The following is a 72,089-nucleotide window of genomic DNA, read 5'->3' as shown; positions in this document are numbered from 1 at the left end:
CCTATGGGATTAGGGAAGTTGCAATTTAAAGATAGGCAGCTGATTAGATACTATTTCAGGAAATGATTAATTAAGCAGCCAATCTCAATGTTAGGAAATGCAAGCCATTCATTGACTAAAGACTGAAAATGAAGGATCATTCCCAGTGAACAGAACAGGATTTTCTTGTGAATAAAGATGTCTGCTAGGTGATTACAGCCTACTAATTAATTCATTCCCTAGAATATATCACACTTATTCTACAGTAATTTATTTACCACACTTTGAATAGATCTATATTGAGAGATGCCTGTATAGCACAAAGACATTGTTGCAGTTGCATTTGGGGCTCTATTGTCAAAAATAATGCTAACAGCTCTACCCACATTTGTGTGCCACCCCAAGATCATACTCAGGCTCTCTGTCCCCCGAAAGTAGAATTATAGCCTTTAACTGCTGATTTCCAGAACTGCATAAACTTTTTCTGAGTAATATTCTATTAGCTTAACATTCCTTGGGAGATGTTTAAAACTGAGCTCTTATTTATTCTACTGAAGGATGTCAGCGCTGCACTTAAGAAAAATGTTAAATTGACATTAAGAAGAATAGGTGAAGTTATTTATAGTCTAAGCAGAGGAATATGTAGGGCTGTTTTAAAAAAAGCATCCACTTTTATATGCTGTAGCCTGTTTTACAGATGCCAGAATAAAGTTTATATTCATTCACTTTCTACAATACTCATAAAATGCCTAGCTATTACCAAAATTGTAAAGAATATTTGTAGTATGTTATATTAAATGAGCAAAATAATCATGTTAATAATTACTTGCATAAATTATTTATCTCACTGCTCCTATCTTCAAAAAAAGGAAAAAAATGGATCCAGGAAACTACAGACCTATCAGCCTGACCTCAATACTTGGGAAGATTCTGGAAAAGATAATCAAGCAACGAATGAATGAACACTTAGAGACAAACAAAGTCATAACCAAAAACCAACATGGTTTTATCAAAAACAGATGATGCCACACAAATCTTATTGCATTCTTTGACCAGGTGACAAAATTAGTGGACCAGAGGAATGCTATGGATATCATTTACTTGGACTTCAGTAAGGCATTTGATAAAGTAGACCACTACCAGTAGTAGATAAGATATAAAAATGTGGGTTAGACAACATCAGCCAAGATGGATTCGTAAGTGGCTGACAAACCACACTCATCATGTAGTCCTCAATGGAACTGCATCTACATAGAGAAGTATGCAGTGGGGTACCCCAAGGCTCTGTTTTAGGCCCAGTATTCTTCAACATCTTCATCAATGATTAGGATGGGGGGATAGATGGGGAACTCATCAAATTTGCAGATGACACCAACCTGACAGGAATAGCCAACACTCCAGAAGATAGATTAAATATACAGAAGGATCTTGACAGACTTGAACACTGGGTGCTATTTAACAAAATGAAATTCAATGGTGAAAAAAGTAAGATTCTACATTTAGGCAAGAAAAACCAAATGCACAGGTACAGTATAGGTGGTACCTCGCCCAATAGTAGTAACTGTGAGAGGAATCTTGGAGTCCTAGTGGACAATGGGCTAAATATGAGCCAGCAGTGTGCTGCAGCTGCCAAAAAAGCCAACCCAGTTTTAGACTGCATTAACACAGGAATAGAATCAAGATCACGTAAAGTGTTAATACCATTGTATAATGCCTTGATAAGGCCACATTTGGAATACTGCATCCAGTTTTGGTCACCACAATGTAAAAAAGATGTTGAGACTCTAGAAAGAGTATAGAGAAGAACAACAAAGATGATCGGGGGACTGGAGGCTAAACATATAAAGAACGGTTGCTGGAATTGGGTGTGTCTAGTTTAACGAAAAGGACTAGGGATGACATGATAGCAGTGTTCCAATATCTCAGGGGTTGCGACAAAGAAGGAGTCAAGCTATTTTCCAATGTGCCTGAGGGCAGGACAAGAAGCAATGGATGGAAACTAACCAAAGAGAGAAGCAACCTAGAGCTAAGGAGAATTTTCCTGACAGTTAGAACAATTAATCAGTGGAACAACTTGCCTCCAGAAGTTGTAAATGCTCCAACACTGGAAGTTTTTAAAAAGAGATTGGACAACCATTTGTCTGAAATGTATAGGGTTTCCTGCCTGAGCAGGAAGTTGGACTAGAAAATCTCCAAGGTCCCTTCCAACTCTGTTATTCTATTCTATTCTATTCTATTCTATTCTATTCTATTCTATTCTGTTCTGTTCTGTTCTGTTCTGCTCTGCTCTGCTCTGCTCTGCTCTGCTCTACTCTAAAACTACAGGATAAAGGGATAGGATGTCATGCAACTATAATAACCAATTCCAACCCCCCGCCCCAATCTAGCAATGTAAGATAATTTCTACAGGCAACTATAACATTCAAAACAAGGCTGAGAGGGTTAATGGAACATTAATATTCACTCCCTGTTTTTGGAACTTAGAAAGACTGAGAAAAAGATCCAGAAAACAGGAGTTTTCTAGTATTCCCCCCCCCTCTCTCTCTCTCTGCCTCCCTCCCTCTCCCCCTCAAATTATGTAGAAAATGGAGACTGAGCAAGAAAGAGAGGAGATGGAGGCTGGACAAGAAAGGAAGATGAAAAACCATGGTAGAAAAGTGGTAGAGTGCTTGTACCTTTAATTGTTGCACAAACGGTGTGGGGGGGGTGTCAGTATTCTTCTCCAATACCATTATAGAAGATGAAAAAGTTCTACATCTTTTGCAGGAAGTCATCTTAATTTGCATCACAGAACTATCATTTTCCATTCCACAGTTATCCTATCCCATTTCTGAATTCACCTTTGCATCTCTGTTTCTGACTCACTGATTGTTGAGGAATGTGACTAAACAGAAGAAATTTCATATAGGGTTTTGTTGCAGGATTTACCCTCCATCCTTAAACCTGCCTTCTTCCCAAACTTGAGGGGGTTTTTTATTTTCCATCTAAATTCTGACCTAAAAAATCTAATTCATGCCCATTATTCTTTGCACTGCACTAAATCACTCCCTTTATTGTTGCTTTCTAATAGATGATGGTGGTTCAAATGAACAGAAATTTTTTGTAGTTTTATATCATAACTAAGACAGGAAAAGGTGGGAGATCTGGAATATAAAAGGAAAGGATTTGTTACTGGGAAGTGATTGTGCATTAGGCAAGGATGCTGAGTGTGATTCTGATATTGTGTGGTCAAAAGTGAGAAGGACTAACCCAGTTTTAATATCTTCATTTTTTATTTCCTAAAAGATAAAGGCCATAAAAGATATTGTAACTGAGAATTCTCAAAGAACTGGTGGCATCCAGCTATCTTTGTCTGATTTGAAAGGTTAAAGAGGATCAATCCTGGTTAGCATTTGTATTCTAGACAAGCAAGAAATGCTAGAAGACAAACTGGGAAAGCATCCCAGAAGAAGCCAATAGCAAATTAATCTATATTATTTTCAAAGTCTAATGGTGCACTATTTCAGTTGGTAGTTGAGGATGAAACACTTTTACCACAGATGACTGGTAAAGGGTAAAACAGGACACCTTTGGACTCAGAAAAAAAGCACAGAAAAAAGTAGGATGCTCAGAGAAATAAAAATAGTAATATTTTTAAACCATATTTCAGACTAATAATTTTCTATTTGCAAGACAGGAATTATAACCATTGTGTTACAACAAGCAGTCATTATAAGGGGCATTTTCAAAAGGACTGACTCCATCAACGGGTGTTCCTCATTATGGAAATGAATTATTGGGGTTGGCTCACAACAACTTGAAGCATGCTATTCAAAGCAGACAGAAGCACTTGAGATGACATTACATGGAAAAATGTACATTGGAAGTGGAACATAAAAACACACACACTGAGGTCATTTGACAATGTGGCCAGAATTAATACAGAGTCACATTATTTTGGACAAGACCTCAATGAAAATCCATACTTAGCTATGGCAATTCATTGGGTGACTTTGGGACAGGATTATTGTTGCTGGGAGGGAAGACTGGAGGAAAAACAGGATATAGATCTAATGACTAAATCAATCAATAATGTTAAAATGTGTGAGCCTTTAGTTGCAAGATAGATTCAAAATTCTAATAAGTCAGTACAATAAGGTGATATACAAACAGACACTTCAAGTAGCTGAAGTACTTTATTCTTCATAATTTCATTGTAAAAATCTACCTTTCTTTCACCTCTTTATTTTCTTATATTAAATGAAATGCTTTATTTTTCCATACAACTCCATTGTATTCGCTCTATAATCTTTATCAAGATAAGACAGCCAAAATAAACATGTCCACATAATGGATTTCCAGCTGAATTCTAGAAATTGCTGAACTGGTTTCAAAGCCATTACATATTATTTGGCACCATGTGAATATCTATTTTATTTCTTTACAAGCAAGATTAAAACAATTTCACCACATTGGGGGAGGAGGTTTGGGAATGTGAGAAGCAGTCATGAGACTGTTGTGAAATTTTGTAACTGTGTAGGATCTGAGTGAGAAAGATAGCTCTGTTGCATAATTAAGTGTGCTGATGGACATATGTCTTAAACTATCATTTGTAAAGTAACACTTTGATCATTTTCTGGTGCACCCAGGCCTTGTGGTGTGTGTCAGCTGTCCGACTGCTCCTTTCATACTGTGAAAAAATCTATTGCTGAGTCTCTGCTTCCCAACACCTACATTTCTAGTAGACTTTCATCTCTGCCTGCCTCCCCTCTCGTCCTCTGTTGGCACAGAATTCCATACAGAGATCTATTCTAGATCTTATGATCTAGTGAGAGATCTCCAAAGTTGGTTCTTTGACACTTTAGGCAAATATTATCCAAAATGCAGAGAACAAAAATAGATTATATATAACATTTATATAAAGAAACCTACCCTTAGCCACAGAACTCACAAAGTGACTTTGGGTCTATTACTGTGTCTCAGCTCAACTTACTCTACAGGTGATCATTGTAAAGAAAAATTGTAGGAGAGAATGCCATGCATGTCACATTCAACTACAAGAACGTGAACTACAAGAAAAGAAAGATATAAATCTGACCAATTAATAAAATTAAGTAAATAAACCCAACTTCTCTAGATCCAAGAACGGGATATCATAAAAGTCAGGATTCTATGTGCCAGTTACAAGCAAATGGTTGATATAAATATGAAAATCCCAATTTGCAACTCGTATAATTGATTCATGGAGAATTAAATAGATTTCCTATCATTAAAGGCAATGTGTCAAACAGCAGAGGAACTTAGAGGATGTTCTGCTTGGTTAATTATTAATTACTTGATCAATGCTAGAGGTATCTTATCGTTGTTTAGGAACTGGAAGATCATGGATCTATAGGGATTTTTTGCCACCATATTCCAAATATGAATGAGTTCACCAACCATTACATATTTTGTTGGAGATTCAGTAGAATAGCATCTTTGTGCTTTCCCTCTTTGGTTTATCATCTTCAGAAATTCTTGGGTGGGATAGTCAGTGCCATCCTCAAGTAATAAGTTATCTTAGCTATGGTAAACAAATCAACCCTTAATATTGTGATAGAGAGACATACTTCTGAACAGCATTATAGAAATTTTGATTTAGTAACATTTTCCAAAAACAAAGTTTTGGAAATTTTATGTTGGAGTTTTCACTGATACATTTGTCTCTTGGGAGACACTGGACCGGTACTTAGAGGTAAACTTACATTGACTTAAAGATAAATCTAGAAGTTAACAATTGTGTGCATAAACCCTGAATTACAGTAGCTGAAGCATCAGATACCACTCAATTAGTAGTTTTGTAAAGGAGACATGACCATCCAAAAGTGTAAGAAAACACTCTTATGTTGTGACAGATCTCCTCTGAGATTCCAGTGTTATCCCACTGTAAGCATTACAGGAAATTTTAAGTAGCACTTTATTCTCCTTCCTTAAGAGACCTTAAGTAATTTAAACTAAGGTCATTTTGCAAGATCCAATCTGGGTCGGTCACCAGGACCAATGGTTTTATCTTCCAAGTTTTTGGACTTGTGCTGGAACCCACCTTCAGGGAACTTCTCTCTAGCAGAATGTGCACTGTTTTGTGTGTGGTATTTATAGTGTCTGTTGTAAGTGGCTTTTTAGGTGTTGATTGGGGTGTGTTGATGGCTGGCTTTTAAGATTAGCTGTCGCTTGTTCTGGTTCTGGTGACCAAACCAGATTGGATCCTGCAACATTACCCTCGGACACATATAATCGCCTTCATTCGTAAGGTCATTTTCTACTTATATATAGTATTACATCCCCATGAAATACCATTCAGTTTAAATCTAAACATTCTAACTAACTTGGTTTAGGGAGAATTCTTTTTTTCCTGCTGAGAATATTTAGAATGTTATCAAATATTTAATGCTTGCCAAACTGAGGTTGGCTTATTATCCAGATGTGGAATGAACTATTTTTAAGATAAGATAGGCCAGCCATGGATGCCTTCCTGATGTTTGGACTTCAACTCCAAGAATTCAGAGCAATGGCTGAGCAGACTGGGAATTCTGAGCATTGACATCCACACATTTGGAAAGATACAAGTTAGGAAGGCTGAGATAATTTGTACTTGCCCAGATAGTATTGATTTCAGAAATTCTCAAGCAAATGGATTATTAATTACATTTGTATCTAAGATGATTCATTTCCCCATTTTATGTTCATAACAATGGTATCCATTTAACTTTATGATTGAGTGTAAATTAGAACCTGTTTTTATGTTTTATATTTACTTCAATATTCAAATTGCTACATCAGGCTGGTTTGTTGAGTTCCATATAGACCATAATTTAATTCCATAGAAATTGTCTTGAGTTCCATACAGCAAAAATTTGGGATACCCATTAGAAAACTTGTGGGCGTGGCATTTGCCTGAATAGTATAAGGGAAAGTCTAAATATATACGTGCATGTTCTATCCACCAATGTATGCAGAATCATATTTTATTTCATTTCTAAATTTGATCAGGACTGCATATATGCAGAGTTTGCACTTGATATATTAACAATATGCATGCATTCTATGGTATTTCATTGCAACAGGAGTCCAAGCTACTGCAGAGAACAATTGTTCACAGCTTACTTGCGGTGACCAAGGGGTATCTGACACATTACTGTGGAAAATGTGGTGCACAGCTGTGACCCAAGAAGTCCATAATTGATTTAAATTAAATGGCTTAATACTTAACTCATGTCCACATTAAGCTAGAGGTTGGTAATTCCACATTTATGAAAAGCTGGAATTGTTTTTCAGACTTACATTCTAATTACTGGAAAGTAAATTCAACAAATTATTCCTTATCAACCAGTTTCATCATGTTCTGAAACCACAAAAATGAGAAGGATTAGCCAACATAGAAAAAGCATAAAAAAGATATCCAGAACCAAAACAATTTAATCTTTTGGTTATAAAATGTCATAAAACACTGGGGAGGGGACTTTCTCCCTTAATTGTTCTTCAGAATATTTGGAAGAAAGAATTGCAACAATATTTGATGCATTTCTTGTCACTATTGCCACATTCCACCTTGAGTACACTTTTCCATGACTAGAACTTTCTGCACATCTTTTAGTATCCATCATAGCTCTCAATAGCTAACATTTCCCTTTCACAAGGCATAGCAGAGATTATAATCTTTTTTAAGTATGGTAAAACTGAACTGCCTTATAGGCTGGCGTGCTGTAAAGGCAATTATATTGCAGAGTATGGTTTCATGCCCAATTTCATTTTGATTTTAACTGGTCAGAATAAGACAATCTGAATCGTCTTATATCAGGAAAACTTCATAGTTATCTATGAAATTGGAATATTTTATAATTCCTGAACTGCTCTTGCATTCTCGTGCAAAAAGGAATCTTCAGAAACGGAAGCAGAATGTGGTATACTTTACCTATTCTGGGAAAGAAAAAGGAGGTCATAGAATCCATGCCCAATAGATGTAACTACTCACAAAGCACATAAATAGATTTAGCTATGCATTAAAAAATGGAGTGCAGTTGTTTTCTGGTTCAAGGAATCATTCCACACGTAGAATTTACTTACCGCCCACAATATACTGATTTTTTAAAATAAACTCCCGTCTGATTCAACATTTCCTGCCCTGCTCCCTGTCTTGTAGCAGCAAATGTTATTCTGGTCCTCTGTTCATCAATAAAACTTTTATTTTCTAAGATTAAACCGGCCTTATGAGTACCTCTAAAGCAAACCTTATCTTCAGTGTCACTCTAAGTGGGATCTAATCTCTCCAGTAGGGGCAGTTACTGGTTACAGTTTGCAGATGTTCTGCTCCATTCTACACCACACGAGGCGAGCAGGAAAGCATACAGAGAGGAAGTTTTGAGCAGTGACACCTCTGTGATACAAGATCCTCTCCAGGGAACCTTCTTGGTGGGGTAATGCTTCAGGACAACTTAAGTTTCTTCTAATGCTGTCAGCCACTGATCTTTAATGCTTTTTTCAGTTTAATTGATTTTGCTGCTAATATTTAATTCCTACTGATTTATATTCTCATATATAGTGCTTTAGTAGTTCTCTTCCATTGTAACTGCTGCCCTTGTTGAGCTTTTAACCATGGGTGGCCACTGCTATAAGCAATCCAACCCTAACACCCCATTTATTGTCCCCAGCGCCTCCCCAGACTGTGTGGGGCCAAATATTTTGATACTTTTTTTTCCTGCGGCCAAGAAGGTTTAAAAGATTAAAAAGTGAAATAAGCATCTTAAGCCTTGCAGAGGCTTAAGGTATCCATACCAACTTTTTTAAAAAGTCCACATTGCTCTGATTCAAACTGATGTGGAGGGATGTGAGACTGCAAAGTTTAATGTACCATGTTTGCTTCCTGAATCTACTCCCCAAAATTCTAAAATAATAAAAGGATCCAAAATGTTCAATTTCATCCTGTAAAAATATAAAAACATAAAAATTTTAAATAATTCCTCCCAAAGATCCCAAACAGATAAAAAAGCCACTAAACTACAGACTAAAAAAATTGACAACCCTGTTATAAAAGAGCTGTATATATTTAAATAATTAGAGCTTACACATCTGATGTATGTATATATGTAGCAGAATTGCAAATATGTGAAGATTGTCGAATTTCTTTAAAATTCTCCATGTTCACCAAACTTGAAAAACATGTATTTACCAGAGGGCCTGAACTAAATTACAAACTTTCTACATATAAGATACTACTTATTATTATACTCATAATTATAAGTGTTGGGTTTGTTAGGATTGGTTTAAGAAACAAATGGTATAATCAATCTAAGCCAGGAGTCCCCATACCCCGGTCCACAGACTGGTACTGGTCCATGGCTCATTGAGAGCCAGTCCACGCAAGTAATGGGAGAGTGTGCAAAGCTTTATTTGCGCATGCGTGGGATTAGGTTGCACACATGCAACCATCCCTTCCACCCACCACCGCCACTGCCATCACTGCTGCTGGTCCACAGAGGTTGGGTACTGCTGATCTAAACAATGCTCAAAGCACACGTATAGTAGGATTGGGATAGCCATGCGTTACGTCAGTTGATTTCTCTATATTTGACTGTTGCCTACTTCAACTGCTGTAAGAACTGTTCTCAGTGGAAAAAGCGGGTCTACCACCCAAAATTTGATTTCTTCAATTATCTCCTCCTTCTTTTGCTTGAGCATTTCAAAAGTAAGGGAGGAAAGAAACCTTATTTGCTTATTTTTGTATCTAATCAAGATTCTGATGTACCAAGTTCAGCTCAGAAATATTTGAGCCTCAGTGTGTCCATTTTCTCTTAATCTTATAGTGTATAACTTCTAACTAATTGTGTGCACAATTTTAGTTGTCTGGATTTTTTTCATATGAACAACTTCAATTGATATTTCTCTTATCTTAAAGCTGCAAGAGACTCCTTACACAAGTTTATAGTATCAATCACTTGAGCAATAAATCATGGCTATGGAAACCAACCATGTAGGGATCCACCTGCACAAACAATGATCAGGAACATAAAACAAAAAAGACCATAAATCTCAGACCTGCTGATGAGTAATTTTTGAAATCAGTAAGAATGCATGTCTAAAACAACTGGCTACAATAATCAATTAAGCTGACAATGTGTTTAGTTAATAGTTCATTGAAAACAATACCAACCCAGTGTTAGTTTAACATGAAAGTAAGGGTTCTGAATTCCCAGATGAAGCAGAGTGTTAAACTGATATGCTATTATTACAATTCTCTTATTCTGCACCATGGGTGTAGCTATTAGTTTGCATATAAATAGCAATAGATAGTTCTATTTAATTCCTTGCATTTTCATGTTTGAGTAAATACATATATTTTAAGATTAAGATGGTATTTGTTTTTTATTAGTTATAGAGTAGGATCATCATGCAGTGATCCCTTTCCAGGATTAAATTAGGATTGAACCACTCTATTATAAGTTATGGAACTGAATTTTGATACCATCCAAACTCAGTTGCCACTGTATGGCTTTTTCCCCCAAGAGCAGATTACGAGGCTTCATTTTACACCCAAGTGAGCATGATAGGTTCATACAGCAAGCAACAACCTCATTCAGTGGCAGCCAAATACGACAATTCCAAATAGTAGTGTCAGCCCTTTTAATGAGGACTTTATTACCTGCCTTGGCGCAAAAGACAAATTTAAATCTATGTTTACATATAAACATATATAAGTTTAAACCCGGCAAGACCATTCCCATAAAAGGGTCATCTCCCTATTTGTCTGTTTGGAAATTAGTTGCTCTTGGTTTGGCTTATTCCAATTAATATCATTTGAAGAAATATCTCTGCGGTGGATTGGATCGTTTGGTCATTCGTAACGTGCTGTTGATTTAAGTTCTGCACAGTTTTAAGGTTCTTCATAGGACTTTCTGCAGGAATCACTCAGAGAATGTTCTCTTTCTTTTCTGAGACGTATTAAGAGGAATGTTGTAACACAATACAAGAAGCTTATCCAAGTATACCTTTGATTTGAAAAATGTGGAAACCTGCTGCCTTCCAGTTGCGGTGGAAATGTAGCTCTCATACTTCCCATTTATAACTTGGGGAAAGTTGTTCTAAATACCCTTAATAAAACGGAAAGCCATTTTGGAGTGTAGAAAGGCAAAGAGGCCATTCCAAGCTTCTTTGGAGCTGTTGAGGTAGAATTTACCTGCAGCCCTCCAAAGGCCACATCAGCTGTTCAGCATGGGATCTGAATTCAGCATATCTGATGGATATTGGATTGGGGAAACAGTCTGTAAAGTAGCCAACTCCAAGATAAATGAAAACAACGAGTCCATGTAAAGCGTAATGAAATGCTATATTGCCTACAAACATCTCAAAATTCACTCTCAATCAAGCTGGTGTAATTTTTTTTCTCGGGGTTCTCATAATTGACCTATTTAAATCAATAAAAGCTTATTTGATACAGGCTTTTTAATTAGACTATCTAGCCCTGCCTTGGGCATGAAAATCAGCTGGGTGACTTTGGGCCAGTCACTCGTTCTCTCTCAGCCCAACTCACCTCATAAGGTTATTGTTGTGGAGAAAATAGAAAGAGGAATGAGTATTAGGTTTGTTTTCTGCCTTGAGTTACTTATAAAAATAACTAAAAAAATAAAAAATGTAAAAACAAGAGTCCACTGAGCATAATGGACACCAACTGGTAGTTTACTGAGCCAGATTCAAGATGCTGGAGTTGCAGAACCTTGGAGAGCTCCAAACAGGCCATTGTCTCCAATGAAGTTTGGCTTTATCCTGGATCATTCCTTTGGAGTTAGTCCATTCTCTTCCTGAAAAACAAGAGCTTCTAGGATGGTCCAGAGTCTGGCACTGTGTCACTTCTTAGGCACCTCCCAACTTGTGCATTGCCTCCACTGAAAAGCAGGCAGAAGAAAAAGTGAAATTTATCTGGGACAGTCCAAATTCAGGTTGTCTGACTCAAGAGGAAATTGTTAGAATTCCAGCTCAGTGTTGGAATCCAAATCTATCATCCCTGCAAACAATCAGAAGTCAGGTCACCCAGCTGTAAGGAAAGAAGCCCAGTCAGTCCTTGTTCAGTTTCCTGACCTGCGCAGAAGACCACTGTGCTTCTGAAGATTGCTGGTGAAACATCAGGAAATCTGTTGTTTAGACCATGGTCACTAAACCCTGAAACTCAACACTGCCCAACAGACATGAGCTAACAAAGCCTATACAGGTATCATTGCCTTAAAAGTTGTCTAAAGCAGTGGTTCTCAACCTGTGGGTCGGGACCCCATTTGGGGTTGAACGACCATTTCACGGGGGTCACAAACAACGCAGTCCGCCATTTTTCCCCCTTTTCCTTAGCTGTGCTACTCCCTTTTATTCTATTGGCTTTTGAAAGCCAATAGAATAGACTCTCTTGAATAGAGTCTAATTCTATTTGCTTTCAAAAGCCAATAGGAATTGTCCAGGCTGTCTCTGCCCTGTTGAGCCCACCAAAAGTCCCATTCTGCAAACGGTGCTGCACCAGTTGAGTAGTCCTCGACTTACGACCAGTTGGGGGTCGTGGCATTAAAAAGGTTGAGAACCACTGGTCTAAAGCATGAGTGTTCCGCATGTCTTTTGGTTGGTGTGTCAAAGAATAGATTCTAATCCAGGTTTATGCCAGCACAAAGAAGTAGGTAGAGTTACTGGACAGTATTTAATATTTATTTGTTATGTATATGTAGGGGTGTGGGTCTATACATATGTTGTACATAGTATGTTTAGGTGTGTGTCATGTATGTGTTTCACTTTGAGAGTGGGCAACTAAATTTCATTTTTGATGTGTGCTGCTGTGCCCACAGTAAAAAAATGACAATAAAGGTTATCTCATCTTATCTTAGGACAAAAAATAAACTAGATCAAATATAATTTTATACGCAGGTTAAATTAAATGTAATTGATGTCATTTTTATATGTTTAATATATTTCCACTTCTGTTATATTAAAAAAAATCACACATTGATTGAATCAGGTAACTCTTTACAAGTAACTTAATAAATTTCTATCAATTTTGGATGGACTTTCAATGCTACTTTGAGAGCCATATGTAATCCTGCAATCTCAGGCTAGATAATCCTGTTCTAAAAAGTATACAGCATTCTAAAATCCTTCAATATTTTTTGAATTGTTAGGCCTCTAAAGAAAATTCTGTATTTACACATTATAAAATTTTAGAATTACTTTCCCCAACTTGATACTCTCCAAATGTGTTAAACTCCATTAATTCTAGGTACCTTAGCCCAAACCAAAGTGACTGGAAATTATTAAGTTTGTAGTTAAATTTATCTGTGGGTACTAGGTTGGGGAAGGTTACAACAGAGGATGTATAGAATCAAGTATTTAACCGTAGAAGAATTCAGTCCTGCATAGATTAACCCTGAACAAGCTCTCGCTGAGCTTTGGGACATGAGTTTTAGATAAAAGCTTAAAAAACACATGTAAATGTGATATTTTCTATTATACTGTATTATACACTATATTATTCTATTATAGATATAGTGATGGTTTCTAATATTAGTTTGCCCTTGGTTAATTCTATTTTAAATATTATTTAAATGAAGGATATTGTAATTTTAATGTATCAAAACAAAGCCAAAACTCACAGCCAATTTTTCCAAGAATATTTTAGTAATTTGATGCAATGACGAAGAAATGTACATTACTGTGGTGTTACAAATGTTGTGAGGGGAGGGGATATCTTGCTTCAGGTTGATAAGGAACTGTTGATGAGTATCCCAAAGATGCTTTTTCAAAAGGCAACTGGACTTTCTGTGTTTTTTCTCCTGAAGTTGCTTTGCCATGATAACCACGACCCTGATGACTGAGAATTCCATAGACATTTAACCATTGATGAGCACTCTGGATATGTTTCAGCCCCATTCGATATCCGCTTAATTGTCATGCCATTCAACCCCTACTCAACTGTAATGCTAAACTGAATGTCTTGGGTTTGCTGGAATCAAGATATATTATATCTAAAGCATTCCCACATGAAGCAGGAAATGGCAAACCAAAATCTTTCCAAGACAACTGCAGGGATTTGGCCATACACTCACCAGGAGTTAATACCGAATCAAAGGCATCAAAAGCAAAAAATACTACATCCTAAAACAGATTATTCTCACATATGGCAGAAAATCCGACAAGCACCTTCCCAATCTTGGCAGTAAAGACACAATAAACAACAAATTAAATAGCAGCTTGCTGCCTTTTCATAACACCCAACATCAACTGCTGAGATGGCTGCCCTTCTCTGCCTAACAGGAAAGCTGGTCCAGCCTGGTGGGATGAAGTTTATACAAACTCTGACAGGCTTAAGCTACGTCAGCTCCATCAAGAATTTAGAGGTCTCAGACACAGACGTCACTGGCCAGCCCATTCATATTCCAGGAATTTGGGACTAAATGCCTAGATTTCTGTAATTCTTGAAAAAAAAAAATGAGACAGCATTTAAGACCTCACAGGAGAAATATCGGTAATAACAATTGGAAGGAAGGAAGGAAGGAAGGAAGGAAGGAAGGAAGGAAGGAAGGAAGGACTTAGTATTGAACAACTAGGAAAAACAAACGCCGCTGTGTCATCTGAGCAGGGATATCCCAGAGGTTCCTAAGCCCAGGGAAGGAGGCACCTCTCTGGAGACATCCTAGAGGGCTCAGCAGCAAAAAGGGAAGCACATACATCTGGACGGAGGAGAGAAAAAGAGAGTAAAGAAGACGATCTCCCCGTTTCAAGAAAAGCCCTGGGGTGACCGTGGCAGACCACGCACTTCGGCGACCCTTCTGAGAAAAGCCCCTCCCACGGGCTGCCCCGGACCGCCTATTCATAACCCCCCCCCCCGATAAATGCCTCCCAGGCGCTCCGCATCAACTTGCGCTTCTCCTTCCCTCTCGCCCTCGCCGAGTCAGGCGAAGAAGGCTGAGCGGGGGTCCCCAGCCGGCGGGTTCCCCTTCCCTGCCCCCGGCCCGAGGCCATGTCCACGGGCTCGCTGAGCGATGCCGAAGACCTTCCCGAGGCGGAGATACTGGGCTGCTCCGGCAGCCTGAAAATGGACCGATGCCGCTCGTCGCCCGCCCCCCGCCAGAGCCCCGCCGAAGGCTCGGCCGGAGAGCGGGGGTCTCCCGTCAAAGGCCGGGGCGCGACGGGCAAGGCGCGGAAGAAAGCGCCGGGCAAGAAGAGCCCTCTGGGAACGGTGGGCCAGGAGGGCAAGCAGGTCCAGCGGAACGCGGCCAACGCCCGCGAGCGGGCTCGCATGCGAGTGCTGAGCAAAGCCTTCTCCCGCCTCAAGACCACCCTGCCCTGGGTGCCGCCGGACACCAAGCTCTCCAAGCTCGACACCCTCCGCCTGGCCTCCAGCTACATCGCCCACCTGAGGCAGATCCTGGCCAGTGACAAGTACGAGAACGGCTACCTTCACCCGGTCAATCTGGTGAGTGGGGCGTTCGGGAGGCGGGAAACGCGCCGACGGGGGCCTGAAGGACGCGCGCCGCGCCGCTCGCACCTGGCTCCGCGCCTTCCCGGCGCCCTCAGCTACCCTTCGCGTCCCCTTTCCTCCAAATCCTCTGGCCAGCAAAGCCCAAAAACCATGGCCGGCCCTCTCGGGGGCTCGTGAGGAAGTCGGTCTCCGAAGTTGTCTAAGGCAACTGGGAGTGTTGGACGCCGGGGCGGAAAGGCTCGCCCGCCTGGCGCGCTCGGCTCTTCCCCGTGCGCCGACGTCTTGGCGCTCGGGTTGTCCCGAGCGCTGACGAAAAGGCGCAGGAGCGGCGGGCAGAATAATAAATAGATAAATAATACTAAATCAATAATAACTCTTAAAGGAAGCCCTCCCCCTCCTTTTTTTCTTTTCTTTTTTTATCGTCCTCTTAATCGGAATCAGGAAATCGGATTGCGCCACAGAACTCTTTTCAGCCGTCCCGTCCCGTTCCCCCCCCCCCCTGAGTAATAATAACTGAAGGGAGCCGTCACGCCCTTCGCTCACCAAGTCTGCTCATTGATCAGATCGGGAGGGAAAAAAATAGCCCGATGTATTGACTTAAAGGCGTCAGTCGGCGGGATCTGATTTCGGCGTGTTTATCCGTAGTAATTGGAGGTTACTACGATTAGTACTGTTGCAACAACTACGACTGTTACGCTATTAAATCGCAATCTACACCGCTTTTTTAAAAAATACTGAACGACAACAATGGATTTTAAATGAAAAGAGAAGCCTCTCGTTTTTCTGTCTATTTTCGCACGCCTCGTCGTCAGGATTTTTTTTTTTTGCCCCCCGTAAATTATGGTTTTTCGGGAGTGGGAGGGGGGGTGTCGACCGCACACCTTCAGATTTACAACCACCTTCTCGACTTCCATCACGAAAAGGGCCATAATCCGTTTGTAGGTCACGAAGGAGGAAATAAAAAGACGGGAGTGTTAGGAAGTGGATATTTGAAGATCCCGTTATTTCTAGCAAAGGAGTTGATCATAAAGAGGGAAACGTTTAGACCCAGTTTATGGCTGAAACGAACACAAACGTTTCTAGAGGGAGGGAACTTGGATAAAACAAAAAACTTCCATTCAGGATTTTATCGGTTGAACCCTCCTTATGGAAAGGAATCTGACGGGGAGATTACATTCCTTCTCTATGTTTTCTAATTTATCTGATAGTTTACTTTAATTGTGGTAAAACAATTATTTTCATATTCGTATTAATGGTTAATTAGTTAGTAACAAAGGGCTGAGGCTCTATTTATTACTCTATGATTAGGCAAAGTGATACCCAGTGAACATATAAAAAAGCTACTGAAAGCAAAACAAACTCAGAACTCCAAACTGTTTTAACTGATGGATTTGGGAGAAGGGGTGATATATGGTTGACCTTGTTGTTGGTTTTGCTATTATATCATTACTGCATGTATATGCTTACTTAATTTTAAAAGCCATTGAGATTAGTTACTATAATAGCATGACAATGATGAATAATTCTCGCCACCACAGTACAGATAATCTACACAGATTTTATTTTGCTAGCAAGTTTGCATTCATGACATTAAAAAAACACACACAAGGTGATTTGTGGTTATTGTCTTTGTTGCCCATAAGAAATGGATAGAACTGGAATTTACTTTCCTTGTGAGGCTTCTGACCTCAGCAGAACCATAGTCAAGAAGAAACCCCCATCTCCAATTCCAAAATGCTTTTAGAGGAGATAGTACTCTTATCTTTTTCAAAACAAAACAAAAGTGAAGGGGGAGCCATGCTTTGACATTACCCAGTCAAGAATAGACAGGGGCTTAAAAAAAAAAAAAAAGATGTCTGCCACAATATGCCCTTTTAGGTTGCATTCATTATATATATTTGAGAGAAATACCATTTTCTATCAGATGTAACCCATGCTGCTAGGATCAATAAAACATGACCTATCACCCCCAAAGATTACAGAGAATTATGAGGAACATAAAGAGGGAAAAAAATCATCTTTATGGCACAAAACATATTATGACTGCGCAGCTGCATGGGGCAATACGGTGGAGCCATCTTGAGAACCTGGTTACGCTCAGTAGTGAGACTTGTCTAGTCTAACCATTTCTTCCTATTGTTTAGAAAGAACACCTGGGTTATCTATGGTTTTGTTTATTACGGTTCAAGAACTCCGCCATTTGAAATACACTGATCTCTCTCTCTCTCTCTCTCTCTCTCTCTTCCTTCCCTCGCCCTTTCTTTCTCCTCCTCTCCTTTGCCCCTCCACCCCACCCCCTTTTCTTCCTTGGCTACAGACATGGCCTTTTATGATTGCTGGCAAACCAGAGAACGAGCTGAAAGAAGCAGTGAACACAACTCGGTTGTGTGGCCCTACTGCCTCCTGACCCAGGATTTTCAAGCATGAGAAAAGCAACCTTCTCTGTGGATGAATGCATTTGTGCATTGTGTATACAAATGGGGGGTGGGGAGGCATTTCAAGGAGGCAACGAACTGCTTTCTCATGGAATAAACAAATCCTAAAACTGAAAAGAAGACCAAATGTACTATGCCAAAGGAAACTGAAACAATCACAAAGAACATATATTTAACTTTATTAACTTGTATATATATACATATATATTTTTAATATCCTGCAGCAACCGCCTTGCTGGTCCAAGTGCTGTTCTCTGGATCCAACCAGAATTTGCAACTTTCTATCTTTGTGTACTCCACTTTGTGAAAGACGGCGATTCCTAGAATCAATTATTCTGAAATCACATCTCTCTAAAAGAATACACATTAAAGATATTCTATGAATATATTTTCTTCAAACAAATTTTGCTATCATTTGTATAATTCTCTTTTTTCAACAGGAAAACAAAAATAGCGCAATGTGGTGTGTAGGTTTTTTTTTCATTTGTTTTCAAAAAAGAGAAAGAGAGAGGATTACTATTTATTTTATTTTGGTGAGCAGATTTTACAAATCTTAAAGTGACACAATGCAAAAACCATTTGACCTCAGATTATGAAATGTTTATTTTCCTAATTAAGAAGAGGTAGACCGTATCCTTTGGAGGGAAGTTTAGATGGCTAGAAAAACAGCATGTAATGGCTGTTTCACTCAAGAAGGAAGGAAGCAACCTGTTTGTCACATTTCCAATAATTTAATTAAGAATCAGAGAGATTGTGAAATTAGCAACAATGCAAAATTTGTAGCTCAATCTATACATTTGTATTGACGTTATTATTCATGTCTTAATTTAAAATGGGTTGTTTGAAAAGACAATAAGGATGGAAGGCAGACAGTTTTATATTGTCTTTGCATACCAGACAATCTTAAGTTTTATAGAATTTTTTACAAGTTATACAAACTAACTGTCTTTTCTAAACATTGTCAATGTAAGGCTGAAAACAGAAAAAATGCTGAATGAAGGTAGGTACAATTTCTTTCAGTACAATAAATTTGAAGGAATGTGTTTGAAGGATTAAAGTGATTTGATTTATACTTGGAAATAAATCCCAGGTAAGTTCAGAAGGTTTTCCGGTTAACTTCATTTATTTCCAGGGGATTTATATGATGATCCTAAGTAATTTTTTGGAAGTTTGTACCAGTTCTAAATTATACATTCCTAAATAACAGACATAAAATGAGAAAAAATACATCCAGATTACATCCCAGCATATTTGTTTTTAGCTAAGCGGCTTGAAGATCTGCTGTATATAGTTTGGATTGCTTTTTTTGTAAAATTAAAAATTATGTAGAAATGAATTATTTGAAAAGTATCAAGCAGGTCAAATAATTTTTTTCTGAATCTCACAAGGATGCAGTTAATAATTTAAATTATATATGAATCAGATTAGAGCAAAAATGCAAATAACATTTTTACACTAAAACATTTGAACTTTTGCTTTATTCTGCCATTTAGATAGTGTGTCATCCGTATACTTTAAAAATATCCAAACAAAGCAAATGCTGAAATATCTTGCTTTAAGGTTTTTTTTTTCATTCTTTTTTGTCAACCACTCTAATATAGTTATATAGTATTAGAGAAATAGGTAGACCCGAGCTATCAGCAACAGTGTTGGGGGCAATTACTTGATTGAGTTGGGTGGCTATAGAAATTGAATAAATATATAAATTTAATCAATTAATGCTTTCATAAAAATTGGTAACAGGTTATCTTCAATATCTATGCTTATTAAGAAACCCAGAAATGATTTTTTGGTAACTCGGAATACTCTTTAAATGAAACCACCTTTCTATTTATCTGGTTTAACCAAACAGTCAAGGCAAGATGATTTCTTTGTAGGACCACAAATTCAAGCTTTACCTCTTTAGAGGTCTACATCCTTTAAACTGAAGGAAAGGGAAGCCCAACACTTCTGTTTTACTAAAATGGACATATTTCTTGTCTTTGTTAACCATCTGATTTGGGCTGGCTGGGCTATATTGACAATCTCCACATGCACATGTGCATGCACCCGTACAAACCATGGGACATTACAAACCAGGCTCCCACTATAAACCCTTATCTCCAATTTGTGGATTGCTGAAGTCTATAAGGAGAACATCTGGTGCCTTTGCATTCAGTCACGTTGGTGTCTCAACTTGTCATCTGCTGGAACACTGAATAAAATTATAAGGTATGCCATATTTCCAAATGTTTTAACAATTGGATGATGCAAGGCTACATATATGTTAAATATATGCTTTTTAGAAAGTATTATGGAAGCACTTGTCATATGTGTACATTATACAGTTTTGCTTAGAAAAGGATAATCTTTAACTGCTCATCCCTATCTGGATAACAAATCACCTGGAATTTGTTATTAATCCTCAAAGAATAATTTAAATTATTGGAAGATAAAAGGATATTTTCAAATGTTCCTTTCTTTAGGGTGCACAACTTTGAAAACAGATTTAGAACTAAGTTCCTCAAGGTGGGGTCCATTAGCAGTGCAGCCTTGTTGCAAAGATAATTCCCCTTTTCATCAAGGCCCAGAGCCTCCCTACAGGTAAGATGGTGGAACCAGGGTAGTATGTTAAGGAATATTTAAAAACACTGATGGGATAATTTGGATGGGAAGATATTCTTGCCTTGTACACATTCCTGGTGCCCTGGCTTTAATTTAAACATCATTCTTTCTATTGATCTGATCTGTTACTCTGTGAGAGATTAAGCGAAGAGATAAACAAAAAGTGCTGGGCTCTTTCCTCTGAGGCAGCTCAGTCCAGAGGCAGCTGATGCACCAGATCCCAGAGAACTGTTTAACGTTTCAAGGTTATGACCGCACTGTTTACAAAATGTCTTCAGTTATTTATACTGTTATTCCCAGCAGAGGGGCTTTAAATTTCCACAGTTTCATTCGTTCATACATACATACTTACACACACACATATATATAAGTAATATTCTGTTTAATTTGATACCTGGATTCCTATTGGGAACAGTAACATTCCCATGGGGAAAAAGGTTCACTAAAGTTAAGCCTGACTTGGAAATATGTTAAAAAAAACTAACTAAAAGGTATATAAACAAGTAGAAGGAACACTGGCAGTTTTGGAAGATGTGATTAAGATTCCTTATCCAAGATGTAACTATCTTGCGTAAGCTTAAAAATCGTGTTTATTGTAGAAGTTTTAATGGACCATCTTATCACATGCATGAAATAGTTTTCTTAATGGCGTGATACAAAGATAGCTTAAGACAGACGGAAGTTGACAAAGTTTCCAGATTTTTGCTTACAAAACTCCAGGCAACATGTAATACATCTATTGGGATATTGTGCAAATTACACAATATAGACACAAGAAAATAAACATTTTTTTCTATTAACATGGGTGTGTGACCTATGACAAAACTAACTTCTGAGTAGCAGGCTCAGTAAAAAAAAAAATACACATCTAAAGACAGCCAATGCTCTTTTGCAATAAGCTAGAAATCCCCGGGATTTTTCTGCAACCAAATTTCACAGAGAAAGATTTGATCATTAATTTCTCTGTGATATCACATCAGAATTAGTTAGGTTCTAATATCCAGTGTATCCATGCTTCAGAATTATAAGGGATATTGTGGCTGTGTGTATCAAGATAATTATCTGTTACTCTTACATAGATTATGGCTGTAAAATGTGATGTAAGAAACAAGTCTAATACAACATTAATATATACTTGGTTTTAATTAACCTAGAATAACTATAGTATCCTCTTTTCATATTAAAATAATTAAGGATACTTACTTCACCTTTATGAGTAAATAGTCTTTTCAGGAGAGAGCTGCCATTAGGTTTTTATGGCATGCTAGCACCAGACTCTAAAATATGGACAGAATTAGGTCAAGAAAGTTGGCAGATCCAGAATGATCAAATTGAAATGTGCACCAAATAATTAAATGCAATGTCAATAACTCTCCATGTATTTTGTATTTTTGGTCTGTCACGTTACCAATATTCAGCGGAATTTTAACTGAATTTTAACTAGAATATATCTCACTTTTTATGTATTTAATGATTCTCCTTCCAGCTTGTTAAAAATAATTCAGCAGCATTTCAATTAAAGTGAATTTAAACCAAATTAATTAAATGCAGTATATATAAGTCTTCTCATATTTATTATGTGTCTCCTCCAATTTTGTTAAAAACTACAGCTCAACAGCCACTTTTGGAGAATCCCTGAGGCCCGTGTACAGGGCTCTGGAGGAGTCATATGGGCCCTAAGGCCTCGGTTCCCCACCCCCATATTTTATAACTATAAAGAGAGAGGGTGCCAAGAGGTAATTAGCTTATCTGAAGTATGTGCAAGATGTATGCTAAAGACTGCAGTGTCATTCTTTCCCCCTTGCCATCTTCAATGAAATTTAAACAAAGAATTGCACAGGCCCCACATTCTTTTATATAAGGTAAATGACATTTCAGCTGTATAAAATCTGCAACATGAAGATATTTATTCGTAAATAAAAAAAACATTGTACTGAGGGGTCTTTCTGCAGTCTTAGAGCCTAATTACTTGATAAATGCCAATTTTAATCTATCGTGTCATAAGTAACAGTAACCCTGGACCTTACTAGAATTGGGACCAAGGCATATGGAAGAGGATTAACCCAAAGAATCCTTCGTATTACCCAAACTTTTTGTGTCAGGAAGGAAACTGTTTTTTAACAACATATGTAATTTCGTTCTTCAAAATCTGGCCTGAAAAATATGATGTTCTCTAAATATGCTGAAGGTAAGACAAGATAACTAATCTGTAGCAAAAAACAGTTCTGACTTTTTAATACTGATTGGCTGCTACCTGCAATATAATGAATATATAACGCAATGTAATAAATCTAACCCTCTCTCTAATTTTGCCACTTTAAAAAAAAGTACTGTATATGGTTTTTTGTTTAATTAGGAAATGAATTAAGAAAGCTACATTGAATAAGCAAACATGTGCAAAGAGCCTGCCCAAAGTTTGGGGAAGACAAGAACTATGATTGAATTGAATCATTGGAATGGACTATCTTTTTTATATCAAACGAAGAAAAAGGTCTCAGTCTTGTTATCGGTTAGGTTTGAACCCACCTAACATTGTGCTCAGAGTTCATTTAAAGCAGTGTTTTTCAAATGTGGCGACTTTTAAGATATGTGGATATCAACTTTTAAGAATTCTCCCAGACAGTTGGGGAATTATAGTAGAAATCCACAGATCTTAAAGTTGCCAAATTTGAAAAACCTTGACCTAAAATGAGCCTTATTGTTGAGTGAATTTAGGAATACTCCTTCAACACAGTTCAGATGCATGTGGGGTGTGTGTGATTTTATTGACCTAAAAGTCATCCACGGGGTTGGTTCAAATCATTTCATTCCTGAGACTGAGAAGCAAACAGTACACAGTATTAGAATTTCATATTTTAAGGACAGAAAAATCACTGATATCTCTCCTACAGCCTGACAATACAAGATCATAACAATGAATCAATAATTATCCTTTTGCTGCCATTTCATGATGTCCAATCTTCTGTTGCCTGTCATCCTTCTTAAAAATAGGGCTGTCCCTGGAGAACTAGAATTCTGTTAGCAAAATACTCATATGTTTCCTCTTCAGGATTACTTACTGTGAGTTATATTATTTTTAATTAGAATATTTTCTGTTCTATATTCTCTGAGAATAACAGAAATTTATTCATAGCTAGTATTCCACCTGAAGTAAATCAAACAAATCTAAATAAAAAAAGTTCCTGAATCTACATTCTTCCCCATCTTCCATGCCATAAATATGGAATTCTGCTGAAACCCAGGAATTTATTTTAATTTCTTTCCTGTTAGTGTCTCATCTATTCTCTTCTCATCTATTCTTAAAGTATCTAGCCATGTGTAAGGTACCTGAAGCTTAAGGGACCTGAATACATGGCCATTCTTTGTGGTACAGTCACAGAAAGAGAAATTAAGGGGATCCAGCATGTTATAAGCTTGTGGCTCTACCAACTCTCTAAGTTTCGAGTGTTATTAAAAGGGATAATACAACATGAACATAACGTAAAAAGGTTTCACTGGGCGACTAATGAACTTCGGAGTATTTTCTGTGTAAGGAGAACAGTGTGTTTCAAACTTGCTGTATTGGAGTTGAAGTCCACACATCTTAAAAGTTGCCAAGTTTGAAAAATACTAAATTAGAGCAATCTGACTTGTCAAGAGTAGGAAAATGGGAGTTTGGTTTGAGCTCTAGCATGTGACTATTTAAGAACCAGTTCTCATGAATTGGGTCAGAGCAGTGGAATAATATCTCTGACTAAATGGCCATTTGGCAGTGAGCCCTCTCCAAGTGCCTTTCTGGAAAGCCCTCCCCAATAAAGCATGCTTAGTACCTAGTTTATTATCTTTTTAGTGCTAGCTAGGCAGAGATATTTTTATTCCCTGGAATCATTATTCTTTATATGGTATGTATTTTAAGGGATACTGACTCATTTTTTTTTTAAAAAAAAATAAAGAACCTCTGAATCTGATGAAATGGAATGTTGTGCATTCTATTATCTGAAAATTCATTAATAAAAGGCTAATAAGAATGTCACCTTCTGTATTAGTACAACTAAGATGTCCTAATTTTCTTTGTACTCAATAAGAACTGCAACAGCTGGCAGAATGGATCCAATAGCCGCGATGAGGAAATTATTCTTTGGATGCTACCAACACCAAAGCATAGGCCTTGAAATTAAAAAAAAAAAAAAATCAACCCATAGCTTGCATTTGCAACCAACTGCACTCTCCCTTCTTTCATTGCATCTCATTATGATTAGGAGAATTTAGACTCCATTTTGTGAACAGAGTATTGGAGATCAATACTTATACCCAATATGTCAAAAAGTGCCTCTAGCATTCTATTACTCTTTGCACCTCCTTTTATCTGGGTTTGGGCTTTATAACTGATCCAAAAGAAGTTCCCATCTATCTGCACACAAATACACAAACACCACATTCATACATGGCACTAAATTATGAGCTTTCCTTGGTTCTAGCTTAACACACTGCAGGAACCTAGTGTCTGATATGATATGCCTCAGTATGTAATTTAATAGTTTAGTTTAATACCGTAAAGGTAGCCAGTGTTAGTTTAGAGAAATTTATGTTGGTTAAGCAAATGGCTTTGTCTTTATATATATTTGTCTTTATACATGAAAAGAACCCTATGAATATGGTTTTCTAAACACATTTTAAACGTTAGAAATTGTTGAGAATATTCGTAGTTCGGGCTGTAGGTTTTACCAGGGGCCTGTTCTCCAAGCTTGCTGTTTAGCTCCCGGATGTTTCATTACCAAAGTATGTAATATCTTCAGTGGGATTTTGAGGTGAAATGTCTTGTTCATTGATATAGAGACACTTCACCCAAAAAACCCCCACTGAAGATGTTACCTAGATTGGTAGTAAAACATTAAGGAGTTCAACAGCAAGCTTGGTGAACAGACCTCTGCCAAAACATTTTAAACTTCCTTTCAACCTTATCATATGGGAGCTGGGAGGCGTGCCTTTTCCATGGCAGCACCTGCCCCATGGAAAACCCTTCTAAACACCCCCCTAAAATTTGGCAGGCCTATCCCCTTCCTCAATTTCCATAAAGTACTGAAGACCTGACTTTCCCCCCAAGGCACTCTGATAAAACGAGGTGATTGCACAGCGGAAGCTTGACTTGCACCAGGCTTTTTTTTTTTTTATGCACTTGATTTTAACAGTTTTAATATGTTTTTTGTGTTGTTTTAATTTTTAATTGGGAGCTGCCCAGAATTTGTTATAAGATGGATGGCTATATTATAAATGTTTTAAATGAATAAATAAATTTTGAGTTGTACAGCAAGATCCTTATGTTAGAGTTCCCTTCCAAGCCCCAATCAGTCCTATCTAACCGTTAGTGATGAGAACTCTAAGAGTTGCAATCTAATAATACCTGAAGCGCATACATTGTCTCTCCATGTTCAATGGCTATGATTTTGATAATTCAATAAGCTAGAAAGAAAAGTCACAGTATTACAATCATTAGCAGTTATAGCTGAAATGGAGTAGGAAACTGACTTTGTTTACTGGGGGTTGGCTGGAGAGATGGAAGCAGAGGAGGGAGAGAGAGAGAGAGAGAGAGAGAGAGATGGGGTGGGGACCTAAAAGAGGCAGAATGATGGATGAGATGGGAAAATTGTCTGGTAGTGTTTGTTTCAAACCTTTAGCAAGAATAATTTATACTTTCCCCCAAAGTCTCCTTGCATAGAGGAAAAAATAGGAAAAAAAAGAAAGAACGAAGGACACCTTATCTAAATTTGGTACAGGCTTTATCATCCCCTCACAGAGAATACAAGTTCAACAGAAAAATAATTTTCCCTCTCTTCTTTAGGATCAGGATACAGTAAGCCACAAGAAAGAAAATATGCAAGTTCTAAAGGGCATGGAAGCCTTTTCAAATTTCAGACTGATCTGCAGAAATCCTTGTAAATTTCACAGCTGAAGCAGGAAGCCAGTCTACTCTTTAAAGGCTTGTTTGTCTAAACAACTGCCGAATTAAAAATGAACAAGCATCATGCAAACATTATTACTAATTATACTTTTTCCACAGACACTTAAGAGATACAATTTTATCTACAGAAATTCCACCGAACAATGCAACAATTTTTTTCATATGAATTGAATATACATTTTTTTAATACTCATTGTTATAACTGAATATTTACTAAAATATTTAACAGAACATCTAAAAGCAATTTTCTTTTATGAAAAAGAAAGAACAAAACTTACAGAGAGGTGGTTGTATTGCTAATATCTCTGTGTTAAAAGGAAGCCAGAGGTTACCTTTGTTAAATTTATTTAATGTATATGTTTTTATCACTTTATATAGGTTTTGCCATTCCATTTCCTTTTATTTAGTATTTCAATATATGATATCAAAAGCTAATAGAGGTATTATAATGAAAAACGCAGAAAAATATTCTAACTTGCTTGAAGAAAAATTCAAAAGTAAATTGTACCAACTTTAGGATCTATAGCACATGGTGTCATATATCCAAGAATTTACAAAGATAAACATTTTCTCAATTGTTTTCTTTTTATATGCCACAGGGTGGCACTCATGTTACCATATAAACAAACAAACAATCCTACGTAGGGAAATTAAAATTATCTTCCTCTAACATTGTACAGTATTCTCTAAATTATATATATACAAAATGTTTTCAATCAGATCTGCAATCACATTAGGTAGAAAATATTTGTTTTTTAAGAATGAAAAACTAGTCTCCAGATACTGTATTTAGTACAATGCAATCCATAATACACTTCAATAAATGTATTTGTTTTCTGCAAGAATCTCTTGTCATAATTAAAATACATGAGGAACAACTGAACTCACACCTAGCATTAAGCTCCTGGTTTTGGCTAGGTGTTGGATCAAAATTATGACCAACAGATGTAAAACAATTCACTTTTTGAAAACTTTAAGTACCTGTATCTATATTCTTAGAAAGTCGCTTTATAATGTTTCTAGACGAGGCATTTGTTATGCAGTTACAGTTTTTCCATCCAAAGACATTTGGAAATGACAATATCTGCTGCTTGCAAATCATGTTTCATGGATAACTCTTAATGCTGACACTGTCCAGTTTCTTTAAGTTACTGTTATTATCATGATTATTACTGAAATGGGGCAATGAGTCCAAATCTCTTGTAAAACTTTATGTTTGACACAGTGATGAATAAATGTCCTCTCTGGAAGTTCCTAAAATCTGAGAAAAATAGAAAAACATAAGGCCTACACAACGGCTATGATTATATGGCAAACTGTAGTTAACTGAACTAGGTTTTATCCAACTAATCCAATTTTTTTAGATTTCTAGAACTACAAATTAATAATAATATTCTAAGGTAAAATGTGGTTGTTACTTTTAAGTTCATGGTGCCATATGGAAACAGCTGATGCTTTTTGATACTGTTTTTTGATAGAGCCATCTGATTTATGTATTCCCTATTCTGATTAGCAGCAATGTTTCCAGGGTTTCAAATAAAAAAAAAAGCTGGAGAAGAGTACGGGGAAAAAACCTAAGTATTTTTTAGGAATGGGTCTCCATTTTCACATACTTTCAATTTTGATCTATGATCTTTTTGGAAATTTAGTTGCCTGCAATTGCCTTGCGTGGAGGGAACATTCCATTTCTGCCACACTCAGGGAAAAATGCAAAACAGGTTAATCTTTAATAGAAAATATATTATCTTGAACTACAAGAATGTAAGTATTGCCCTGCTGGATCAGACCCCTGCCCCATCTAGGTCAGCAGTTTGGTCTCACTGGCCAAGCAACTGCACAAGGAAGCCCACTAGATTCCCAGATGACATTCAGTCACAGATTAATGGTTTCCATGAACTATGTACATAGGACCTCTGAAGTTTTAAGAGTTGTAGCTTTTGAGGAAGACATTGATAACTTTGCTTGAAGCCCTTTAATAGGGGACAATAAAGTTTAACATAGAGCCTCTTGAACTTAGTATGGGGAAATTTCAGATTTCCCATGGCCTAGAATCCCCCTCCAAACAGTTATACAGTAGTTCTTAAGCTCTCACCTTTCCCAAATTTGCATTGTCCAGAATGGGCCTGGTCACCCTCAGCCAACACAAAGTTCTTGCAGATGGAGTATGCTGAAGAAACCAGGTAAAGAAAAGCTACATGTCATTTGAATAACATACAACCAGCACCAAGGATGGTGGAGTTATTACCAGAGGGGGGGAAAGCATCCCTTCCTTAAGATGAAGTCATTTCCTTTTAAATCCATCTACTTTTCATCATACTAATATAGAAGTGGCTACTACAGCTTGCTTGCTTGCCTGCTTCATTCATTCATTCATTCTGTCCACCCATCTCAAATTCATGACAACAGGTGGCTAACATTATCAAAAATAATATAAAACCTAAAAAACAGAAAAACAAAGCAAGAAAACCCCACAATAAACATAAAACCACAAAAGAATAAAAACAGACCTTCAGTCACAGGTTAACCAAAGTATGGGCTCAGTCCCACCTCCTGATCTCCAGATGTTTTTTCAAGTTTCAAATTTGGATTACAATATTAGGATATCTTAAGGGTTTTCTTATTCAGGTTTTATCTGTGTAGCTTTTTCAAGATCGGCCAAGCTCAGCTACACAGTACACCTCTTAGACAGTGCTTCCCAAACGTTTTCCTTCATTACTCAGAACTGCTTATCATAAAGTCTTTTCAATATCAAGGAAGTCCTTATTTAAATGTCTCTATTGATTGGGTAATTGGTTTGTGTGTCTTTACCTAAAGGAAAAAGAATACTTTTTTCCTAATTTTGGGTGATTTACCCATATTTGGAAAGTAATCTTAGAGACCCAGGTCGGTAACTTGAAGTCTATCCCTTCTCACCTAGGGTTATTGTGGGGAAAATAGGAGGCATGTTAAGTTATATATAAAAAGGGAAGGGAAGGAAGGAAGGAAAATATTGCTCTCTAATTCCAGGAGAGCTATATTAAATACTTAGGATAAGTGTTAGATGGCAGACAGCATATCTAAAACTCTTGAATTCTACTGTCATCTAGCGACAGCTACTTGTTAAATTATTATTAGCCTTCAGCTACGTCCGCTTGCTCAAGAAATCAGCCAGGAAAGCCCCGAGGGCGGGAGGAAAGTGATTGCTCTCCCTGACCACGCCCCTTCTTGATTTGCATTGGAACCTTCGGACTCAACGAAGAAACATGGAATTACACCAGTGACCTTAACCGGAAGAACTGCGTTTGCATCCGGTTGCCGCTCTAGGCAGCGGAGAGGGGCGTGCTGTCTATGGTGTTCGCGCGCTTTGTGATGTTTTATTGTGTCGCAGAGATTCGGCGGCCTGGAAACCCGGAACCGTCAGGAGAAGCGGCGGCGGCGGCGGCGGTGGCCGAACGACTGTGGGTCGCTTAGCGGCCGGGTTCTTTTGGGAAGCCGTTGAGCAAGAGGAGGCGAAAAGACCGTCGGGCTGTACGTCAGTAACGGTCTTCGTGCCGCGAACCGTTGCACGCGAGCCTACGGGGAAGCGGGGGAAGAAGTGCTGGGGTGGGTCTTTTTTCTCCCTTTCCGTCTGGCACCTTGAGATCGAGGAAGAGGTGGGAGAAGGAAGGAAGGAAGGAAGGCTTCTGTGTCCAGAAAGGGCCGAAGAGTTGGTTGGGTGCAAAGGGGGCTGCTACGTTTCTTGTTCTCCCTTCTCCCCTTCCCTCCGCATCTGCTCCGGGTTTCTCCATCTTTCTTCCCGTTTCGGCTGCCCGCATTAACCCGAGCGGGACTGCAACGCCATAAGCCAGCCTTCCCCAACGCAGTGCGTGTCCTTGGGTAACAGCCAGGCTCGCAAGGGCGATAATGAGCATTGTAGCCCAAGAAATCTGGACGCTAACGGGTTGGGAATGGCTGCCTTATTCGTCCTCCCTGGGAAACAGCCAGCAGGAGGAGGAGGAGGAAACGGCGTCCTCCGCAGGCACTACTCTGTTTCCTGGCAACCTCGGTGACTCACGTTAATAAAAAAGTAAATAAGCTGAAGGCCCTACCTTTTCACCGTTGCTGTTCTTTCTTATAATCCAGTGCTACCCTCTGTGACCTCTCCTGGAGTCAGAAAGTGAAATGGATCCGTGCAGAGATCCAGTTTTGTTCGTCATATGATTGCCTCTACAGAAGCCCAGATTTATATCTTGTCACTGGGGCGAATGGCTTCGTAATACTGTGCATCCTTTTCCGAGACAGGCTTTTCTAAATGAAGTCCTTAAATAGAGCCTGGACATAGCTATCCACGGTGCAGTAACTTTAGACTGCTCTATTGTAATATGTTATATGTGGGACCTCTTCTAAAGAAATTCCAGTTTATAGAAAATACAGCTGTTAGGAACCCTGGATTGATAGAAACCATCTCATCACTTAAGTAATTACTTTTATTCTGTACCAACACAGTGTTCAATAGGTAGAGTTTCTTGCATCCCGTAATTTTTGTCAGTTGCCTTTTGAGTTCCATTGCCATCTGAAGTTACATGGATATTAATCTGAGACAGGCTTTTTGACTGCAAAACCAGATATTTGTTGCATTTTGAATTATTTTTTCTGTTTCTTGTAGCATTTTAGAAGTCTGAATAGTGAATTTTAATTCCTGTTTTATACTTTAGCCATGTTTATTAGGCCACTGCAACTATCTGTCTGCCCACTGTTACTGTTAACTTGTTTTAACTCCTTTGTTTCTAAGAAAGTATATTGAAAAGCAGATTATTAATTGCATTAAAATAATACTCAAAAAATAATCCCTCAGAAAAGCATAATTGAAGTTAAAATGCAAACGAGTATCTTACCTACCCCCACCCCCCCACCTCAGAAAACCCACCAACTGAATCTGGAGTTCATAGAACAGGATGAGAAAAATAGAATGAATTAAAATGAGCTTCAGGTTAATTAAAGTTGTCATATTCTAGAAGACAATCAGGTAAAGCAGTAAAGGTACTCTGAAAACACATATTTACAAATAGGTAAATTCACAAATCTAGGATCCCCATTTTTAGGAGCTCTACTTTAATTATTATTGGGGTCTCTCTTAGAATAAAAGAAACTTTCTCTCCAGTATCAGTCATCTTCCACTATATGCTTTCTTTTCAAATAGGCAAGGCTTGAGGTATTCTGGAATTGGGATGTGTACAATCAAATTTATATATTTCATTCAAATAACTTCTCCCTCAAATAACATTGTAAAATTGAAATAAATGCCTCTCATTGGATGACTTGCATTTTGTTCCCCATGTCTTGAACTCTTGTTACCATCTCTGTACAGCAATATTAAAATTTAGAGCTAGACAAGGTGAATATACAACAAATCTTGATGGCCTTGAGCTATTGTACTATGTGGAGAGGAGTTTACACAATTGCTTCTGTCCTGTACTCCTACTCCTTAAGAGTATTGGACCTTGCAGTGATGACAATAGGACAAAACAAGTGAATTCTATTTTGCCACTATCAAAACAATGGCAAATTTAAAACACTCCAATGGAGTGAAATTCATATAATTAGTTCTTAAGCTGAAATGCATGCCAATCATCAAAAGAAGGAACTGATTCCTTCAAAATATATAACTAATACGCACATCTTAAAAATTATTAAAGAGTAACTGATGAATATTCTTAATTGGAGGATGGGGTAATATTGTAGATGAACTTTTGAGTATATTACAGAGCATCCAGCCCTTTGAATCTTACTGGATCTTATTAAGTGCCTCTTTTTCTACCCGCAACTCTGAAATTTATGATAGCATCCTAGAGAAAAAATGCAGAAGTATTTTTTATGAATCAGTGAGTGTATAATTAAGAAACAAGTTGTGTATATGTTCACACATATCTGAACTCGGGAATAAATAAATCACTATTTGGTGGGAAATGAATTATTTTTAGTGGACAGCTGCTAGCTAACTTGCAGAAAGCACTTTCAGGAAATGGTATCCAGAACTTGTGTAGGTTTCCTGTATTATCCTTTTCTCCAGTAAAAGATTTATATTATTTTTTTTCCTCTCAGTTCCCCAGCTGCTATCTTGAACTACCAGATGGTCTCTTTCTTAGTTTTGAATTTTGAAATAAAATTTTTGAGCTGAAAAAAAAAGTGTGAATAGTGTGAGAACCATCAGTTGTTACTGAACAAGTCCTGTTGTTCCTTAGCATTGGTTAAGGGTGATAGGTATTGGATTTCAAAAAATCATATAATATCCATTTTCCACTCTTTTTTGTAATTTAAGGTGAGCTAGTTAAGGAATGGGTTGAAGATTTCCCTAATTCAGATACTTCAGACTATGTTTAGACAGATTTTTATGGCTGAAAAATAATTGTTAAAAATTAAATTGAAGTAGAATAACTTTAAAGAATGTGTTCATTTTGGAATGTGTTTAGATTTTCCAGTGATAACTTAAGATAACTTCTTGATTAATAGATCTCACCCATTTCTATGCATTAACTTTGGACATGATACCATCCAGTATGAGCAAGCTCCAATTAAGTCCAAATGAAGTGGCACAATTTCTTTTGCATAAAAGAGTAAAAATGTACATTTTATACTTTGGTAGAATATATTTCATAATTTAAAAGAACGTGTTGCATAGAAATGCTGAATGTCACAATGTATTTCTCTCTCTGCCATCAGGAGTCAGGAAAAACATTAACAATTCAGTTAGGTTTCTGTTTCTTAGATTCTTATGACTTGGAAATAGTATAAATTCAGGACTGTAATTTCCTTAGTCTAAATCACTAAGGATCGTGTTTATCTTATGCAGGAAAAGTGTTTTAAGACTGGTGATGATACACCCTGAAAAAATTTGTATGAGTATAAATAAAAGGTGAATCTGAAGCAAACAAAACCTCTTTCCAGAATTTTGAAAATAGATTTATGGTTAATTAATACAGAAAACAATTTGGTTATGAACATTATGTTTAGCAAGGTACTACTAGGAATAAATTACATTGTTTTCAAAAATGTATTAAATTAATGAAAGGAAAAGTATCAGTGAAGTAATATTAATTTCAAACAATTGTAATAACAAAAAGATTGAAAAAGAAAAAGCTCTGGAAAATTAAATTATAAATAAAACAATTTCAGGGCTAACTCTATTGTTTGAAAGTATTCTTCGTAGTGCATTTTGCAGATGATGGTATGTTTAACAACTTTGGTTGGCTAAAAAAAATCATATTATCTTTGCATTAAATGGATATCAATTTTCTTAGATCAAACAGTTGTAAAAAAATTCTAATCAAATCAGAGAGATGTTTGTAACTTAAACATTTATATATGTGTATGTGTATATATATAGAGAGAGAGAGAAAGAGAGAGAGAGAAAGAGAGAGAGAGGGGGGGGAATGTTAGTTATCAGGAAGATACTATTTTTCAAATTAGGACATCTTTTTGGGAGTGAAAACATACTGATATACTTTTTTGATATACTTTTTGATAGATATCAGTTTAACTAATGTCTCTTACCCTCAGGATGTGATCTTTCATGGTATGGTGCTGGGAATCTGTGTTTTAAATCATCCCAATGGATGCAGACAGTGACGTTGCATTGGATATTTTAATCACAAATGTAGTCTGTGTCTTCCGAACAAGATGTCATTTAAATTTGAGAAAGATTGCTTTGGAGGGAGCAAATGTGATATACAAGCGTGACGTTGGGGTAAGTAACATTTTAATTTTAGAGTTCTCTCATGTATTATTGAAAACTCTAAACAGCTCAAAACACAACAAAACATTTTAGATAGTTTATTTGACGATGGAAAATAATTTTACAATGTGTCAGTAGTAAAGACAAAAATTGTATTATTGATTCAGCAACTTTGAGAAAGTAGCATGAAGTGCTAATATAGCTTGAATGTACTAAGTTTTATTACTTTTAAAGATGGTTTAAAATTTCTGTAGAATATGGAAATTCAAATATCAGAGGGTAGTTGGAATAAATGATGTCTGTACTTTTTATTAGTACATTTACAAGTTCAATTAAACTTGCAGTAATTAAACTGTTAACTAGTTCCTAGTATTAAAGCTGCTGCTTCTTCCTCTTCTTCTCCTCCTCCTACTCCTCCTCCTCCTACTACTACTACTACTACTACTCCCTCTCCCCCTCCGCCGCCACCACCACCACCACCTCCTCCTCCTCCTCCTTGGGTCGATCCAGGGCATCTTCAGGGGCAATGCCCAAGCTCCTAAACCTTTTGAAGAAATTATATATTTTTCTTCTACAGCCAGCCTTTTTTAGTTTGAGTTAGTTTATCATAGTATGTTTAAAAAACAACAGAACTATATGCTAGTAAGAATTTTAATTTTCCCTCCAGTGTAGAGTACTTCAGAAGTGAAACTTTATGTTGAATCTTTCTAAATCAGTAGTTCTCAATCTTTTTAATGCCACGACCCCCAACCGGTCGTAAGTCGAGGACTACTCAACCGGTCGTAAGTTGAGGACTACTCAACTGGTGCAGCACCGTTTGCAGAATGGGACTTTTGGCGGGCTCAGCAGGGCAGAGACAGCCTGGACAATTCCTATTGGCTTTTGAAAGCCAATAGAATTAGACTCTATTCAAGAGAGTCTATTCTATTGGTTTTCAAAAGCCAATAGAATAAAAGGGAGTAGCATAGCTAAGAAAAAGGGGGGGAAAAATGGCGGACTGCGTTGTTTGGTGACCCCTGTGAAATGGTCGTTCGACCCCAAATGGGGTCCCGACCCACAGGTTGAGAACCACTGTTCTAAATAATAGCATTTAGATTTTTTTTTAGGTTTTTCAATTTATTTTTTTCTCTGATTGATTTCAGAAAGTATTAATGAAGCTTAGGAAACCCAGGATTACAGCAACAATTTGGTCCTCAGGGAAAGTAATTTGCACAGGAGCTACAAGGTATACTTAATCTATATTTTTATTGCTTTTTAATGAAATCATTTATGTATTAGTAATGCTTAATTGCATAATCCCTTAACTAGTTGTTTGTATGTTTGTTTTGAACTTTAGTGAAGCAGAAGCAAAATTTGGTGCCAGACGACTAGCCCGTAGTCTGCAAAAACTAGGTTTTCAGGTATTTTTTTTTCTGTTGAAATAAATATATTTTGATTTATTTGTCAGTTGTGACACCTCTCTTTTTGTTCTCATTCAGAGATTTTCTTATTGGATTGGTTTCTAGAAAGTCCGCTGATTATACTCACTATTAGTAATTATAACCTTTCCTTCTCTGATGAATCCTGTGCGTTCCAGGCAAAACATCACAAAACAGAATGGGGTCAAAAACTGGTTTTTTCTTTCTTTTCTTCAATTTCTTTGTAAAGGAGAGTTTCTCTCATCAGCTGAGTCATTGCAAAAAATGCTTAGACCCTATACTACAAAACAGGTTGTTTTGTAAGGAACAGAATGCAAAACGAATTGAATGAACACGGCTCTACATGCATTTCCTGCAAAAACTCAGTACTAAGAGCAAGTCTTCTCCCACCTCTACGTTCCCTTTGTCTTTGCTGGTTTGTATATTATTACTTTGCTAACACATCAATGATACAATGTTTTGTCAGCTACCAATACTGACTTTGCCAATTATAAATCCAAATATGAATAAGTAGTTTATTAAAAGGATAATAAAGTAACAGTGTGTTCAATTTGACATTATATAATTCAAAGAAGGTGAAAGCCTCTTTAATAAATAGAACTTAATCATAGTATTCAGACTTCAGTTGCACTGCATGTGTGGGTGTAGGAGTGTGTGCGTGTGTATTATGTTTTAAGAAGCAAAATGAATTCTTTCCCCGAGAGTGCAGTAGAATGTGGGGATACTTCTGACAGTGTAGCTTGTCTTAAAAAAATAATCTAAATAAACGTTTCTCAATCTCAGCAACTTTAAGATGTGTGGACTTCAACTCCCATGTTTGTTGTTGCGAAGTCATGTCCGACCCATCGCGACCCCATGGACAACGTTCCTCCAGGCCTTCCTGTCCTCACACCTACTGCTTCAGTGACTCCATCCAGCCACCTCATTCTCAGTCGTCCCCTTCTTCTATTGCCCTCAATCTTTCCCAGCATTAGGCTCTTCTCCAGTGAGTCCTTCCCTCTCATTAGGTGGCCAAAGTATTTGAGTTTCAACTTCAGGATCTGGCCTTCCAAGGAGCAGTCACGCTAGCTGAGGGAATTTTGGGAGTGGAAGTCCACATAACTTAAGGTTGCTGAGATTGAAAAACACTGATGTAAAGGATACTCTGCAGATGCAGCATCTCATGTGACATTCCCCCACCCCACCTTCTTATATATAGGAATAAATGGATAGGAGTTATATTTTGTGTTTACAGCATTCTGGAATGTCCTTTCTGTTAATTATTAGAAGAACTGATACATGTGGATTTTAGGGACTTGATTAATGCCACTTTACTCCATATGGCTCCTGCCCAAAACTGCTTTCAAGTGATGCAGCTATCTTTTGAATAGCTTGGTTTCTTAATTCTTTTTAGCCAAGGTAAATTAAATACTTCTAAAAGCAAAATGGGAAAATAGAATTACTCTTTTTTAAAAGATAGCAACTGCAAGTTCAGTGAAGGTTTGTTTGCTGTGAAACAGGAATATGATTAAAAGGACAATTACAGAATATTTCTCAGTTTTTAGGAACTTTAGTAATTCTTTATTGCCATTGCAGCAACTTAATTGAATTATATGAAATTGATCACTGAAATAATTTTCTGCGGACTAAAATATGTTAACTTCTTTTCTCAAAAAAGATCTTATGCTAAAAAGTACATTCTGGCCATAGTTACAGGAAACAACTGGTGACTTCTATGAAATGAGACAGAAATGTATGAAACCCCTTTATTTAAGTTTTAAACGTTTTCTAATACTTCTATCTCCACGTGTTCTTTCTCTTTCAAAAAGGTGATTTTTACAGATTTTAAAGTTGTCAATGTTTTAGCAGTATGCAACATGCCGTTTGAAGTCCGATTGCCAGAATTTACAAGAAACAACCGACCCCATGCCAGGTATAGTCCAGTATAATTGTACTATACAAATTGAAATTGTTTTATGTTTTTCTATTGGGATTTATTTTTGAAATACACTTCGTGTTATTTATTTCCTAGTTATGAACCAGAGCTTCATCCTGCAGTGTGCTACAGAATAAAAACACTTAGAGCTACTTTACAGATTTTTTCAACAGGAAGTATCACAGTTACAGGTACTTATTCATGTTTGTGAATAAATATCTTAACAATGGGACCTCAGGTAATTAAAAATAGCTGTATAACCATGAAAACAATAACAAAAATTCTTAGTGGATACTACCTTTATAAAGACCAAATAATGTGGTACAAAGAGTTTGCAAAAATCTGACTTTAATAGAATTCTTCGCTCGGCAAGACATTAAACATATCTAGTGTTGGAGTGGAGTGGTTGGGAATGCCAGCTAAAAACAGGTCCAGTGTTTTTATAAATGCTAGCTCTAATTCCAAGGGAGAAGTTTGTAGATTGGATTAATCCCCAATTACTTCTGTCTCACCTTCTCTGACAATACAGTCTTAACTAAAATTCAGATCTCTTGCTTATGCCTAGGTAGAGAACATTTTAAAAAGAGAAAATAAAGGGACTTTATGTAAGCAAAACTAGATTATTTATGGACTCTGGTTGGCAAAAACAAAACTAAAGAGATACACATTCAAGTATTCTGAGAGTAGGCTATAAAAATATGGAGTAACAGTTTATTTGGTAGATAATAACAATACTATGATAGTATACTCCTCCTCAATACCTCATGAAGCATTAATAGATGCAGAAATAGCCATTGTAGCCTGAAGGACTATAAGAAAGTCGATAGAAGGCAGTACTAGAAAAGAATAAATGAATGGCCATATTCTTGTTTTTAAACAATTTATGTTTTAAGTGTTGATTCTGTATGGTCATTTTTGTAAATCATATAACACTTTTTTTAAATGTTTTTCCATTAAAATGGTATCAATCCTGTGTGACAAGTGACATTTGACTGAAATCAGTCAAACTAAATTTGTTTAGACTGAAAGTCTTAATCGATTGAAATTTTAAAATGTAATAGATAAAAACAGGAATTAAGTTACAATTGAGTGAGATCAGTTAATTTGTCACCATTAGGTGTTTGAGGTATCAAATTCATCTATAAGTTAATTTGACTGACAAAGAACTGGCTTCTTATTTCATAGGAAGTAGTTTAGTTATACATCCAATTTAATTACAATTACAATTATTTATTTTTTTTAATCAGGAATGCAGCTTATGATGGAAGAAGGCTTACATCTCCCTTTCTTTCTGCTTGTGACTTACACACTTTAAGAATAAATATCCCATTGTACCAATGGGGAACATTCTTCTTTTTATATTTTAGAAACTCTGGGGAAGTAACAATTTTGTTCAGTCTTGCTGAGAAGAAATAAGACTTTGATTCTTACATGTTGGGATCCCAGTGAAGATTTTCTGGACTTATAATTGAAGAAAAATAAGATAAATAGTTATATTAAGGTCTAATTTGAGTTGGAGTGTTGGGTGGCCGTTGATGATAACAGGTAATTTATAACGATATAAAGTGCAAGTAGCAAATTTTGGGAAATCAGTTGCTGAATTTGCACTTTTTTCTTCTGAGTCTATGGTACAGCTAGTCTTCAGTGTGAGAAGAGTGAAGATCCATCTAGGATGTATATGGATGTGTGTGATGTATAATTTAATGAATGTTTTCAGGCTAGTTTTATTTTCTGCTTCAGTAGTGTTGGAATTGTTCGCTTTTAGAATATTGGAGAACAAAATTGTTGTAAGTATTAAGTTCCACTAATAAAGTTTCAAAGGTTTGTTTGTGTCTCTTCTGATCCTTTTTTCCCTGTTTATTTGTAGGGCCAAATGTAAAGGCTGTTGCCACTGCAGTGGAGGAGATCTACCCGTATGTGTTTGAGAGCAGGAAATAAATTTTATAATTTGCCACTTCACAGTTAGACGAACTAACCAAGCACCTTTTATAAGACTGCTGCATATTGGACTTGAAGCGAAAAAAAAGGGGGTAAAGAAAAAAGGATTAACTGGACCAAGACAGCTGAGGAGGTACAAACTCTTGGCCACAATGATAAACTCCAGTCCTTTTTGGATTTTATTTTGAACAGTGCTGTGTTGTAAAAACAAAAGTTTACAAAAAAAAATGAAATTGCTGCTTTTTACAAGACATTCTATTTATTTCTGCAGTGATTTCTGTGTTCATAAGCAGAATTGTCATGATATGCACTAACCTTGGAAATACTTCTTTAGGTTGAGCTTGTTTTTATTTGTTAATAGTCTTTTACATTTTTGTATGCTGTTGGGCACCAAAGAAGTTGTAGACATTACCTTTTTCATCTGACAAACATGCACAAAATAAAAGTCTGCAAAACCTTCTTTCATACCTGTTCTGTTACATTCCTTTTTCCTTTTCAATTAACAATTGTATATTGGCAAAGGAACTAAAGCATTATTAGTGTAATCTTTTGTTCATTTTTTTTCTTCCAGTTTTAATGTGCGTGTGTAAAGTGGTCAATAGCAGACTAGGTTCAAGTGAATGACATATAGGTGTACAAAGGACAGACTCTGTTTTTTCTGCAATGTATTTGTAAGTAAATGCAGAGGTTGGCTGATCTTTTTCTGCTTTGCTCAGTAAGGGCACATTCTGGATCATAACAGATTTTAATGAACATTGTATTCAGTAAAGATAGGGTTAGTATAAGTACCATTATAGCACTTGATGTTAGTAAAATCAGCTTACTGTGTCCATAATCCAGATACAGTTTTGGTTGGGTTTTTTTAAACTGCTGTGAATTACTTCCATTGATTAGTGTTATTTTTCAGGAAAAAAGTTAATTGATGTAGACTTTTAGCTACTTCTAAAGAATTGTCCACACTTGCCAAATACTGCTATAGTACTTCATTTTTGTTTTTGTTTTTTATTCTAACATGTAAGAAAGCTTGGTTTTGACATGTAATCTTGGGACTTTAAAAGCCAATGTTGAGTCTCTCAGTACATGTGCATTGGTACAGATGAGTGGTATTACTAAATTTTAATTGGAATGAGGATGCTACTCTCACCATATACAATAAATATGTAAAAATGCAGATGTCTTTTTCATATCTAAGCCTCAAAAATGAATAAATGTTGATATGTATATTGCAAATACTATGTATACAACTCTCAGCTTCCAGTTCAGACTGAAATAAATTCAGCAGAGTCCTACAGATAAAAAATCCCATTGGTATATTTTTCAAACTCTACAGCTCAAATGTCATGAGAGAACTTTGGTGGTCTGCTGGAAAAATGATATATAAATTGTGCTCTGGGAGAGGATACAAACAGACTGGATATAAATAGACGTGTTATTCCAACCAGAAATGTGCTAAATATACCTTCCTAAAGCATTTTCATCAAGGAAGCAGGCTCACCTTTTGAGAGACATCTACTCACACAGATTAAAACGTGAAGCAATGATTATGCGTATACCTAACAATAATTATGATGGAACTAGGAAGAGCACCTCCATATCTATCATCTTTTTGTTATGTGTGTGCCTCAAGTCAGGGGTGACTCATGGTGACTGCCTGGACAAGTTTCTGCAGTTCCCTTGGCAAGATTTTGGAAATGGTTTGCCATTGACTGCTTCCTAGGGCTGACAGGGTATGGCTCACTCAAAGTTACCCAGCTCCTTTGGTGCCTAAAGCAGAACTAGAAGTCACAGTCTTGTAACCACTACACCAGGGGTAGGCAACCTTGGCTCTTTTATGACTCGTGGACTTCAACTCCCAGAATTCCTGAGCCAGCTGGCTCAGGAATTCTGGGGATTGAAGTCCACGAGTCATAAAAGAGCCAAGGTTGCCTACCCCTGCACTACACCAAGTTCTCACCCCTAATCATCTAGTATTCATAATTTGTTAATTGCTTCTTTGGAAACTTACGGAAGACAATTGCATAGTGTGTATGAACAAGTGTGAAGATAAATACTGTAATGTAAGAAGGATAGGGAAAACGGTTACACTTTCTACATTCATTAACTTTTAATTAGTCGTAATTTACATTTCAAAAGTGTATCACTTATAAAAGTGACACTTCCTAGACTGATGAGTTAGAGTGCAATTGTGCCAAATTTAAAGTTGGATCTGCTAGAAGTGGCAATGACTTCAGCAAGTTAAAAAGCGATAAATATTTACAAATTTATCCTTTGTATTCAGACATATATTGGATGTAAACTATTGGTGCACTTTAATCAAATAACTCACTTATGTGGTGCTCAAAATTTTCTGAGGTTTTTCTGCCCCATTAAAGAACAGCAGAAACTGTTGAAATAGTTATATTGTATAAACTAGATGTTGTCGACCTGATTTGAGAAGAAAGAAATTAGATTGCCTAGAGCAGGGGTAGGCAACCTTGGCTCTTTTCTGGGAGTTGAAGTCCAGGAGTCATAAAAGAGCCAAGGTTACCTACCCCTGGCCTAGAGCAACTTTAAGATATGTGAACTTCAACTCGTAGAAGCATGCAGTCTGAGGAATTCTGGGAGTTGAAGTTTACACATCTTAAAGTTGTCAAGATTGAGAATCGTGGCCTGGACACAGGAATAAAGTTCAAGAGAGAGGTGTACCCAAATATTTTCATATTAATCTAGCAACAACACCTAATCTGCTATCTCAAAAGGTAGCTTTCTGAAATTTTACTCTACCTTTAAAAGTTTATATTCCAATTAGGAAACATGGTTTTACATACATGTAGAAAGTTCCTTAAAATGAAATTATAATTAGTATTCTGTTTCTCACATGGATTCATTTGCACAAAAGTGACTTCAATACAGTAGTGACTCTGCTGTTCAAAATTAAAGAACCTGTCAATGATGCATTTTGCTGAGCAGAAAAATTGCTATATGTGGCCATCATAAGTATGTGGAAAGAAACTCAGAAAAGCAAAAAAAAAAAAAAAAAACCATTCCCATACAAATAAAGCTCAGATCAATATAGCTGATATTTGGCAACCAGAAGTTTGAAGAGAATACTTAAAGGCTTGTAAAATGAGGTAGGAATTGTTTTTGGCTCACAATAACAGAAGACTAGGAACATTTCTCAGTTGATTAGACCTCATGATGCTAAGACATGATTTTAGACCTTATTTTTAAAGAAATTACAGTAGCCTGATTTACACAACTCTAAGCCATAAACCATGGTTTACAGACCACAGTTGTTCAGTTCACGTCATATACTGAGCAAAAATTAAGATAGACTAGATTATAATTTTACAGTACAAAATGTGAATGCAGCCAGTGATGTGAAAATGCTTGTTTGGTAGGGGACAAAAATAATGAGCAACGGTAAGCTGTTTTAGGTTACAAGCAGCTGATTCAGAGTGTCTACTTACTAACATTAAAACATCATTGTCTTTTCCCATCCAAAATGAAAAGAGATCACATACTTCAAGACTACTATAGCAATAATTTCATTTCTTAATCTGAAATCTAATAGAAAAAAAAGATTCAGTCTTCATGGACTCAACACAAAAGTGAGCAACTCACCTGCAGATACTTTGATGTAGTCTGATGTAAGTCTTAAACCCCCATCTTCCATCATATTACCACTTGCCATATCTAGAAATGCTTTCACCCAGAGAATTTCTGGGCTATTCAGGAAGAGGATCGTTTCCAAAGAAGGATGAGATAATGAATAGAGGTTTTCAGATTTTCCTCATTGGTGGTTGTAGTGCAGCTGGCAAAAACATGCTGTTTCTTTCACGTGTGAGGGTACATATCACTGGATAAAACCTCCAATTGCCTTACATCTCATCTGGGCTTCTAGCCTGCTAAGACTACCTACTCCACATTTAAGCATTCATTAAAACAAGATAGTATCCTTTTTCTTTGAAATTCCTAATCTGCTTAAAACTGAGATGGTAACCCAGAGAGGTTTTGGTCATTATTTAAGGCTGATGTAACCTGTACAGTCTGTACAATTTAAAACAGAGAAGTTGTTTTCAAGCCTAACAGCAAACCGTAGTTCAATAGTACCAGAATATGTTTTGAAAAGCCTCAAGTTCCTAATCATCCATTAAAACAAGACAGTATCCCTTTTCTTTGAATTTCCTAATCTGCTTAAAATTGTAAGACAGTAACCCAGAGAGGTTTTGGTCATTATTTAAGGCCAATGTAACCTGTATAGCAGTGGTTCTCAACCTGTAGGTTGGGACCCCATTTGGGCTCGAACTACCATTTCACGGGGATCGCCAGACAACGCAGTCCACCATTTTTCCCCTTTTCCTTAGCTGTGCTACTCCCTTTTATTCTATTGGCTTTTGAAAGCCAATAGAATAGACTCTCTTGAATAGAGTCTAATTCTATTGGCTTTCAAAAGCCAATAGGAATTGTCCAGGCTGTCTCTCTCCTGCTGAGCCCGCCAAAAGTCCCATTCTGCAAACGGTGCTGAACCAGTTGAGTAGTCCTCGACTTACGACCGGTTGAGTAGTCCTCGATTTACGACCGGTTGGGGGTCGCGGCATTAAAAAGGTTGAGAACCACTGCTGTATAGTCTCTATGATTTAAAACAGACAAGTTGTTTTCAAGCCTAACAGCAAACCATAGTTCAACAGTACCAGAATATGACTTGAAAAGTCTCAAGTTCTTATCTGCTCATTCTGTGGTGTGAACATAAATAAGAAACTGGAAGCCCTTATTTCTTGGCTTAAACTAGCCCAGCGTATTGCTAGGTCAGAACACTGAAGAGCTGCGTTGACTCAGTTCGATGGCACTGCAAGGCCAGTGTTCCTGCACAATAGCCAATACATGACTGTGGAAAGGCCACCCACAGCAGCGAGTGCAAACCTTCCCACTGTTCAGCTCCATTGGATGACCTCGATTTCGAATACCATAGTTCAGGCAAACATTTTCTAAACATCCACCATGACTTTTATCCTTACTTGTCTTTATTCTAAGGTACAATAAGAAGTTTCCACTTTCTCTAAGGCAGGGGTCCTCAACCTTGTCAACTTTAAGACTTGTGGACTTCAACTCCCAGAATTCCTCAGCCAGCAAGGTTGCTCTAAGGGGAATTGCTCATTTTGGTTGCCCTGGGCTGCAATCTTTTGAGTTCTACAATAGACAAATCAGAACAAAACATGATTTAAGCCATCTGGGTTTTGATTACTGGTTTGCTTTTAAAAAAAAGATCATAACTTAAGGTCAATACCACTTGAAACATAAAAGAAAATGTTTAATTTAAACCACAAATCAGATTTTTCCAGCTCCAGGAAGAAAGGGTAGCTTTCAATATAAGCTTGTGCAAGTAACTCTAAGCCACAATTCAATACTAGATTCAAATTTAACCATAGCTTCCTACATCCAGATCTTGCCGTTTGCCCAGATTTAATGACCTTAGGGTAGATTCTCCTAGGCAGCCATTATAGATTGTGAAGCAGGCATGATAACTCAGTTGGGTAATGGCATTTCTTGTCATTAGTAATGTGGTCAAAGTGAAGTCACGTGACTGCATGGCTAAGTAATGGCAATCCCCACAGTCCCAACTGCTTGTGGACTTCAACAGAATGACACAGGTCATTAAACAAGGATCTCGCATGATTACAACACGGGAACAGGAGAGGCAAGCAGGCCAGCAGGTAGCAGCTACAGGCGGATAGGTGCCATAGGCATACACTATTGAGCACTGGCAGGTGGATGTCATGGGCAGGCTCTATAAGGCACAGGAGGCTAGGCCAGGGTTAGGCAACCTTGGCTCTTTTATGACTCATGGACTTCAACTCCCAGAATTCCTGAGTAAGCTATTCTGGGAGTTGAAGTCCATGAGTCATAAAAGAGCCGAGGTTGCCTAACCCTGGGCTAGGCAGATACCACGGGCAGGTGCTGCAGAGCACGGCTGTGAGAGCAACTTGTGATTTTCCCTGCCAGCTTCCCCATTGACTTTGCTTGTAGGAAGCAGGCAGAAAAAGTTACCAATGGCAATCATGTGACTGCAGGATGCTGCAACTGATTTAACTGCAAGCTGGTTGCCAAGTGCTCCAAATCATGGTCACGTGAGACCACGGCGATGCTGCAACAGCCGCAACTTCAAGGATCAGTCGTAAGTCCCCTTCGTTCGGTGCCATCCTAACTTTGAATGGTTGCTGAGCAACTGGATATAATCTGAGCACTACCTGTAATACAGTTTGTGTGTTCACGACTTAGCACAAAGCAATAGTCAGCGTCCTTCCTTTTAAATAGCTTGGCTAATACCGGGAGGCCTAAAAAGCACAAGTACAGTTGCACAAGGGTGCTGAGCACGACCCCAATATTTTACTCTCTAAAAGATAAGTTGGCACAAATTTCTCATTTTGTATTATCGACTATATTATGTTCCATAGAAATATCATTACAGCTCTGTGTTTAAAAATGTGCAAATTTCATTATTTTATAACGTTGACTGACCAAAAAAGTCCTCTAAAATAAAATCAGGAGAAAGCTAATTTAGAGTAAGACACTAAGCGTTCAGATGTAGCGGCAGGATTTCTATGAATTCTACCATCTCGTCCTTTAGGAAAGCTAGTTCTGGTCGTAGTGACTCAGCCATCTGCCTCTGTTTTGGCCTAGAAGAACTGTTCGTTGGCATCTTTATTAGAAAGTTCTATAGTTGAGCCAATCAACTGGTCCTGCTGCTGGCCCATCCAACAAAAAGGATTCTTGCCGTGCTTTCTGAAAAAGAGGAAACCTTTCAGCACAATCTTTAACGTAAGGTTCTTAAACACACACAGATCCTCAAACTTTGGGGCACCATGACCCTGCAAAATACTTAATGAATTTGTGTGACACTCCTTTACTATCTTACCTTCCCTCTGTTCCAAAGCAGCTTTTCCCTGGGGGAGATCAAACTGGCTCCCCATTGCAAAACTGTTTTTCTGCAAGAGGTTCAAATGCCCAGGTTTCCTGAAGTGAATATGCACATTCACTACCAGGGTCCAGCATCAAATCCAGGAAAAGCCATCCCTGGAAGAGGAGAGGGATGAAGACTCTGCCAGGTTGCCTTGAGCAGTGGTCAACAGCTGGTTCAGGTCTTGCGAGAGCTGCTGGTATGAGCACAAAGAAGGGGAGCCCAGCACTGAACTCCCATGTATGTCCTGGTCCAGCCAGAGTGGGAGTGGACATACACAAAGCCCACTTGCAACCCCCAGTTTGGAAAGCTTTGCCTTGAGATCCTGGGTCCCAACTTGGAAGGAAAAATGTACTTTTACCTATTACCAAACTCTCGGTCCTTGATTTTATTTAAGACTCTTCTATATTTAAAAAAAAATGAATAGGAATTAGAATGGAGCAAAGCATCAGGAATCAATTTCCAGCAATACTTTTATTTCTATTAATGTTTCCGAACCCCACATATATCCCAGAAAGATTCCTAGAAAATAAAATGATGGGTGGCTACAGTTTTGCTTGCTTTCTGATATATGGGCCATGGTGGGTGTGTCCAACTATTTTGTAAATGTGCAAATAGGCTTTCGAAATTCCAGAAGTGTGCATTAGTCCAAAAATGTTGGGTAGCAGTTGGGATTAGAATATTTCTGTCATGATAATCATCACATGCAATTCATTTTCAAAAGAATATTGATATACGGTATACGTAACAGCTTTCCTCAAGGTGGTACACTCTAGATATTGGGTATTTTAATTTCCCAAATATCTAGCCAGCTCCATCTTTGTACAGAATACTTCATGATACATTTAAGATTTTAAAGAGAAGTTCTAAAAAAAATTTTTTATCTATGCAAGTAAATTCTAAAACAGCTAATATGCTTATTCATGTGCTTTGCTTGACTACCATAAAACCGTCTACTCTCTACTCCTTTTAAACTCTTGAAGAATTTGTATGTAAGTTTTTGCAAGGGATACACTCCCACGACACTGTGTACATAGGCTGATGAAGGGCATCAAATTCTTGAAGTTCAGTGCTTATATTTCTTGCTTAAAGCAGGGCTATTGCCACCACTGCAACAGTTATTTCCCTAGTTTCCCAGTTCAAATTAAAGCTACCGCATTGTTCTGTGACATGCTGATCTAAGTGTCTTTTCTGACATGTCCAATCAAGGTTTCTGTACACATAATCTTCAAACTCAAGATTAGGTGTGCAGAAGCTTTCTGAAAGTGTTGAAAGAGGCTTCTTGCCGACAAAGTGAGCTATGCTATCTCAGGAGTCCAAATACATTGCCTCCACAATATAACCTGCCCAGTTGAACGAAATTATAAAAATTATAATTTTTTATAAATATTAACACTGCAAAGTTAAAAACAATCAATCAAACATACCAGCTACAGTATACTTTAATAATAATAACATCTTTGCATCAGCGCTGCTGTTAAGACATTGTCCAGTTTCAAAAGAGGTTTTCAAAGAGGCCTATTTGAATGGCACCTTCTCTCAAATTGTTTGAAAAGGCCAAAGGTGGACAGAAAAGTTAGGGCCACAACGGAGAATTCCCAGGTTTGGAATTTGGGGCAGAGATGACATGCTTGCATAACTTGTGGGGGTAGCTGGCAATTTCATTCACTCTTAGTCTGACATTATTTTCTATTACTGTAAAATATGTTACCGCTTGTCCACTAGACGTCAGATGTTCTCCATTTCAGAGAATCACCAAAGCATAAAACTATGACGTTCAAGCCTACGTCCATCACCATCTGGAACTTTTAAGTGTTATAAATCCAGAGAGATGTGTTATGACTTTTTCGCCAGAATCTTTAATTATAGTACAGGTAGTCCTCGACATGCAACGTTTCATTTAGTGACCGTTCAAAGTTACAACGGCACTGAGAAAAGTGACTTTTTTTGCACATACGACCATTGTAAGCATCCCCATGATCAAAATGCAGACGCTTGGCAATTATATTTACGACGGTTGCAGTGTCCTGGAATAACGTGATCCCCTTTGGTGACCTTCCGACAAGCAAAGACAATGGGGAAGCCAGATCCACTTAGCAACACTTTGACTAATTTAACTACTACAGTGATTCACTTAACAACTGTGGCAAGAAAGGTTGTCAAATGGAGTAAATTCATTTAAATGAAATTTGGGGGTCAACTGTGGACGTAAGTCAAGCACTACCTGTAATACACTTGTATGTAAACAAATACAATATATGTGCATATTGCTTTGTACTTACTGTTTGGCCAGATCCATGGATATTTGCTCTAAAGAACATCCTTTTGTCTCTGGTATACAGATAATGACAAAAGCTAATGAAGCTAGGCTCATCAGCGCATAAATGAAACATATCCAGGGTAAGCCAAGCAGGTCTAAAAAGAACAAATATTGTTTGACTCAGATACTTTAGGGGCATAAATTCTTAGAAAAATAATCTGAGTTTACCCAAGATTTGCTATAATGTACAAGTATTAGTACATAGAATAACAGCAACAACAAAACCAATTCGACAGTGAAAAACACTCAGCAAACATTCTGTATGTTTTATTTTCAACATATAGAAATTACTAGCTTACAAAACAAAACGTTATAGCAGATACTAGAAAGGATATTATGAAATATTTAAAAGCACTGCTCTATTGTTATAAAATGTCATAAATCTGTATCAAAGAACGCATTGCTTTATTTTCTGATCGGTTGAAAATATTACCTTTTCTAAAACAAGTAAGACATTTCCTTGGGCCATGGTTGCAAAATTATATTTTCAGTCCTGTTGTAACTTTCAATGGTGGCTGCATGAGGCAATTAGTAAGCAAGTTCTACCTGTTCCCTGTTTTTTAATGAGCCTGCATATTTGAGCAGCTGAACTCTTGAGTTTGTAAATACTTTTGTGCTAGAAATATAATTTGAGGAACTGGCCCTAATGCACTGAAAAGGCTGTTTTGATAATTTTTTCAAAATATCTTTTTGGCTGACTGATCAACTGATTCACAGGATTTATATGGCACTCCTGTCAAAAATGACACTAGATAACTTACATTCCGATTTATAAAAACAAATCTAAAACTATACAAGCAACAAGATCGTACAAAACAGCCACAGGGATACATAAAGTTTTACATTCACTAATGGCTAGATTATAGTAGGAAGCAGAGCTCACATCATTCCTGCCTCCAAAGCCTGCTGAAGAACCCAGTTGTGGGTCCAGTGATCACATAAAACATTTGTTGGATGCTCTGATTGTAAAAAGGGCCTAGGACAAGAGTAGGCAACCTTAGCTCTTTTATGACTGGTGGACTTCAACTCCCAGAATTCCTGAGCCAGCCTGCCTGGCTGAGGAATTCTGGGAGTTGAAGTCCACAAGTCATAAAAGGGCCAAGGTTGCCTACCCCTGGCCTAAGATATATTTCTAAAATGACAAAGCCATTCTTGTTAAGATGATAGAAGCTTCCCGGTTGGTAGACAAGCCTTAAGTCGTCCATTAATAGTTGCCATCTTTACAAACACCTGTGTGCAAAACAGCACTGGGCTCTCTATCCAATACCCCAATGACTAAGATAGGTCCTGGATTGGTCCAGTGAAAGCCAATTCTTTGTTTTGAAAACATGCTGCAAGTAACACTGCAAATTACCTTGGAAATGGGGGTAATGACTATTTTCTCTCTTTTACTTTACTTTTATTCTAAGAGTGATTTTTGTCATATAATATTAAACATATCCTTCTGGCTACAGAAGAACTCTACTCCAACTCCCTGTCTAGGACAGGAATCCTCCTACTATCTCAGACAAATGGTTAAAACCTCCAACAATGAAGCATCCACAACTCTTTGGACTTTCCCAGATTCCTGGAATTCTGCTCAAAGTTGCTACAATTCATCGTATTTTTGCCTTTTTAAAGGATTATACCAAGCAGAGAAAAAGGCTGATTATGCTAATTCCCCAGCCACAGCAGACTTACTTGTTATAGTCAAAAATGTTGATGAAATGAGGAGATTAACCCCCCAGTTGATGCTTGATGTGAAAGCAATTGCTCTTCCTCTGATCCCTCCAGGAAATATTTCACTTAACACCAACCACGACACTGCAATAAAATAAAATCAGTTAGCTAGTCAAGTTTCACACTTTTCTACCCTGATCTTATAATTCATAGTTCCATTAAAGTATAGCAGAGATTCTAGAAGCAGCAGAGTGAGGAGACCCACAGATAATAAAACTGGAACATTTATTTTAGGAGTTAGTTTTTTAAAGTCACATAAATGATCCAGCTACATTTTTTTAAAAAACCCCACAGCAGGTTATCCAAGCAGGAAAGGCTTGGATACTGTGATTAAAATATAAAAATAAAGCAGCTTATATCCGAGTCTCTAGTAAACAATGTTTTTTTTGTTCCAAGTCTTAAACAACCACCTGATTTTTGTGCCTTGAAACTAATCTAAGCTGACTTATATAAAAGGTGCCTCTCTATGACCTTGAAGGACTTCCCAAGTAGGCATGGAGACCAAATGAAAGTCTTCTGATTTATCATCTCCATTGACTCAACTGCATTAGGTATATTTGTTGATCAGGGAGAATAATTCTTTTCTAAACATGTATCTGGGACACCCATTTAATTTTATTTTAGATGTTAAACATTGCCACCATTATGCTTGGTTGCTTAGTTGCAATCTAAATAACGACTACCCTCCTCCCCATTTCCATTGTTTTTACCTGTTCTGAGCCACCCAAATTCACTTAGATGAGATGGATGGCCATACAAGTTGAAAAATTATGGTTGGTCACATAGTCAGCCAGCTATTTAGACTGAATCTGACATTTTCTTCCACCTACCATCCTTCCCAAGGACCAAGATAGGTAGATGTTGTTGTTTATTAATATTAAAATTAGGAAACAAGCTGTTCCAAGTAAAGCTGCCTTCTGCAATTAATGATTTTGTCAGTGCCAATGGTGTTGAAGTAGTACTCCAGACGTTTTAGAAATCATTGTCTTATTTTCCTTTATTGAGGAACAGTAACATTTCAAAATTAGCTACCTTTAAACTTAAGCTCCTAAATGAGGTAATTTCTAAATCTCAGTCTTAAAAAGGAAGCAAAACCAGTTCAAATCATTGTTGCTCCCATACTGTTTCCTCACTTTGGGGGCTTCTCCTCCTTGCTCTGCTCTGTGCAGAAAGAGGGGATATGAAAAAGCGAGAGGCCCATATATTAGTCTTAACACAGTCCAGGCAGTGGTGAGATTCAGCCGGTTTGCACCAGTTTGGCAGAACCGGTAGCTAATTTTTTGTTGAGTTCTGGCCCAGGCCCAGAATGGACTTTCGGAAGCGGCATCCACACAGAGAACCGGTTGTTCACATATTTGAATCCCACCACTGAGTCCAGGTCTCTAGAAATTCAAGTATGACTTTAGTTTGGAATGAGGTAATTATAGAACAGAAACTGGAATATAACGGGCCCCATTCTAGTCTGTGGCTTTGATTCATTGTCACTGAGCATTTGAATTAAGTAATCCTACAAACACAACATATAAAGCAACAAAATTTACGTTAGTATCTTTTCACATCTATTATTCAGAACAGGGTAAAAGCCTGTTTTGTTTGGTTTTCAGAGCCTTCCTTGGAGATGCAGACCGGTTCTTTCACATCAACAGAAGTATTAATAATTGTGATTCAGACATTTCTCAAAGTAGAATTTATGTAAAAAGTGAAAAGAAGGGTTTAATCAATGTTGGATAGTCAAGCTACCATACTATTCATTACATCTAATTTGCTAAAGATGCTAATGAGACAGACATTTTAAAGTTTTCATTCCCACTTGATGCTCGGAAAAGGGAGTCAAAAGATAATGAAGAAAAAAGGTTTCTTGAGATTTTAGGAGATGTGAGCCACAGTGCCCAAAAAAATTACTAACAAATATGAAGAAAAGAAAATTCTTCATTTTTGAGAGTACTGATGCCTGAATTCGTTAGCTGCTAATAATTTAGAATAACCTAGGCTAAAATAGAAAGCAAAAAGGAGTTGCTGAATTGAATTTAATCACACTTAAGAATGTAAAACCGATTTTTAAAACCCTCTTTATTTCTTTTATTACTTTCCGCGTAACACAAACAAGAACAACGCTGATCAGCCGCCCCTTTGTTTATCATGGTTTTTACAAGGCAAAAAGACCTTTCTATTACAAACCAATTAATGTCTTTTTAAAAATCTAGTTGGCGTCACACATACTGTAAACCTGAATCATAAACCATAAATTACAAACCACAATATCTTAGTGTCATATTATTTTCAAACAGATCACATAATGACTTACTATGATGTGGGTACCAGCCACCAGTATTATTTCACTTTGTGTTCACAGTGATGCAAAGGTAGGAGGTGTAGGTTTGATTAGGAGATAGCAACATGCCCTGAAGTATTAATATTCCCGAGGAAATCTTCCTTGAAGTCAGCCATTCCCTGTCCTATCTAGATTCTATTTATTTTGGTTAAGATGTTTTCAATTAGAAATATAATGATGCTATACAAAGCATAGCATCAATTAATTTAATGTCTTTATTTCAAAAATGCCTTTGGCACAACATAGCCTATCCCTAAGCCAATAAAAAGTAAATGGCTGCAGCCCAATCTTTGATTAGAAGCTTATCCATTTTCTTATCCTGAGAAAAAGCAATGGTACACATCTTCCAGGAGCTAGAAGAAATAATGGCACATGATATCACCAGCCTCTTTTTAAATAAATGGATGTTTTGTGACTGGCCATGTTCATAATGGCAACCATTCTCTGAACTGATCTATGGTAACCACCCAAAACATATCCTTAAACCATAAAATGTATCCTCTAACTTAGAAATATTTTTCACTAGTGAGATAGACAGAAGCTTCTGAAGGGAATAGGACAACTTGCCACAGCCAACTCATTGTGGCCAACTCGCCATGGCCATGAATCAGTTGGCCATGGCAAGCTGTCACAGACCCTTTCTGAGGGCCAAATTACATTTATCTTTCACCTGGGTCAGTGTTTCCCAACTTTGGCAACTCTTAAGATGTGTGACTGCAAAGCTGGGAAAGACTGATCTGGGGGATCCAACTGCTTTCAAACAAATCTATTTCCTAGAACAGTGGTTCTCAACCTTTTCTTCACCACAGACCCCCCTTTAAATATCTTTTGTGGCAACAGACTACCAAGACTTAATTCAAAGACTTAAAACATAATATTTCTTCAAGCCTTCGCAGACCCTCTGTGTCATTCCGGCTCCCCAGATGTCTGTGGATCACAGGTTGAGAACCACTGTCCTAGAAGATGTGGCACATCATATTGTCTTGGCATGTCAACAAAGCTTTTGCTTTACAATTTTTGTTGTAAAACTTTCCTATTCAGTAGTATCAATCCAAGCATCTTAACACTACACCAAAATATGAGAGAACAATATACAAAGCAATATATGTAACACTTACTTGGTCCAAGTCCTATGGAGAAAGCTGCCACATAAACCAGCAAGCTAGCCAAAGAGAGCCATTTCAGAAAGGGTTGCACCTTTGCAGGTTCAACTGCAACCTGGGATTCTGAATGAATTCTGGCAAACGGTTTGTCTCCTGGCAACGTTGTCCCGTTCTGATACTCTGGGTCAGCAGTTTCACCTTTCCATCGTGAACTTCTAACAGGTAAAGTCGTGCTAGCAAAATGTTCCTTAAAAGTTTCATTGGTGAAGGTCACGGCTCCTGCTCCCTGAAACAGGATCTCTTCCAAAGACTGGTTTTTACAGATAGTGGTGACATTCACATGTATATTATGCATCACTAATCCTAAGGTGATCAATGACACCGACATGAGGGATGAGCCAATGCAGAGAAATGTCTTGCTTCCTACATGGTCCACAAAAAGAATGGCTGGTATCGTACTGATCACTTTAACCACTCCAACCCCGGTTGAGGCCAGAGTAGCTGCTGCATTGCTCTGGAATCCAACTGATTTCAAAACAGTGGATGTGTAAAACAAGATGTTGGGTTGTCCAGTTATTTGTACAAAAAAAACGAGAGCAATCCCTATCATGATCCGTGTTCTCATGTTGTCTTTGGAATGGAACAAATCCAGAAAATGATATTGGTGTTCATCTTTCAAGGAAGATTTGATCATGGTGAGTTCTTCAGTAGTGTCCGAAGTTGCCCTGAGTTTTCCAAGTACTTTACTAGCAGCTTCATCGAAACCTTTCATAACCAAAAAACGAGGACTGGGCAGAAGAAAATATAAAGCAACTATTTGTAAAACCCCCAGTGGGATAACAAGGCCGAACATGTACTTCCAACCCTGGGATACATTAGCAAAGGCATAATTAGAAATGTAGGCACAGAAAATGCCCGTAACAATCATGAGTTCATTTAAAGACACAAGCAAGCCTCTTCTGTGCTGCGGGGCAATCTCTGCGATATACACACAGGTTGCAGTTGAAGAAAGGGAAACGGAAACCCCTATCACAATCCGTCCCACTATAAGTAGTTCAAAGGAGGCAAAAATGATCAGAATCAGACTGCCCACAACTAGTAAAGCAGATGACAACATAATGGTAAATCGCCTCCCATATTTGTCTATCAGGATTCCACCAGTTACTGAAGCTAACAAGGCACCAACAAGAACTGTGCTTACAATTATTTCTTGTTGTCGGCACGAAAGTGTTAGGATGCTGGTTAGCTGAAGAAGAGCTCCAGAGATAACTGCAAGCTCATAACCCATCAAAAATCCACTGATGGCAGCAATGACAGAAGACAGGAGAGTGAACATTCCACAACCTGGAATTAAAGGATATGAGAAAAATCCATTTAGTTTTGTAGCAGCAGTAAATATATCTTAGAAACCATACTTTTTCTAAGATGCTCTAGTACAGGGGTAGGCAACCTTGGCTCTTTTATGACTCGTGGACTTCAACTCCCAGAATGGCTGGCTCAGGAATTCTGGGAGTTGAAGTCCACGAGTCATAAAAGAACCAAGATTGCCTACCCCTGCTCTAGCAGTTACAATGGAGAATTCTATAAAAAGAGTTTTAAATAGATTAACCTTTCTTATTTCAAAAATCAGCATGTTGCTGTATGAGCCCAGAGAATTAAGAAATGAGCTAAGGAAATAGTTAGTCATGGTCAAGCTGTGGCAGAGTTTTCTGGACCCAGACTGGAAGCTGGGTCTGCAGATGAGTGGAGTCCTACCCAAGATTCTTGGTCATAAACAAAAAGTCCTTGATAGAATATATTGGTTATGGTTGAAATGGTGCACGTAGAGGGAATATTCACAACAAAACATTTTTGATCTCCACAATTATTATTTTTTTGCCAAAACATGGGACTGTTTGGGATGCCAGAATAATGGACAACTGGAAACCTGAGAAATGGAACTAATTTCAAGATACCATTTTATTATGAAAGTAATTGTTTTGTTTTACGTTTCTTATTTTTAAATAATTTTCCACTCGCTTTTTTCATCCTTTAGATTTAAGATTTAGGAAAGGATCTAAGTTAATTATATTAAAACTGCTAAACTGCAACATGAATTAATATGAAGTTCCCATTGAAGGAATGTATGCGATGTGAAACTGTTCAGATAATAACTCTAGTACCATTTATTTACACTGGATTGTGTTTTTCTAACAAATCATAACACATCCCAGAAAAGACCTCATAGGAGAGGTATAGAGATACATTGGCATAAAAAACTATCCAAATGAGAGATTGCAGATGATTTTCCATATTCTACTTAACCAAGAATGTGCCAAATCTTGCAATTTAATTTAATTTTGTTTCTCTCTCTCTCTCTCTCTCTCTTTCTCTCTCTCTGTGTGTGTAAAATTTAGCTTAACCAGACTGTTTTGTAAGTCTTATGCACCTGCTTAACCATATGGCCTGAAGCTGTACTCTTTATGATTTTAAAAAAATGTTTTCCTACGTTTGCTGATTGTCCACATTACTTTGAATATTAGAAGTTACTTTAATTTCTGATTTTAAAGGTAAAACTGAATAAAAAAAATAAAATGCTATTTAACTGTACTCATTGGACATAGGTTGAGACACATTTTAATATCCACTTTAAGCTGGTCTTTCTAAAGGTTAGAACAAGGCTTTTCAACCAGTGGTACGTTTACCACCTGTGGTACATTGGCACCTGGCAGGTGGTACGTGACCATCCTAGAAAAGTGATAGTGGGGGAAGGGAATGAGCTGAACCAGTGGCAGCTCCGCACAAGCCTGAGTGAGAAATGGCTGGAGCTGCAGGGCTTCAGGGCTCAGCAGAAGCGCCAGGATCAGCACCAGGCTCCAGCTGGAGCTTGGTGCTGATCCTGGTGCTTCTGCTGAGCCCTGAAGAAGCACCAATCAGCTGGAAAGCAGCACTGATCCTGGAGCTTCTGCTGAGCCCAGAAGAAGCGCCGATCAGCTGGAACGTTGCAGCATCTCCAGGATCTTGTGATTTACATTCAGATGCTTGGCAACTGATTCATATTTATGACAGTCACAGTGTCCCAGGGTCATGTGAAGTGACCAAAACCTGCTGCAACCACCCAGCAGACGGAGGGAATAAAAACCAAACATCCCCCCCACCCCACCCCCGCTGCCAATCCTCAACAGAAATGCTCACAACAATGAAAACCTCGGACAGGAGGAAGAGCACCGCCGGGTGGGCAGGCAGGTGTCTTGCTTGGCTGTGGCTTCGGGGGCACTTTTTTCAGTGCCATTGTAACTTCGAACAGTCACTAAGCAAACTGTTGTAAGTCGAGGACTACCTGTACTTTATCACTTTTTTCCTTTTTTGGGGGGGGGGTCATCAAGTTTTTGACACCTTGCTATGCAACTGGTGGTACTCGGATATTGCCATATCCTAAAAGTGGTACAATGGGTGAAAAGGTTGAAAAGCCCTGGTTTAGAATGTGTGTTCCATTAATTGCACTGTTGTTAAACAATGGGCCCAGGAACAGTTACAGGTCACCGTATTCATCATTAAGAGGAGGGAGAGACACAAGTACAATAATAATGGCTGAAAACAGTTAGCAGAAGAAAGGTTGATTACTTTTCCATACACTACTGAGTGCATTCTGCCTAAAATGTGTTATACGTTGTTTCCCAAATCTATTCTAATGTTTAATTCCTTTAGATTTCTTTTCACTTGGCCTTTTTAAATTATCTCCTGCTACATTTCACTTTGTTTACTTTTGTTAATCATAAAAATACTAATAATACATAAACATGAACAGTAATTAAAAAAACGTATTTGTTGACTTAATATTGAGAACCCTTTTTCAGTGTATATCTATTACACTAAAAACAAATTACTCTTTTATTTCTTATACTACCTGTTATAATTGTATACTTTATCAGCTATGAATTGAACTATTCACCTTTTGACAGTATTTTAAAATGGATTATTTATTTATTAAATAAGCTGTATACTGCTCATGTCACCACAGTGAATCATAGTGATTAAAAAATAGTTTACAAAAATGGTATAACACATGCCCAATAGCTAAAAATCATCCCACTTTCCAGTCAAATAAAGACAAGAACTAGGTAAACCAAAGACAGACGGAGGCTGATGGTCCAGCAAATAACATGACCCTGTGCCATGAAGGGCTATACAAGTGATGACAACACCTTTAATTGTACTCAGAAACTCACTGGAAGCTAGCACAGTTCTTGGGGGTTTTAATTACCATATTTGGAAACACCCAAAACTGCCAACATCACTGCACGAACCTTTTTTCATAGATGGTGCTTAGCAGACCTATGATATTTGAAAAGTTGCTGGTGTAGTAATGATCTATGGCATTAGAAGTTCTATTAGCAACAAAGCTCTCTTTTGATCTGGAGCAGGAGTGTCAAACTGCCGGCCCACAGGCCAGTTGCATCATGCCGATGCCGCACCCCCTCCCAGTTCCGGCAATGCAAAAAAACTCACGATACATCGCAATGCGTTAGGTGACGCAGCGAGTTTGACACCCGTGATCTAGAGCTTAAGGCCCCAGGCTACAAACCTAGACCCCATCTTAGGCAGGAAAGCCAGCAGGGTGACTTTGGGCCAGTCCCTCTCTCTCAGCCCATGACATCATGCTCGGGTGACAAGCTGGTTAGTCAATTTTTGTTGCAACCAATGGATCAACACTCCAGAAAAAACAGACCCTGAATTTGCTGAAAAAGGCCAGAAAGAAAAAAAGAAATAGAAGTTCTATTAAAAGTTCTAAAAAGTTCTATGGCGTTAGAAAAAGTTGCTGGTGTAGCAATGTATTGTCTGGATTCTCTTTTCTCATCTCTTTGCTTGCTTTTGCCAACTATTTCATCACAGATGGGAAAGCATATGATTGGCCTAGGTGAATCATGCTCCAGGGATGAGAAAGGCCAGCAATAAGGAAACAGGGTGATAAATTGTAGTTGCTTGCTCAATCTAATGACACTGTAAATAATTAATGGAGAAAATGGCGATCACCAGAGACTTTATTTTTTGAGGGGGAGGGAGAGAGTCAGGTAAATAAAAAATTAACGATGGACAACTAGCAAATATTTCAGTCAAAGTAATCAAGAACAGAAAATTAAATTTATATTTCAAAGTAGCCTAAAAAAGAAACAATAAATAGCATCCGGATTAGGACACACAGTACGCTATTCTGCAAGTGGTTCCAACATTTAGGAGTGGGAATTATAGGCAAATGACAAACATTTGGAAAGACGCGGGAGAAGAAAGTGGAGGGGATGATGTCTAAAATGCTATTATGCAAGTAAGAAAACGTAATCTAGCATGGTTCCAGTTTCCCATACATGTGACTTTATTAAAATCTGCACATTATGCAATTTATTTATTTCATTAAATGCATTAAAGCTGCCAATTCCAGAAGACTCTCCTCACCCATTGAGAATGACAGTACATCGGGTCCTACAGAATTAAGCACTTAGAAATTAATAAAGTACAAAGAAAATTATTTATTTATCATTTAAATTTCTTCCCAATTCAACAATGACTCTAAGCAGCATACCAATTAACATTACATGAACTGCTTGTCACCCTTTTTTAGGACAGCTGAGTTATAAAGGATCTGAGCCATCCCCTTTCCTTTCCTTTCCAAGCAAATTCTTGATGAAAAACAGCATCATCTTCTTAGAATTATATGAAGCCTTGTGATTTATTACAAGATTAATGCCTGCTTCTTTTATTTCTATTATTAGAAGTTTACTAACATCTAAGCAATAAATTTAAAACAAAGACACTTGCCTTTGCTCTTGTATAAGCATGTTTAGTTGCCCATGCTGACTTGCAATAGCTTGGATTTTACATTTAGATTTACATTTTTTACATTTAGAACTCAGCCTTCCCCAACACACGCATACTTACTGCATAGCTTTCTGAAAATATGCACTTTAGAGACCAAAGTGTGAAAAGCCTTTCCTGGACATTCAGTTTTCCCCCATAACCCGGTGAGGTTGGTTGGGCTAAGAAAGACTGACTAGCCAGTCAATGAGCTTTCAAGGCTGACCGAAGACTGGATCTTTTTAGTGTCTTGTCCAGCATCTTCTCCGCTACAGGAATGACACTGAGAAGAAGCATTTCTTGTATACTTCATAATGAAGAAATGCATTTAACATTTGAAGAAAGACGGGGCTGTAGAGAAGTCAGCCTTAAATTACCCAGCTGCATTACTGCCAATGAATTCAGATTGATGGACATCATGTTCCTAAAATAACAACTTGTTTTGTTTCCCAGTGAGGCTAGAATGCCTTTGCTCCACCCAAGCCCCATTGCTGTTCCATCGTCCCAATGAAGAGGGACAACTCAATAAACTCTGGCAGCTATTTTTTTCTCTTTCTTTCCTATCTACTCCTGTTCACTACATTGCACAGATGGCTTTCCAAAGAAGAAAACTATACGGCTACCATGAAAAGTATCCAGAAGCTTCAACTGGTTAAAAAATGGGGCTGCAGGCAGTCTTGAGTGCCCAAGGAATGGTATATATAACCCCTCTGCTGCTAGTCTGCTTCCAGGTCCAATTCAAGGTCTTGGTTATGACTCTTAAAGCCCTACATGGTACGTGGCAGGGTTATCTATGGAACCATCTTCATCCCGTTACATCAGCCCGACCCACCCAGTCAAGCAGGGAAAGTATGTTACAGACCTTCTCAACCAAAGAATTCCAACTGATGGGGTCAAGGAACAGAGCCTTCCCTGCCGCTGCCCCTGCCCTGTGGAGCAGTCTCACCCCAGGAGTGAGGCAGGCCCCCGCCCTCTTGACCTTCCGTAAAGGCCTAAAAACATGGCTCTGTTTTTTTCTTCGGGTGTGCAGAGGAACCTGCAGTCATGGTCCTGGTTAGCTTCCTGAAAGTGCTCCCTGACTTTTAACATTCCTTGTCTCTTTTAAATTTTATATACCATTTCATGCTTTTAATATTTTACTGACACCACCCAGAGTCCCTCTGCAACAGAGCTGAGTGGTTCTTAAATATGATAAACAAATAAAGGAAATCTAACTTCTAACTTGCGAACCTGAGTAGCACCTTTATATCAATAATATACTGGGTACATGATGTCTTCTCACATCCATCTAATATTAGCAGTCTCAGGCAGGCAGTATTGACAGATTTATCAGATATACAGGTAGGATATATTTGGACTCATTGATTTGAATTAATGATCCAAAAAGAAGAGAACAGAAATAGAGCAAAGTGAACGAGAAGGGAGTAGAAAACAGCACAAAAAAAGTATTAGGAATAAATGATGTATATAATGCAATCCAATCCAATCCAACATTTCATTTTAAAGATCTACAAATCTTGACATTCTGTTAATCAAAATATAGGACGTTAATGAGAAGTCTAAACAAGCCTGATCTGATTACATTTTAAATGCTTTCTATGCATTCTTTCCTAATATAAATTACGAGCAACAACATAATAGTGTTCTTTATAGTAGATGCAGCAAATTTAAAGGAATTTTACATACTACTCACTTTTGTGTGTATGTGTGTATGCAACTACTTGCAAAATTAACATCTATAGTGCTTCTTTCTGTAACTATATATGGTCATGGGACAATAAGCCTTTGAAATAACCCAAAATCTAATCAATTAATTGTTGCATTACAAAACAAGCCATTATCACAGCATCATTATATTACATTATCAATGGTTTTTGGGGGAGGAAACCTAGTATTTTATATATAATTGGATATAAGGTACTGAATAATCTAAATCTAAACCACATTCAGACCATTATCAACAAAGGAATTTTGACCTCTGCCCATACCTACCATCTGAGAATTCTTGGATAGATGCTGAGGCCCTCAACTTCAAAAGGGTCAGTATCCATTGCACTGATAGATACTGTAGTGTGGTGTCTCTTTAAATGAGAGCAACGGATATCTGCCAGTTGTCTAATACAGTTTCTCAACCTTAGCAACAACATGCTGGCTGTGGAATTCTGGGAGTTGAAGTCCACACAGCTTAGGATCGCCAAGGTTTGCTTTACTTTACTTCTCACCTTTATTACTTTTACAAATAACTCAAGGCAACTAATATACCTATTTCTCTACCTATTTTTCCCACAACAACCTGCAGTGGTGAGATCAATTGAGAGGGTGTGACTGGCCAAAAGTCATCCAGCCAGCTTTTATGCCTAAGGCAGGTCTAGAACTCACAGTCTCCTTAACCACTAGACCAGGAGCCTTCAAACTCGGCCCTTTTATGACTTGTGGACTTCAACTTCCAGAATTCCTCAGCCAGGAACACTGGCTGGAGAATTCTGGGAGTTGAAGTCCACAAGTCATAAAAGGGCCAAGTATGAAGACCCCTGCACTAGACCAAACTGGCTGTCAGGCTGCTTGAGAAACACTAGTCTAACAAAAGAATACCATAAGCCACAACAAACCTGACCCATTCGATATATGGGTACCATTCCCTGCCATTAGCAGACTGCTGTTATGGAACAAAGCAAAGGACTGACATGGGTCCCATCAAAAACACTGCTGCTTGCTAGGAAAGTGAGCTTGGTAGCTTCAGAGATTGCAGTGAGATGGGAAGTCAGGTTAAAAGATGTTAAGAGATGCAGTCAATGGAAACATGAGACCTTTTCAGGTAGGGATCCCTACTCCAAGGGTTTTTTTTTCTTTTTGCTAATTACAATTAGTCCTCGACTTACAACCATTCATTCAGTGACTGTTCAAAGTCACAATGGCATTGAAAAAAGTGACATGACCGTTTTTTCACATTTACGACTGTTGCGGCATCTCCATGGTCACATGATCAAAATTCAGACACTTAGCAACTGCCTCATTTTTAAGATGGTTGCAGTGTTCTGGGGTCATGTGATCATCTTTTGTGACCTTCTGCCAAGCAAAGTCAATGGGGAAGCCAGATTTATTTAACAACAGTGTCCACTAAATTAACTGTAGTGATTCACTTAACAACTGTGGCAAGAAGAGCTGTAAAACGGGGCAAAATTCACTTAACTGTCTTGCTTAACAATAGAAATTTTGGGTTCAATTGTCGTGTTGAGGACTACCTGTCTACTAGCTTCTTTTGTTAAACTCCTGCGCCATTTTCTATGAAATTCTAAGCTCTTTGCTTACTTAAGGGAGCCAGCTGATCTTGCCCGTGTTCTTTACTTAATTAACTAATCCAGCAAGTGTTCAAGGTTAATCAATCATACCCATTAGTCCTTATCATACTAACACAAGCTCTCTTCCAACCTCCCACTTTCCTTGCTGTCGGCTTTTTAGAGAGCATTTTATGAATTCACTGGCTAGAACAGAAGTGCTTCATCAATGCATTTGTATATGTACTGAAAACAGTCATCTGCACAAAGCCATTCCAAGTATCTCAGCTGTCATGTGAAAGTTAAATCCTCAGGATCAGCACATTGTGAATGAATATATTACCACATGTAGCTCTTTTGTGTTACTTTTGGAAATCTGCAAAAGACCCAGTAGGCATAAACCAAATGAAACAATAATGACATTGCGGTCTTAAGGGTTTTTAAAAACATAGATAATGCCAGTCTTGCTGTGCTCTGAAATCAGAGCCAAAATCATCAGCAAACACTTAGAAAGACAACCATGTTCACATGATGAATTGAAGCTTCAAGCGGGCAGATGTTGTTTTCATGGTGTACAACAGTCACTCTAGGTTATATCTCACAATAAGTTCAGGCACCTTGTCTATCCAATTAAAGCAGGAAATAAACTAAGTGCAAGATAAACAATCTGCACCTCACACGCAAAACGATGCAAAGGCCATTCATTGTTCAAGGGTAAGATCAAAGTGCTTAGCAGATGGAGACTTACTTGGACCAGGAAAAACAGTATTAAAACTTAGTTACTATTGCTTAAATGAGAGTCAGTTGATATAAGTAGTGATTAAGACTTCAGGCTAGAAACTTGAGGGACCTGAGTTCTAGTGCTGCCTCCAAAACCAGCTGGTGATCTTCAGCCAGTGACTTTCCTTCAACCCTGGAAAGGAGGCAATAGTAAATCACTTCTAAAACATTACCAAGAAAACTGCAGGGATTTCCAGGCAGTCGCTAGGAATCAAGACTAGGCACATACCCCCCCCTCCAGTGGCTTAGCTTTATACATCACACAGAATTGCTCACAGGCTAAAATAGAACAAGCAGAATTCTTCTCGTTTGCCTCCTTTGGTTTCTGACGCGCCAAAAGGATCTCTATGTACATGCTGGCAGTGTTATTTCCAATACCGCCGTAAAGAAAGAAGAGGAATGAGAAAGCTGAGTGAAAAAACGATTGGAAAAGTTCCGAGCTATTTTGTTTCTTAATATGCATTTTGCCTCTCGTGTGGTTCTGTTTCTTGACCTGGAAAGTTACAAACGTGCATTAGCTGCGTCTCTCAAGTCTGCAGGCATGCCCGCAATCGGGATTCGGCTGTTTTACCTGTTTGAGCTGGAGGCTTGTGAAAGCTTCTGTCTGCGGTACCCTCTTCTGTCTCGCTCTGGCTTTTCGGACTGAGGTCCTCCTTGTTCTGCCCGAGTAACATGGCTGGAGCCTGAGAAAGCCCAGGGGCCCTTCGAGACTCAACGCCTTTACAAGGCGGCCGCCTTCCCCAGGCGCTCCAAATCGGCGTTGAGTCTCACCGCTCTTCTCATGGCAGCAGGATAAAATCTGAAAGTTACTAAGGCGATCCGCGAGTAACTTTTTTTTCCGCTGCCGCAGGCTTTGCCCTTTTCGGTGACCCGGCCTGTTGCTATTCTGGCGGAGCCTATCAGCGGCGCGAAAGGGAGGGATTTTTTTTCCCCCCAGACGTATTGTTTTCACTTTAAAAGCTGAGAACCGAAGAGGAGGAACGCGGAGCTCAGCCGAAGCTCTGGAGCTAGTCGTTCTAAGCTGTTTCTCCACAATGAGTATTTTACAACCGCCCCCCCCCTCCGCTCTCTTTTACTCCTCCCCCCGGTTTGTTTGTGTATGTTTTAGGAGGTGAAGTACTTGCAGGGCCTACACAAACAAGCCAAACGAGCACACAGGGTACCGTCCTTGCACAGGACCATCATTTTTATATTATATTATATTTTTTTAACCATCCTGAGCATGACAGAAATGAGGGAAAGAGCCATCATTTTAAGGCAAATCCAATGACTGTTCGTCTGGCTTCTTTTTCCCCCCTTTTTCAATAAAGGTTGCTACGCTGGCAAGAAAGAGGGAGGAGAACCCCCAACATCTGAGAAGAAAATGGGGATGCTTACAGCCAGCTCCAAAGGGGATTATTTCTGTAAAAATTTAAATCTGTTACAAATACGTTTTGCACAGGCAACAGTAGGATGTGGGTGTATATAATGATTTTAGATTCAGCTGTCCTGCAGAAAATACAAGAGAATGTAGCATTGCCTTAAAATAAATTTAATTAATAAATAAAACATTGTGAAGTTAATATAAGTAGCATTATTTCCTGAACAACACACAATTGTTTGGGTTTAGCCATAACTATAAAGGTATAAGCCCCAGTGGTTGATTACGTTGCACCAAGCAAAACCAGACTGCCTCAGTACAATGCGTCATCCCACCAGTAATATTTAAGCATTAAATTTCTGGGGTGGTAATACTGTGAATGTTGATCATGGCTTTATGTGTTGCTTTTTTAACTAATCTAAATTTCAGTACATGCACTCTGCTAGCTTTGAGGATAGTGGAAATCACAAGGTGGGGTTGTCTATAAATGTGAAAAAAAGTCAAGATGAGGGCCACGATTGTGTGATTGAAGCTCTGTGGCTTTTCACACATCACATGCACAATGCATATAAAAAGAGATGGGGATTTGATCACACCACTCCTTGACTTTTTGACATAAACATCCCTCCAGTGCTCCTGTCAAAAATACTAGGCTTCGTTTAGTTTAATGTTTAAGCATGAGAGATTATAATTCCAGATCCATTCGGTGTCATCTGCAGTGGAATTTATAGTAATAATCTTCTGGTGAATGGCAGAAGTACTAAAATCAGTAGGCAAGTGAGGAAAACCCAAAGCAAATGAGAAGCTTCAAAGATGGTTTTATTTTAAAGGCAACTGTACTTTCTGGTTTTTCTTTAAGATGTTTCACTTCTCATCCAAGAAGCTTCTTCAGTTTTAACTAACTTGTGGGGCATGGAAGGGATTTATACTCTCTGCAAACATCCGGTCAACAGTCTGATGGTTGTTGAAAGTACCTTGGTGCTAATAATCTGTGTCCTGTCACATAGTAAGAACTGAAGAAGCTTCTTGGATGTGAAGTGAAACCATCTTAAAGAAAAAAAAAACAAACTCCAGTTGCCTCTAAATAAAAGCACCTTTGGGACAATCATGGCCGGGATGAATGAGAACTTCTATAGACAAATGAGAAACTTTTGATACAAAGAATTTTAATTCTATTTTTCCACATGGTCACATTTTCTATTATTTTTTAAAGAGTGATTCAAAGGAAAGGCTCATCTATAACTTCTATCCTCAGTAAACATTTTTTGCAACTTTCCGGATGAAATATTTTTTCCATCACAACAATGGGACCTGTAATATTTTTTTCTTAAAATCAGTATTCATACTCAAATGCAATTTAATTTTTTCCCCCCTTTCTGTACTGCAGAGAAAAACAGAAAATGAAAGTCATTGTTGAAGGGCTAATGTTGCACTGAATGAAAAAAATGAAGTTATCATTATAGGTAGTCCTCGATTTATAACTATAATTGAGACCAGAGTTTCCATTGCTAAGCAAATCAATTGTTAAGTGAATTCTTCCCAATTTTATGACCTTTCTTGACTCAGCTGTTAAGTGAATCACTCCAGTTGTTAAGTGAATTATGCAGTCATTAAGTGAATCTGACTTCCCCTATTGACTTTGTTTTTCAGAAGTTGGCTGGGGTGATGCAAATAGTAATTACATAAACCTGAGATGTTGCAACTGTATAGATACATGGCAGTTGCTAAGCACCCAAATATTGATCATATGACCATGGGGATACTGCAACAGTCATAAGAGTTTTTTTCATAAACACTTGATCCTAAGTTGCTTTTTTCAATGTGGTTGTAACTTCGAACAGTCGTTAAACAAATAGTTGTAAGTCAAATATTATCAGTATTATTCCTTTATTATCAAGGCTTAAGGCAGGAGTCTTCAAACTTGGCCCTTTTATGACTTGTGGATTTCAACTCCCAGAATTCCTCAGCCAGGCACGCTGGCTGAGGAATTCTGGGAGTTGAAGTCCACAAGTCATAAAAGGGCCAAGTTTGAAGACCCCTGTTTTAAGATAACTGGAAAGTATTTGAGGTATTCAAGCTACAACAAATAAATGGCAATAAAGAGAGGACACATATGCAACTTTGAATTTTTCAACGGAAAAATTCTTAGAAGATGTCATAGAACCCCAAACGTTCATTGAGTAGTTACTGTACAGTCAACCAAATGATAGATGAGGGAAGATGTAGCTACACGTACTCAGGATAAGCAAGCATATAACTCAATGAGCAATATATTTCCAGTGAGAAGACAAACCCTTCGTAAGCAAACCCTGATATATTTCATACTATACTCACCAAACCAATGTCATATGCCTATTACAGCTGATGGTTGGGTGTTGGTGTTGTTTGGTACTTTTGAGTCATTGTTGACTCTTGGTGGCTGCCTGGACTAGTCCCTGCAGTTTTCTTGCCAAGATTTCAGAAGTGACTTGTCCTTGTCTTCTTCCTAGCGTTCAGAGGGACTGACTGTACAATTATACTCAGCTTTCTTGGTACTTAAGGCAGGACTAGAACTTTTAGTCTCCCAGTTTCTAACCTGGTTATATTGATTTTCCTTACAGCAAATAATGACAAAAGTATATTATTTTTAAAATGTTCACTGTAATTAGGTGTAGTCCCGAGAGGTGCAGGTATATACATAGGATTTGTTGGAATGTAATAGTGGCATCTCCAGATAGCTAAACAGTATAGAGCTGTCTTTTGTAAATGCATTCAGCACAATCCATTCAGCCACAAACTGCTGTAAGAAAACAAGAACAGTACAGTACAACCAAAAACAGTAAACACATTTGCTCATGAAATATATTGCAAGAATCAAAATCCAGGCTACAGAGAATATGAGTGTGGTTTGTTGCACGGTCAGCCAGATGTTTAGATTGGATTTGGCATTTTTAGCCACCTACCAAGTCATTCCCAAGGACCTGGGATAGGCAGACTTTATTGTTTGATTGTGTTAAAGGTATCATCATAGAATGTAAGCAGTTCCAAATAATTGCTGCCTTTTGCAATTGACTGATAATGATTTTGTCAATGTTGATGGTGTTCAAGTAGTATTCCAATTGTTTTGGATTTGCACCAGGACAAATTCTCTCTATTCTCATGTGTTTCCTTTCACATGGTGTGAGATCTAAGCTTGTTAAAATAAGGGAAAGATCAACTTAGTTATCACTTGAGATTGATCCTCCCTATAAATAGCTGCTCATGTGTGCTAAGCAATTAGACTCCATATAATGAAGTGTAAATTCAAGTGGATTTTTATACTCACTTCAGATAGTATCTTTGCTTTCTTTTGTCACAGTTGTTCTACTTCTGTTTGCAGGTCTTTTTATTTTGTGATTTTTCTCCAGTTCTTTCTCTTATGCTGTGTCTAGGTACTACCACATCCATATCTTTTTTGTCTGTCTTATCAACAATTGTTGCATCTTTGGTTATTATTATTTATTAAATTTATATGCAGCCCGTATTACTATCATGTAACTTTGGATAGCTGAGTGCCTGCAACAACTTTTAGGATTTGATCATGCCTCTTAGTTTATAAATTAAAACTGAATAATTTATATGTATTCCAGGATATCGGTTTTTCCCCTTTTTTCTAATTTATTTCACAAATTAGGAAACACAAAATCTAGAAATTTCTTTGTTGATGAAAGACCTATTTGCCAATGAGAATCTTTTCATGTAGGAGAACATTTTAGTCTTTGAAGTAATGCTGGGTTTTTGTTGTTTACTATGTGAGTCCTTCATAGCACTTTGTAATGGAAATCACCATTATTGTCTATATTGTCTATACTTGTCAGATTGAAAAACAGATGAAGGCATCAACTGAAGGTTTAGTAAATTGCAACCTGGCTTCAAAAGATACTTCCAAACAGAAGATAAAGAACAATAGCTATAACTATAATTAACCACCATTGTCCATTAAAACAAATTCTGCCTCTTTTTATGTGTTTCCTTTCATATGGTGTGAGATCTAAGCTTGTTAAAAATAAACTTAGTTAATCACTTGAGATTGATCCTCTCTATAAATAGCTCCTCGTGTGTGCTGAGCAATCAGCCATATAATAAAGTGTAAATTCGAATGGATTTTCATACTCACTTCAGATGATCTTCTACTTGTTTCATTAGGGATGAACATGAACAATATAAAATATATTCATGTTTCTTCCACTAGAGGTCATCAAAACAATATTTTTGTCTGTGTGGAATATATTTCTAGTAGGCAATATATTTCAACCAAGTCTCATGTTAAAACTATTTGCTACAATTTATCATTTTTAATATTTTAAACATGTAAAGCACATTACAAATTTAATTATACGCTATTTATAATATTTCCATGTTGGAAAGAATAGAATAGAATAGAATAGAATAGAATAGAATAGAATAGAATAGAATAGAATAGAATAGAATAGAATAGAACAGAATAGAATAGAATCTGGAAGGGACCTTGGAGGTCTTTTAGTCCAGCCCCCTGCTCGAGCAGGAGAACCTATACCATTTCAGACAAGTGACTGTCTAGTCTCTTCTTTAAAATCTCCAGTGATGGAGCACCCATGATTTCTGAAGGCAAGCTGTTCCACTGGTTAATTGTCCTCACTGTCAGGAAGTTTCTCCTTAATTCCAGGTTGCTTCTCTCTGATTAGTTTTCAACCATTGTTTCTTGTCCTGCCCTCTGGTTCTTTGGAGAATAGTTTGATGCCCTCTTCTTTCTGGCAGCTCCTCAAATAATGGAATACTACTATCATGTCTCCCCTATTTCTTCTTTTCTTTAGACTAGCCAAACCCAAGTCCCACAACCATTCTTCATATGTTTTAGTCTCCAGGCCTTTGATCATTTTAGTTGCTCTTCTCTGAACTTTTTCCAAGGTCTTTTTTGCAGTATGGTGACCAAAATTGGCTGCAGTATTCCAGGTGTAGTCTTACTAAGGTTTTATAAAGCGGTATTAATACTTTGCATGATCCTGATTCTATGCCTCTGTTTATACAACCCAGGATTGTATTAGCTTTTTTGGCAGCTGCTGCACACTGCTGGCTCATAGTCAAGTGATCATCCACTAGGACTCCAAGGTTCCTCTCACAGTTACTGTTTTTGAGCCAGGTCTCACCTAATCTGTACTTATATCTTTGATTTTTTCTTGCCTAAATGTAAAACTTTGCTTTTCTCCATATTAAAACTCATATGTATAGGGTTGATTAATACTTGATTGCTGTTAGGATATTTACTGTGTTGTGGAAGAAGAAACAAATGAGGTTGGTGATAAAATGAGGGATGTGAGAGATTAAGAATTAGAATTGATAATTTGTTGTTTTAAAGCTAAACTATGAAACTGATAAAGTTATAAAACAGGTCTAGCAGTTATAGAAATTTAAAATAGGAATGGAATATTTTAAATGTATTATGTTATTCGAGGGAAATAGAGAGGGGATAGCGAAATGTATTGTTCTTTACTTTTGAATGTTTGACCACCCAAACACCATGGTGAGTCTTGAGTACTTTCTCTTAAGAAATTAAAAAACTAATAAAATGTGTTTTAAAAAAATGACCCATTGCTTTTTCTCCTGCCCTAAGGTGCTATGGAGAAGAAATCAAGCTCCTTGTCTCTCTTCATTAGGCTCAACATGCCTAGTTCCCTAGCCATTCATCGTACAATTTAGCTTCCAGACCCCTTATTATCTTTGTTGCTCCTCACTGCACTCTTTTTAAGGGCCTCAGCATTTTTGTGTATTGGAGTATCCAGACCAGATCAAGTAATTGTGATTTCCTTAACTTTCCTTAACAAAGAAATCTGTAATTCAAAAATGGTTGGTGAACAGTTGCTAGACAAATACCTATGAACTGGAGTAGTGCATTTTGATGGGCTAACTATAGGTTACATGTAATTCTGTAATCCCACCCACATTGTTGGGTTAACAAGTAAAAGCTTCCACAAAAATTTGAAACATTAAAGAGAAAATTGATATGGAATGGGTGCCTATCAGGAAAAATTTTAAAAAGTGTGTTAGCACTTTAAGTCAAATTCAAAATCATCCTGTTTTTGTAATAATATTAGCTTTTAGCCATTTGAAATAACTGGGAAACTGAGAGAATTCCGTGAACTAGAATAAGTAATTCTAAGTTTATTGCATATTCTTGATTGCTTTCATTTTTGTGCAGCATCAAAAACAAAGAGAATCCCTGACTTCCGGTGGATCTGCGCGCGCGATGGCGGCTACTTTGTAGCCGTCCTCCTGAGTAAGTGTTTGAATCGCTATGAACAGCGGCCATCAGCTGTTCAGCGGTTCAAAATCCCCCTCCCGGGCAAAAGGGGGGGGGAAGAGGGTTGTCTGAATTGTGGTAGAGCCACTCTCATGCACCCCCAAGGCTTTTTCGGGGGGTGAGAGGAGTGCTCCCACGGAATTCAGACTGTCTCCGCTTCCCAGCTGCTTTTGTCCCCAGGGACAAAACAAGCCGCTGCAACCACCTCCGCGATTAAAGTGATCTGGTGAGTTTTTTTTAGAGGCGGACAGAGCTGAGTAGAGGATTTAGCTTTTGCTTTCTTTGATTTTATTTGGATTTTAAGTTTAAAGATTTACTTTTACTTTTATATTCCCTCTTTTTATTTTTTTTCCTTTTGTTGAAAGGGAAAGTAAAATGGCGATCGGTAAGCCTTTCGGTTTTTTTTTTTCTCTTTGGGAAGGTAGAATGGCGATCGGCAGGCTTTTTGGTGTTTTTTTTATCCTTTTCCTTTTTTTTAATGATTGGAACGGAATGTGGATTTGATTTTGATGTTGGGTTTGGATTTTAGAAGCATTATTATTTTTGTTTAACTTCTTTGTTTTGCTTTTTGTACTTTTAAAAAAATGGAATGGATTTTTTCTATTTAATTATTTTTTTCTTCTTCCCTTTTCTTTTTTTAACTCCTTTCTTTTTATTATAATGATCTCCTTTTGAAGGATTTTTTGATTTTTTGGAGTTAATCTCTCTTTTTCTTTTGTTTAATTTTTGTAACTTTTAAGAAGGAGTAAAGATTTTTCTAAG

At 37.7% G+C, this 72,089-nt stretch overlaps 3 protein-coding genes and 1 long non-coding RNA gene across 6 annotated transcripts; 2 read left to right on the top strand and 2 right to left on the bottom strand.

The window, feature by feature from the left end:
- Positions 1-14,507: 14,507 nt before the first annotated feature.
- TCF21 (transcription factor 21) lies at positions 14,508-18,273 on the top strand. Its single transcript, XM_039322609.1, has 2 exons — positions 14,508-15,433; positions 17,757-18,273. Exons 1-2 carry the CDS (start codon positions 14,978-14,980, stop codon positions 17,844-17,846), a joined length of 546 nt encoding a protein of 181 aa, XP_039178543.1. The 5' UTR covers positions 14,508-14,977; the 3' UTR covers positions 17,847-18,273.
- A 7,131-nt stretch (positions 18,274-25,404) lies between these two features.
- LOC120299180 lies at positions 25,405-29,625 on the bottom strand. Its single transcript, XR_005554358.1, has 3 exons — positions 28,924-29,625; positions 28,509-28,583; positions 25,405-27,677 (listed from the first exon to the last, which is right to left on the bottom strand). It is a non-coding gene; the product is annotated as an uncharacterized LOC120299180 (long non-coding RNA).
- Positions 29,626-29,727: 102 nt separating this feature from the next.
- On the top strand, positions 29,728-40,668 carry TBPL1 (TATA-box binding protein like 1). Of its 2 annotated transcripts, none has more exons than XM_039323705.1 (7): positions 29,728-29,923; positions 33,932-34,118; positions 35,249-35,331; positions 35,443-35,506; positions 37,333-37,436; positions 37,536-37,630; positions 39,307-40,668. In XM_039323705.1, the coding sequence occupies exons 2-7, from the start codon at positions 33,984-33,986 to the stop codon at positions 39,375-39,377; spliced, it is 552 nt and encodes a 183-aa protein (XP_039179639.1). In that variant the 5' UTR covers positions 29,728-29,923; positions 33,932-33,983; the 3' UTR covers positions 39,378-40,668. The 2 variants fall into 2 exon arrangements, with proteins under 2 accessions (XP_039179639.1, XP_039179628.1); XM_039323694.1 differs by having other exon boundaries at positions 29,728-29,998.
- Positions 40,669-45,243: 4,575 nt separating this feature from the next.
- Positions 45,244-64,692, bottom strand: SLC2A12 (solute carrier family 2 member 12). 2 transcript variants are annotated; one of them, XM_039323681.1, is made up of 5 exons: positions 64,244-64,692; positions 53,804-55,132; positions 50,315-50,437; positions 48,597-48,729; positions 45,244-46,139 (listed from the first exon to the last, which is right to left on the bottom strand). In XM_039323681.1, exons 1-5 carry the CDS (start codon positions 64,344-64,346, stop codon positions 46,034-46,036), a joined length of 1,794 nt encoding a protein of 597 aa, XP_039179615.1. In that variant the 5' UTR covers positions 64,347-64,692; the 3' UTR covers positions 45,244-46,033. The 2 variants fall into 2 exon arrangements, with proteins under 2 accessions (XP_039179615.1, XP_039179606.1); XM_039323672.1 differs by lacking the exon at positions 64,244-64,692 and adding an exon at positions 63,949-64,152.
- Positions 64,693-72,089: the final 7,397 nt, after the last annotated feature.

This window comes from Crotalus tigris, unplaced genomic scaffold (assembly GCF_016545835.1).
Source record: "Crotalus tigris isolate CLP2741 ecotype Arizona unplaced genomic scaffold, ASM1654583v1 scf7180000017611.44802233496:7321179, whole genome shotgun sequence".
NCBI classification, from domain to species: Eukaryota; Metazoa; Chordata; class Lepidosauria; order Squamata; family Viperidae; genus Crotalus; species Crotalus tigris.
This window is presented reverse-complemented; position numbering and strand designations above follow the sequence as displayed.

Coding starts and splice junctions, on each gene's coding strand:
- TCF21 (XM_039322609.1), top strand. CDS start 14,978: ATGTCCACGGGCTCGCTGAGCGATGCCGAAGACCTTCCCGAGGCGGAG. Junction 15,434..17,756: donor ACCTTCACCCGGTCAATCTG/GTGAGTGGGGCG, acceptor CCTTGGCTACAG/ACATGGCCTTTTATGATTGC.
- TBPL1 (XM_039323705.1), top strand. CDS start 33,984: ATGGATGCAGACAGTGACGTTGCATTGGATATTTTAATCACAAATGTA. Junction 34,119..35,248: donor TATACAAGCGTGACGTTGGG/GTAAGTAACATT, acceptor GATTGATTTCAG/AAAGTATTAATGAAGCTTAG. Junction 35,507..37,332: donor TGCAAAAACTAGGTTTTCAG/GTATTTTTTTTT, acceptor TCTTTCAAAAAG/GTGATTTTTACAGATTTTAA.
- SLC2A12 (XM_039323672.1), bottom strand. CDS start 64,135: ATGCATATTAAGAAACAAAATAGCTCGGAACTTTTCCAATCGTTTTTT. Junction 55,133..63,948: donor TGCTTGTTCTATTTTAGCCT/GTGAGCAATTCT, acceptor CTTTAATTCCAG/GTTGTGGAATGTTCACTCTC. Junction 46,140..48,596: donor TCCATGGATCTGGCCAAACA/GTAAGTACAAAG, acceptor CCTCTTTTTCAG/AAAGCACGGCAAGAATCCTT.